Genomic DNA, 72,089 nt, shown 5'->3' on the forward strand with positions numbered 1-72,089 from the left:
CTGGGCGTTCCTATTTGATTGACAGGCTTCCGACAGTCGCATACATCGCGTCACGATTTTCCGAAAGTAGCCGAACGTCGGTGCGCAGGCGCCGTATAGAGCTGCACCAACGTTCGGCTTCTTTCGGCTACTCGTGACGCGATGTATGCGACCGTCGGAAGCCTGTCAATCAAATAGGAACGCCCAGTCCCGAAGACCATACTCGGAAGCGGCGGAGAAGATCTATCTATAAAACGGTTTGCAGGCGCCATAGCGTTAAAAATAGCGTCTGAAATCCGCCCTTAAACAGCTACTCTATTCACTCCAGTGTGAAAGCCAGAGGGCTTTCCCACTGGAGCGGTGCGCTGGCAGGGCGTCAGGAAAAGTCCTGCCAGCAGCTTCTTTGAAGCGCATTAGAAGAGCTGAACTCACTGCTCCTAATGCGCTCCTGCCCATTGACATCAATTGGCAGCGCCACCGTACCGCTGGCAATACGCCCTGTAGCGGCGCATTGCCTGCGGTATTAACCCTTTCTCGGCCGCTAGCGGGGGTTAAAAGCTATGGAAATATGCCACAAATTCGACGGTAAAATAGCAGCGTTTTACCACTATTTTACCGCCGACGCTATGGGCGGCACCAGTGTGAAAGGGGTCTAATTGGTTAAGGATGTCTTGACTAAATAAAGGTTGACAAACACTGTTCTATGCTATCAGACAAATAATTGGTAAGATAATTCCTGAGTATACAAGTTGTTACTGAGCAAGCCTCAATGCAGCTAAATAAAACACCCTACCGATCAGCAAATTTGGTATTCACCATAAAGCAAAACCCAAAAACTTTACTAATATTGTTTTAAATGGAATTTTCTTTTATTTTTAAATTGAACATCAAATGGTTCATGATTATTTTCTTTACCTAAAATAAAAAACAATAAAAAAACATCACAATAATCTATAAACCAGATAAACAACAGCACACCAATGACTGAACATCAGAGTGAGGGAGTAGCAGGAGGTACTAAGTTATTTTTCGTTTTGGGGGAGCAGGTAGGTCAGTACTGGATCTGTTAATGCCCATCACCGGCCGTCTCAATCCCGTATGGACTTTGGCGGGGTCTATAGTCCGAGTATTGGTTGACACACAGGATGCCGGGTGAATGGCCTCCACACCCTGTTGGATAATATTGCCCAGAGCAGCCAGTCCTTCTGTCTGCTGTATGTGAAGGAGGCTCAGAGAGTAGGCAATCTGGGATAAGATGGAGTTCTGTTCCTGCATTAAGACGTTTGATTCCTGTTGGTTGGAGGACAAGTTGTGCAAAGTCTGGTTTAATACAGAGAAATGGCGGTCTTGGTGCTCAGGCTCCAGAACTGGCTCTTGTTCTTCCATTGTGTCTGAGCAATGAAGCTGATCTCCGGGTGAAATGATGGAACGTTCTTCAGAAGAGTCTTTACTGGAGTCCTCCCCCAACTCCTGACACTGAGGCGAGAAGACATTGTTGGCCAGGGACTCCTGATGGACTGAATCTATTGCTGGAGTGAAGACAGCTTCTGCAAGGAACTCCCGATGGACTAAAACCATGGGAGGAGAGAATATGGTGTCTGCCAAGGACTTTTGGTGGACTAAATCCATGGGAGGAGAGAATATGGTGTCTGCCAAAGACTTTTGGTGGACCAAATCCATGGGAGGAGAGAATATGGTGTCTGCCAAGGACTTTTGGTGGACCAAATCCATGGGAGGAGAGAATATGGTGTCTGCCAAGGACTTTTGGTGGACCAAATCCATGGGAGGAGAGAATATGGTGTCTGCCAAAGACTTTTGGTGGACTAAATCCATGGGAGGAGAGAATATGGTGTCTGCCAAGGACTTTTGGTGAACCAAATCCATGGGAGGAGAGAAGACGGTGTCTTCCAGGTTTTCAGAATGGACCAAATCTATGGGATCTAAGCAGAAAAGCATTGTGTTACCAAAAATAATAGAATTTCTCTTCTACACTCAATGCGCAGTACATCCAGAGCAACACAAACTGTTAACACTTTATCTAACCTGCTTCATACTTGTCCTTTCTAAATGTTCCTACTCCAAACTTCTGCCCTGGTTGTAGAGGAACGTTGATCAAAAAGGGACCTGTTTATAACTGATGGAGCTGATCGTTTGACAATTTTTTATGGGAAATATCAACACTGACTGTTCTGTCTTTATCAGTAGTCTCCAAACTGTGGCAGGGGGGCTGGATATGGCCCTATTTCTTGACTTTATCTGGCCTTTGGGACACTATTTCCAATGATGGAGCTCCATTTCCCCTACTGACACCATCAACAGGACACCATTTTCTCATAGATAACAATAGGGCACTATTCTTCCCATTACAACCAATGATGGGGCATTGATGCCGAGGCATTTTCTACTCGCACTGGCCACAGTCCGGCCCCACCTAAAGTACAGTAAACAGACCCCTTGTCTATATAAAACAGTATTATAATCAGGTTTCAGTATCTGCTTTTCACTCATAAAATTACCTGGAACCTAAACTACCCTGAACCCGAAGCAATGCATTGTTTATTAAAAGCAATACGCTTATTCCTCAAGGCGGAGCCCTGCATTTTGACAGGCTTTTATCTTATTTTAAGGCTACCGTCTACCTTTTACCTTGAAATGTTCTACAGGAAAAAGCAAAACGTAGCACAATAGGGCAATAAGTTGTAAGACCATAAGTAATTATTCCGATAACCATAGACAGGCCCGTAGAGTAGATACAAGGTCTAGTTAAAGAAAGAAAAATATCAAAAAGTCTAAAAGAAAAATCAATATTGAGATTCATTATTTAATTTGACAATGATAGGTTAAGTTTGGGCCTATCAGTAATCTTCTTTCTTTGGCCTGGTGACATCAAACTACTGATTAGTTGCGGTAGGATGGTGCCCACCACTGCTAACTAAACTACAAGGGCCATAAAAAAAAGGCCATTGTATTTCAAATACGAAAAGAAAATGCTAAAACTTTGACCGCTATTAGCAGGCTATCATTAATTTACTGAAGCCTTCTAGAGACTAATAATAAAGTATAATAAAAAGCCATCATGTTTCTATAAAACTGCTCCCAGTTAAGGGTCTCGTGAACAAGAAAGCTGGATGTTCAATACCAAGTGTAGACAGCGTTACAATTATAAGTTCAGCCAGTTGGTTGGATTAGACATTTTTCTAGGGACCTCTGTGCTATCGGAGGGGCTTACTACCAATGTAGGTATCTAATTGCTGGATAATAGGATGGGTCCATGTGTAGAGTTTCTCTAGTATGGAAAGGGTCTCTGAGCAATCACTGAGTAGAGAAAGACACAGAGTAAGGATCTCTGGGTCATGGGAGGGAGCTCTCTGTGTAATGTAGGGATCTCTGGGTAATAGCAAGAGTCTCTGTGTAATGTAGGGAAAAAGAAGAAATAGCTGTACATCCAAAGTTTCCAAAAGTGCCTTTTATTGCAGACGGTCAAAATACACCAGGGCCACCAGGTATTAGTCACGTAGACGCGTTTCACACATTTGATCTGTGCTTCATCAATACTAATGATTAAGCACAGATCAGATGTGTGAAACGCGTCTATGTGACCAACAGCTGGTGTCCTTGGTGTATTTTGACCATCTGCAATAAAAGGCACTTTTGGAAACTTTGGATGTGCAGCTATTTCTTCTTTTTCTCAAGTTTTTACGGAGGCGGGCTGGGGCTAGTACTCCTATTTGGTTCCGATCAAGGTATTGCACACACCTGGAGCAGCAGATTCCTCTTCTTTTGACTCTGTGTAATGTAGGGATCTCTCTGTATGGGAGTGGTCACTGTGTAATATAGTGATATTTGAGTAACGGAGGGGGTCTCTGGGTAATGTAAAGACCTCCGGTAATGAGAATGATCTCGGTATGGGCAATGAGAGGAATCTCTGTGTAATGTAGATATTGATAAGTAATGGGAAGGATTTTTATGTAATGTAGGGATTGATGAGTAACTGAAGGGGACTCTGTGCAATGTAGTGATTGATGGGTAATGGGAAGTGTGTCTGCATAATGAAAGTAAATTTGCCCAATGGGAGGGGTCTGTGTGTAATGTAGGGATTTCTAGGTAATGAAAGAAATCTGTGTAATGTAGGGGTATTGGGAGGGATTTCCATGTAATGTAGAGGGTCTATGTTTATTTCAGGGATCTATAGGTAATAAGCAGGGTCCCTGTGTAATATAGAGATACCATGATAATGAGGCATCTCTGTGTAAAATATGGATCTCTGGGTAATAAAAAGGAGTCTCTATGTAATGGCAGAAGTCTGTTTAATGTCTGGGCAAGGGGGAAAGTATCTGTGTAATGTAGGAATCTCTGGGGAAGGGGAAGAGTCTCTGTGTAATGTTGGGATCTCTGGGCAAGGAGAAGAGTCTCTGTGTAATGTAAGGATCTCTGGGCAAATGGGCAAAGTCTATGTGTAACATGGGGATCTCTGGGTAATAAGAGAAGTACTTGTGTAATGTAGGGATCTCTGGGTAATAAGAGGGTCTCTGTATAATATAAGGGTTGCTGGATAATGGGAAGGAATTCAATGTAATTTAGGGATTTATGGATAATGTAGGGCTCTCTGGGTAATAAAAGAGATTTCTGTGTAATGCAAGGACGTCTGGGTAATGAAAAGGATCCTTGTGTTACACAAGGACCCTTTGGTAACGGGAATGATCTCTTTGTATAGTGTAAAGATTTCTGGATAATGAACGAGTGTAGGGATTGCTCGGGATGTCAGAGTCTCTGGGTAATGGGAGTGACCTCTTTGTAACTTATGGATCTCTAGGTTATGAGAGGGGCCTCTGTGTAATGTATGGATCTCTTAGTAATGGGTGGGGTCTTTGTGTAATATAGGGATCTTTCTCTGGGAGGGGTCTCTGTATAATGTAGGGATCTCTGGGTAATGGGTTAAGTCACATTTTAAAATCGCTGACCATAAAGTGGAGTAAAACAACATTACAATGTTTAGGAAGCGGTTCTGAATAATAAGGGCCCCAGGAAACCTTCTTACACCCCCCCCCCCGCCTTCTGTATATGACCGCAATCTGGTCTCTTCAAAGCATTAAAATGTAATAACAGTATTTACCAGCTTCCACCTCCTCTGGTTGGTCCTCCTTGTCCTGGTTCCAGTCCACCTCTTTGCTGAACTCTGGTTTGAAGAAGTCTCTTAGCCTCTGCTCATACGGTGCCAATCTCAGGTGTGGTGGAGGCCGGCGCCCAGTCTCTGCCACGTGGGCAGCTGCCTCCCTCAGTTTTTCGTTCATCTTGCGCTTGGCGTTCTTCCACCTCTTCTTGACTTTATCACTGGTGCGGGAAGCCACTCCTACGCCGCTCACTTCATTGGCTATGGCCTGCCACATGGCGTTCTTAGCAATGCTGGGTGTGATGTCAGACTCTTTCCCGAAAAGCTTGGAGTAATTCTCTAAAACCAGGTCCACTAGGACATCCAGCTCCTTCTCGGTGAACTTCACGATTCGCAGACGCGGAGCTCCGGGGGACGAAGAGGACGGCAAATGAGATCCGTGCAAATTAGGTATCTGATTCACTGGGAATTGTGGGGCTGCCCCAATGTCACCTTTAGGTGGCTCCCCATTATCTGTCACTACGGCATAGAACAAATTGAAATTTAGAGGTGCCCTACAACCAGTGTCACAAATGTTTTTAAAGGCCAGACAGTTTATAGCTATTAACAACTCAATTGTGCTGCCACAGATTCATTAGGAGGTCCCAAGTGGTGGCCTCCATATTTCTTCCAAATAGGTTTATTTTAAGTTTGAAAGGAAATATATGTGAAGACGATCAGCTTAATATACGTAATGGGAAACTATATCTATAGACAACTATATAGTTCTTTAAAGCCCCTATACACACGATCGAATATCTGATATCCAATGAAACTGACTTTCATCAGTCTTGCCTACACACCATCGGTCAAAAATCCGACCGTGTCCAAACGCGATGGCGTAAAACACTACGACGTGCTGAGAAAAATGAAGTTCGATGCTTCCGAGCATGCGTCGACTTGATTCTGAGCATGCGTGGATTTTTGACCGATGGACTGCTCCACAGACGATCGTTTTTTTTATCCATAGGAAAAATTTAAAACCAGTTCTATTTTTTTTTCACCGATGGAAAAAGAAAAACGATGGGGCCCACACACGATCGGTTCGTCCATCGGTCTTTTCATCGGACAAACCGATCGTGTGTACAGGGCTTTAGAGTGGGAGAAGTATTAGAACCTTTGTCCGAAAAAAAGGGACACGTGGCGGCAAAAACGTGAGCATAATTGCATTGGCTGTGGATATACAGGAGTGGATTTACTAAAGGCAAATAGGCTGTTCACTTTGCAAGGGAAATTGCCCCAGAGCTTAAAGCGGGGGTTCACCCAAATTTTTTTTTTTAACATTAGATTGAGGCTAATTACTGGAGGCAGAATCTGGTGTTTTTTTTTTTAAATCAATGCAGTACTTACCGTTTTAGAGATAGATGTTCTACGCCGCTTCCGGGTATGGTCTTCGGGAATGGGCGTTCCTATTTGATTGACAGCCTTCCGACGGTCGCATACAGCGCGTCACCAGTTGCTGAACGTCGGTGCGGCTCTATACGGCGCCTGCGCACCGACGTTCGGCTACTTTTGGAAACTGGTGACGCGCTGTATGCAACGGTCGGAAGGCTGTCAATCAAATAGGAACGCCCAGTCCCGCAGCCCATACCCGGAAGCGGCGGAGAACATCGGTCTCTAAAACGGTAAGTACTGCATTGATTTTAAACAAAACACCCGATTCTGCCTCCAGTAATTAGCCTCAATCTAATGTTAAAAATAGATTTTTTTGGGTGAACCTCCACTTTAAATGGTAGAAAAATAGCATAGCTTGCACGTGCATGGATGATGGAAGTCAGTTGAGCTGCACCGTACTCACTAAGCGAAGGGAAAATTCCCCTGCAAGGTGAACCGCCTAATTGCTTTTAGTAAATCAACCCCATAGGGCAGCCTTTCTCAACCTTTTTACCCCAGAGGAACCATTGAAATAATTTCCAGATCTTGAGGAACCCCAACTAAAACCAATGTATTTGAGGCCAACCCCTCGCATTGGTTGCCAATGGGAAGAATGCCCTCCTTACAGTGGTGGTCAGAATGAAACCCTTATGCCCCATACACACGATCAGGCTTTTGCCCAGCCAAACTCACATCAGAATTCCGACAGAATTCCATTGGAGTAAAAGAGAACGGGCCATATTCTGAGTAAAGTTACGATGGAGTATCTCAGGATACTCCATCGTATCTCTCTTTTTTGGCCCGTGTATCTATGTGAGTGATTCTTAGAATCATTTTCGCATAGATACGCTGAAGATCCGACATGTGTAAGTTCACTTACACTGTCGGATCTTAAATGTAATTACTCCGCCGGCCGCTAGGTGGCGTTTACGTTCAGGTCTCATTTGTTTATGCAAATGAGCCTGATACGCCGATTCCCGAACGAATTCGCGTCGCGTAACCGTCGCTTACGTCGTTTGCGTAGGCGTAAGGTTACCCCTGCTATATGAGGGGTAACCTTACGCCAGTCCTACGTAGGCCATGTTAAGTATGGCGTCGGGTCCGCGTCGTGTTTTCCCGTCGGGTACGTCGTTTTACTAAGTCGTTCTTGAATACGACTTTACGTCAATGATGCACACGTCGGCGTCATTGACGTTTTACGCCGAGAACTGGAGCATGCGCACTGGGCTATTTTAAGCCCGGCGCATGCGCAGTTCGTTAGAAGCCGCCCCCTTGGATATATATGCGGGGATACGCCGGGCCAATTACACTCCGCCGCCCCAAACTACGGAGCAAGTGTTTGGGGAATACAGCACTTGCTCCTGTAGGTTGGGGCGGCGGAGTGTAAATGGCTTACGCGCCGCGCGCCTACTTTCTACCAGAATATGGCCCAACATGTTCTCTATCTAAAGTCCGATGGAATTCCTTGGGAAAAAAGTTTGATGAGGCATACACACGGTCGGAATTTCCGATGGAAAAAGTCAGTCGGAAATTCCGATTGTGTGTACGGGGCTTTACAGACAGGTTAAAAAGACCCTTAATCAGGCTCTGCCAAATGGCGTTGGCTTTGGGACTATGCAAGCACCATCACGTGGGAGGTCAATCACCCACAGCTCAAGGAGCCCCTAGCACCCTCTGGAGCAACCCTAGTTGAGAATGGCCCGGTGTTCATTTGTCAGTGGAAGGAAGAATGGGAAGGGGGACCCCCTTTAGCATCTGTTATGGGGACACTGCCAAGGTCCGTGGAACCCTGGAATTTTTATCAAATCTTGAGATAGTGCCACTTGATCTCTCAGAGTGGAAGGTAAAGGAGAACTCTACTAAAAGCACAGTTATTCTGCATACACTGCACAAATCAACTGCAAAATGCTTCCTTATTACTTCCTTTACATGAGCTTATCTGCACATAGAAAAAATATAGAGAGAGCTTTGTCTGAGTCTAACAGGGCTTACTGCAAAAAGTGGGAGACTACCAACCAACCACAGCTGAGACAATGAACACTTTGGTCAAGAGTATTTCTTATAGAGCACAGCTTACAGAGCGCAGGGGTCAGGAGTATATAATATACAGCATAGCTTACAGAGAGCAGTGGTCAGGAGTATATAATGTACAGCATAGCTTACAGAGCGCAGTGGTCAGGAGTACATTATATACAGCATAGCTTACAGAGAGCAGTGGTCAGGAGTATATAATGTACAGCATAGCTTACAGAGAACAGTGGTCAGGAGTATATAATGTACAGCATAGCTTACAGAGAGCAGTGGTCAGGAGTATATAATGTACAGCATAGCTTACAGAGAACAGTGGTCAGGAGTATATAATGTACAGCATAGCTTACAGAGAGCAGTGGTCAGGAGTATATAATGTACAGCATAGCTTACAGAGAGCAGTGGTCAGGGGTATATAATGTACAGCATAGCTTAAAGAGAACAATGATCAGGAGTATATAACGTACAGTCAAGCTTACAGAGCGCAGGGGTCAGGGTTGCACAGATACCGTTTTTCTACCGGCGAGTACGAGTACCGATACTTTTGGTCAAGAACTCACCGATACTGAGTAATGATACCTTTGCGGTGCGATTTGAGTCCATACAAAATGTATGGGCTCAAATCGCACTGCAAAGAATCACATGCAGTTTCTCGCACCGCTCCTGTGTGTACCCAGGCTGAAATCATTATGACAACTCTGCATTCACACAGGAGCGTTGTGGGAAACCGCATGCAATTCAGACAGGAACCTGTTCAAATCTATTCTTTGCAGTAAGATTTGAGCTAATTCATTTTGTATGGGCTCAAATGGCACAGCAAAGGTATCAGTTTCAGGTATTGGAGTTTGACGGTGCAACCCTGGTCAGGAGTGTGTAACAGTCAACACAGCATATAGGGTGCAGGAGAAATGCTCAACATTGGAGGTCAGTGGGGAGAAGACTGCCTTGGCATTGGTATCTATAATATAAAAAAATGCCCTGAGGTCAATAGTCAGTGGGAGGAAGCATGCCCCAGTACAGGCAGTCAATGGGAGAAAGCATGCCCCAGTACAGGCAGTCAATGGGAGGAAGCATGCCCCAGTACAGGCAGTCAATGGGAGGAAGAATGCCCCAGTACTGGCAGTCAGTGGGAGGAAGAATGCCCCAGTACAGGCAGTCAATGGGAGGAAGCATGCCCCAGTACAGGCAGTCAATGGGAGGAAGAATGCCCCAGTACAGGCAGTCAATGGGAGGAAGAATGCCCCAGTACAGGCAGTCAATGGGAGGAAGAATAGCCCCAGTACAGGCAGTCAATGGGAGGAAGCATGCCCCAGTACAGGCAGTCAATGGGAGGAAGCATGCCCCAGTACTGGCAGTCAGTGGGAGGAAGCATGCCCCAGCACAGGCAGTCAATGGGAGGAAGCATGCCCCAGTACAGGCAGTCAATGGGAGGAAGCATGCCCCAGTACAGGCAGTCAATGGGAGGAAGCATGCCCCAGTACAGGCAGTCAATGGGAGGAAGAATAGCCCCAGTACAGGCAGTCAGTGGGAGGAAGCATGCCCCAGTACAGGCAGTCAATGGGAGGAAGCATGCCCCAGTACAGGCAGTCAATGGGAGGAAGCATGCCCCAGTACAGGCAGTCAATGGGAGGAAGCATGCCCCAGTACTGGCAGTCAGTGGGAGAAAGCATGCCCCAGTACAGGCAGTCAATGGGAGGAAGCATGCCCCAGTACAGGCAGTCAATGGGAGGAAGCATGCCCCAGTACAGGCAGTCAATGGGAGGAAGCATGCCCCAGTACAGGCAGTCAGTGGGAGGAAGAATGCCCCAGTACAGGCAGTCAATGGGAGGAAGCATGCCCCAGTACAGGCAGTCAATGGGAGGAAGAATGCCCCAGTACAGGCAGTCAGTGGGAGGAAGAATAGCCCCAGTACAGGCAGTCAATGGGAGGAAGAATAGCCCCAGTACAGGCAGTCAATGGGAGGAAGCATGCCCCAGTACAGGCAGTCAATGGGAGGAAGCATGCCCCAGTACAGGCAGTCAATGGGAGGAAGCATGCCCCAGTACAGGCAGTCAATGGGAGGAAGCATGCCCCAGTACAGGCAGTCAGTGGGAGGAAGCATGCCCCAGTACAGGCAGTCAGTGGGAGGAAGCATGCCCCAGTACAGGCAGTCAGTGGGAGGAAGCATGCCCCAGTACAGGCAGTCAGTGGGAGGAAGCATGTCCCAGTACTGGCAGTCAGTGGGAGGAAGCATGCCCCAGTACTGGCAGTCAGTGTGAGGAAGCATGCCCCAGCACAGGCAGTCAGTGGGAGGAAGCATGCCCCAGTACAGGCAGTCAATGGGAGGAAGCATGCCCCAGTACAGGCAGTCAGTGGGAGGAAGCATGCCCCAGTACAGGCAGTCAGTGGGAGGAAGCATGCCCCAGTACAGGCAGTCAGTGGGAGGAAGCATGTCCCAGTACTAGCAGTCAGTGGGAGGAAGCATGCCCCAGTACTGGCAGTCAGTGTGAGGAAGCATGCCCCAGCACAGGCAGTCAGTGGGAGGAAGCATGCCCCAGTACAGGCAGTCAGTGGGAGGAAGCATGCCCCAGTACAGGCAGTCAATGGGAGGAAGAATGCCCCAGTACAGGCGGTCTGTGGGAGGAAGAATGCCCCAGTACAGGCAGTCAATGGGAGGAAGAAAGGGGGGAACACCTTTAGTATCTGTTACTGGGACACAGCCCGCAGAACCCTGGAAATTGTATTAAATCTTGGGACAGTTCCAACGGGATCTCTAAGAGAGTCCAGTTCTCGTATAACAAGATGAAAATGAGGATAGGTGAGCTCAATAGATCTGTATGGAATAACAAAAACAGTTCAGGGACGTACAGGAGTTGATGTACTAAAACTGGAGAGTGCAAAATCTGGCGCAGCTCTGCACAGAAACCAATTGGCTTCCAGTTTTTTTTCCCCTTAAAGCCTAATTGAACCAGCGGAAATTAAAGTGGAAGAAAAACCCATCGATTTGACAATTCCAGGAAATGCCGGGAATGTAACACACGTGCAGGATTTCCGACGAGAAAATTTCCCGTCGGAAATCCCAAGGGGAAAGCCGAGAACCTGCTCGGTTCAGTCTTTCCCGATAGGAAAACTGCGATGGAGCTTTGGTCGGGAATCCCGGCCATGTGTATGATTCATCGCAGTTTTTCCCATAGGAAAACTGCCAAAAACCGCCATGCAAAAGTCAGCCGGTTTTCCCGGCGGGAAAAAAAGAGAACTGGCTTTTTTTTTTGCCCGGTGGTTTTTGGTCAGTTTTCCCGTCGGAAAAACTGCGATGGAGCATACACACGGCCGACATTCCCGGCCAAAAGCTCTCCTCACAGTTTTCCTGTCGGAAAACCTGATCGTGTTTACAAGGCATGTCACATTGGATGTGCTCTCATCCAAACTGTCAAACCATCCAATGGTTGGTGTCATAACTGATGTGCAGCATCATGGCAGTTGAAGACCAAACAAAGACCAAGATGGTGGCTTACTTGGCTGAAAACAATAGGAGGGTTTATTTCTACTCCCAAGCAGGCCCGGACTGGCCATAGGGCATGCCGGGCAAAAGCCCGGTGGGCCGGGGCCACCAGGCCGCAAATTTTGGACTGTGACATGCAGGACCGTCCGCGGGTGGATGGGCGGCTTGCGGGGGCCGTTCGCGGGTGGATTGCGGGGGCCGTTCGCGGGTGGATTGCGCCGGCGGGATGCAGAGCCAGCAACGGGTGGATTGCGGGGAACGGCCGCGTGTGGATTGCCCGTGTAGGGGCGGATTGCGATGTCCGGCCAAAGGTGGATTGCGGGTGGATGGGCGGGATGCAGAACCGGCCGCGGGCGATGTGCTGCATGTGCAGGAGAAGTGGATGGAGTCTCACCATTCCCCCACGCACCAAGCCGCTCCATAGCAACCTAGGCTGCCGCCACAGCAGAAGCAAGGGTCCTGGTTTACACATGTGCCTTCGCAGTGGCTGGTCACCTAGCAACCAGGACGCCAGGAGAGAAGGAGAGGCTGAGTGCTTCCACATCATTGAATACTGTAGATGCAGCTGCAGAATCTCAGACCCGCCTCCTGCACATGAAAGCTGGCTAGGTGCTGCCACTGCTCATAGGGAAAGCAGTACGGATGGTGTACACCCACCTGTCTTCCCGCCCACTTTTTTTCCCACTGATGAAGAGATTTTGATCTGACGCTCCAGGGCCAGAGAGTGCTCTTTTGATAGAGGTAAATTAATTATGCTATTTTTCTCCTCTTATGTGACTGCAGTCTTTTAATCTGCCAGCTCATGGACAGGCATTTTTAAATCCGTGTGCATCTACTGTTTGGGCAGTGGCGTAGCGTGGTGGGGCGGGTGTGTCAGACCGGTTATGGTCCTGGGCGCAAAATTTAGAGGAGCGATGTCCAGAGTGTGCTGCCCTTGATGTCATGTTCTCCAGGTGCGTGATAAGAATCGTTCTACCCAGAAAAGTTGACTGTGGATGAAATATTTAACATGCTTCGTAAGCACTACTAAAGCTACTTTCACACTGGGGCGGGGGGTGTTAGCGGTAAAGCGCTGCTAATTTTAGCGGCATATTACCACTGTAATAGCGGTGCTTTTCGGCCGCTAGCGGGGTGCATTTAACCCCCACTAGCGGGCAAATAAAGGTTTAAAAGCGCCTCTGTCAAATCGCTTTGCTGGCACTTCGGCAGCAGTGCCCATTGATTTCAGGGGCAGGGGCGGTGGAGGACGCTCGAATGATGCTTCTTGCAGAACTTTTTCTAATGGCCTACAAGCACACCGCCCCAGTGGGAAAGTACTAGGGCTCTCAAACTGGGGCTGCAGGGGAGGCGTTTTTCAGGAGCTTTACAGGCGCTATCTTTAGCCCAAAAGCACCTAAAAACGCCTCCAGTGTGAAAGGGGTCCTAAAGTAATACTCAAAAAGACAGTGATTAAGCATACTTACAAAGCCAGTTATAAAGGAGTATTGCTTTATAACTGGCATTGCGGTATTCCTGTATATTACAAACAGAGCCAGTTATAAAGGAGTTTTTCTTAATAACTGGCTTTGTTAGTACTCCATTATATCTGGTTTCGGCCCCAATCTGTCACATTAAACTAAAAAAGTTACTGTAACCGAATCCACACATCCTGGAACCCCAAATCCCGTTACCAACAGCCCCCGCGAATGCCTATCCCCCCCCCCCCCCCCGGGCTGCTCAGTCTAAAATGCCTGGGCCTATTTTTCGTCCCAGTCCGGGCCTGCTCCCAAGTATTCGTAAAATCAATCCCACAGTTCCCAGCATCTTCTGCTACCCGAGGAGCTGGCCGATAATCCCTCTCATGCTACTAGACCTTGATCCCTGGGCAACCTCCCTTCCCTTCCCCAATGTGTCACCACTCTCCCCCTACCCTGAAACGGCCCCCCACTCCAATCAGCCTCTTTCAGGAGTGGACTACGGGGTAACGCTGAACTTCATGACGGGAGGTACAAAGTTTAATGTAGTCAGTTGAGCAGAAGGTAAGCAGAAATTGTCCAATGAGAACCAATATTTTGGAACAGAAGAGGGCTTTCCCAAATGGTCATCACAAGACTGGAAGGATACAATGGTTTTGTATGCTGTCGCATTAACAGTACCCATTGGATAGACCTGAACTAAATCATTTGGAGGGGTAGTTTGGTGTAGTTTTGTGCATTTAACAGATGTGATGGTCAAGTTTCCATCACGTTTTGGCTATATAGTGTATCTGAACCAGGTATACAGTATATCCAACATACATTTCCCTTCACCATGCCAATTTATACAGGAGACCCGATTCTTGGTCTGTCTACATACAGCTCTATGGTCTTGTGACTCATAGCGCCCCCTTTCTGCCACATCTCAGATCCTGAATATCACCAACCAAAGCAGGGTATCAGAGGAATTCTCACCTCTAGATGGTGAAGCGTCATCTGACCGCTGGCTGCCCACAGCCACCTTGATATAGTCCACCTCTTGTTTGATGGGCTTCAACGTTACCTGCCCTGCAAATGTAAGAAAACGGCAGTTGTCAGCAATAGTAAATTATACACGTGCAGTATCTTTCCTTTGGACTTTGTCTACAGATGTGTTTTACGGACATGCTAAACATATTAACCACTTCCCCTTGTGTGGACATCATATGACAAACCCTCCGACCCTCCACACCTGCACCCAGTCTCATTGGCATCTCTGCAAGTAGCCCTGGTAAATAGGTCTTTGTATAGGGAGAGGAGGGCGGGGAAAAACCCTATCATTCTCTTCTTTCACAAATTAATTATGTGCTTCAATACTTATAGACATCTACCCCATACTCGCTCCTGAAGAGTGGCAGTCGCTGCAAAACGCGTTGAGCCTCATATTTTGTAATACTATCAATTACTATAATTACCAATTGGAGTGTACCAATGAATTAGAGACACAGCTATTTACCAGGGAGACACGCTTTAACCACTTCCAGACCTGCGCACGACGATGTACGTCCTATTTTTAAAGATGGATATCTCGGTAACGGCAGCAGCTGCTGCCACAACCGAGGTATCGATCTTTAGTGTGCGCGGTCCGGTACACGATAACGGCGGTCTCCGCGGCGGATTCGCCGCGAGATCGCCGTTATCGGTGGCGGGAGAGGGCCCCCCTCCCGCCGCTCTCCGCCGCTTACCGGAGCCGTCGGTAGCGGCGGAGGCGATCGGGACCGTTCGGCTGGTGACTGGGGACGAGACTGAAGGAAAAATCTCCTTCGCCCGTCCCCATAGCTCTGCTGGGCGGAAGTGACGTCAAAACGTCAGTCCCGCCCAGCCTCTTAAAGAAACATTTTTTTTTTGTCATTTGAAAAAATGACAGTTTCATTTTTTTTTTTTTCTTGCATTTTAGTCTAATTATGAGATCTGTGGTCTTTTTGACCCCAGATCTCATATTTAAGAGGACCTGTCATGCTTTTTTCTATTATAAGGGATGTTTACATTCCTTATAATAGGAATAAAAGTGATCAAATTATTATTATTTTTTTTTCAGTGTAAAAAGTAATAAAATAAATAAAAATAAATAAGAAAACAAAAAAATAATTTTTTTAAGGCGCCCCGTCCCGACGAGCTCGCGCGCAGAAGCGAACGCATACGCGAGTAGCGCCCGCATATGAAAACGGTGTTTAAATCACACAAGTGAGATATCGCCGCGATCGTTAGAGCGAGAGCAATAATTTTAGCCCTAGAGCTACTCTGTAGCTCAAAAAATGCAACCTATAGAATTTTTTAAACGTTGCCTATCAAGATTTTTAAGGGTAAAAGTTTGACGCCATGCCACGAGCGGGCGCAATTTTTAAGCGTGACATGTTGGGTATCATTTTACTCGGCGTAACATTATCTTTCACAATATGTAAAATTGGGCCAAATTTATTGTTGTCTTATTTTTTAATTAAAAAAAGTGAATTTTTTCCAAAAAAAGTGCGCTTGTAAGACCGCTGCGCAAATACGGTGTGACAAAAAGTATTGCAATGACCACTATTTTATTCTCTAGGGTGTTAGAAAAAAATATATATATAATGTTTGGGGGTTTTAAGTAATTTTCTAGCAGAAAAAACTGTTTTAGTCTTGCAAACACCAAATCTGAAAAACACCTAAGGTCTGGAAGTGGTTAATTAAATAGTTTTTTTTACAATGTTTATATTATGAACTTATTATGTTACTAGTAGATCATGTTATGATTGTCATATTTTATATATCCTAATGAACTTGATTCTTTATAATGTTTACATTACAAACTTAATATGCCATTATTTTATCATGTTATTATTATTAGTCATATTTTATATATATCAATACACTATTGACTTCCAATCGTTGTTGTACAATGTTGTCATGTAATGTTCATAGTTCCAATATACCAATTACCTTCCATCTCCATCTTTATTGTGTTATCTCCCCGGGATGCATGCTTCATATAAAATCCCACCTTTCTTTCTTTTTTTATCAAATAATAGGGATGGAGGCGCTTGGCGGTATATGCCTTGCGCTCTCATACAAAGTCCCAAAGCTTTAGCTTTTATCTGGACAACATATGACGTCCTGGGGTTTAATTGATTGCACCCATATGATTTATTTCTGTTTGCATTAGATCTGTCTCTTGAGGTATCAGTAATCTGCACTCACCTCTCGCGACAGCTCCGGTACTCTCTGACCCTTGGCTTCTCATTGGTGCCTTGGTGTAGTCATCATCGGGTTTCATGGTGTGTGACGTCATCTGTCCTGCAAACACCAACAACATGAATAGACTGTGAGCGCTCTTTATACAGGCTGATGAATTTCATCCAACTGATAAAAGTTTACACAGAGATATGTTCAACTGTAAAAAAACAAAAACAAAAAGATAAAACCCAGAAAAGCTACCAAGGACTGTAAAGCCTCGTACACACGACCGGTTTTCCCGCCGGGAAAACTGCCAGGAGAGCTTTTGGCCGAGAAAACCGGACGTGTGTATGCTTCCTGGCAGTTTTCCCGTCAGGAAAACAGCCCGGGGATCCCGTCAGGAAAACAGCCCGGGAATCCCGTCTGGAAAATAGAGAACCTGCTCCCTTTTTTTCTCTTCGGGATTCCCGGTGTTTTTATTCCCCACCAGATCTACTACTTACCTATGGGAAATACTGCGAGGCAGTGTCAATGGAGCATACACACGGCCGGGATTCCCGGCCAAAGCTCCATGTCAGTTTTCCTGCCGGGTTCCCATCGGTTTTCTCGGCAGACTTTTTAATCGGCGAGAAAACCGAGCGTGTGTACAGGGCTTTAATGTGAAGTTCAAAACCCAACCAAGGAAGAAAAGAGGTGAACCAGAATATGGCTGTTCTTACCTGGATTCGATCACTGCCCTGATCGACTCATAGAGCTCTTAAAAGTCCAACGCAAATATGGCTCAGTTTGCATGGGGGGGGGGGGGGGGGGGGGGTTAGATTTGCCCCAAAATTGGGAAGCTCAGAATTGCCCTCATGGTTCCAGGCCAGCAGTGGATCGAGTTAATGCTAGAGATGTGAAGGTAACAGTGTGGAATTACAGGGTGGGGACATTAGAGTGTAAGCTCCTATGGTACAGAGATCTCTGTACAGCACTGAAAGTGTAATCTTTCTGGCAATATGTCATATGGTAACACACTTTAGTGCATTGTATTGCATCACATCACATGTCCTTCAACACACCTACACTACCCTACCTACTACTGACCTCTATACACCACCCTACCTACTACTGACCTCTATACACCGCCCTACCTACTACTGACCTCTATACACCACCCTACCTACTACTGACCTCTATACACTGCCCTACCTACTACTGACCTCTATACACCACCCTACCTACTACTGACCTCTATACACCACCCTACCTACTACTGACCTCTATACACTGCCCTACCTACTACTGACCTCTATACACTGCCCTACATCCTACTAACCTCTGTACACCACCTTACCTACTACTGACCTCTGTACACTGCCCTACATCCTACTGACCTCTATACACTGCAATACCTACTACTGACCTCTGTACACTGCCCTACCTACTACTGACCTCTATACACTGCCCTACATCCTACTGACCTCTGTACACCACCCTACCTACTACTGACCTCTGTACACTGCCCTACATCCTACTGACCTCTGCACACTGCCCTACCTACTACTGACCTATGTACACTGCCCTACCTACTACTGACCTCTGTACACTGCCCTACCTTTCTTTTTTTGTAATTAATAAATTTTCAGCTACACTGAATGGACAGACAGTAATCACTGACTCTGTGCATTCAGAAAAGGAGGGAGACAGTAAATTACAGATTTACCGGCTTCTTCCTCTGCTCTCCATCTTGACAGATCCAGGACGGGACAGGGGGGGACTGGAGGGCGACAGAGGGGGACCGGAGAAGCACTGAGGACACAGAGGGGGACTGGAGGAGCACTGAGGACACGGAGGGGGACCGGAGGAGCACTGAGGACATGGAGGGGGACCGGAGGAGCACTGAGGACACGGAGGGGGACCGGAGGAGCACTGAGGACACGGAGGGGGACCGGAGGAGCACAGAGGACACAAAGGGGGACCGAAGGAGCACAGAGGACACGGAGGGGGATCGGAGGAGCAGAGGACACGGAGGGGGATCGGAGGAGCACAGAGGGGGACTGGAGGAGCACGGAAGACACAGAGAGGGACTGGAAAAGCACGGAAGACACGGAGGGGGACTGGAGCACAGAAGACACGGAGGGGGACCGGAGGAGCACGAAAGACACAGAGGGGGACTGGCGGAGCACGAAAGACACAGAGGGGGGCTGGAGGAGCACGCAGGGGGACTGGAAGACCAGGGGAGCACAGAGAGGGGGACACAGGGGTGATCGGTACGACGGTGGCAGGAGTTACAAGCATCGATCTTCTTGCAGGGCCGGTGCTAGGCAATTTGGCGCCCTAGGCAAGACCAGCTATGTGCGCCCCCCCCCAAAACAAAGAATGTCCCTCCTTGGTGTCACTGAAATAAAAAAGTCCCTTCATTTGTGGTTTTACTGGAAGGACGTACGTCCTTCTGTCTGTGTTGTCAAGAGAAAAATTGTCCCTGCGTCCATCATATGTTTTGTGCACCAGAAAATTTTATGGGGTGGGGTGGTAGGAAGCTGACAGGGAGGATGAATATTACAGGGGTGGGTGGTAGGAAGATGACAGGAAGGATGGAGATGACAGGGGTGGGTGGTAGGGAGGTGACAGGGAGGATGGAGATGACAGGAGTGGGTGGTAGGGAGATGACAGGGAGGATGGAAATGACAGGGGTGAGTGGTAGAAAGCTGACAGGGGTGGGTGGTAGGAAGCTGACAGGGATGGGTGGTCGGGAGGTGACAGGGAGGATGGAGATGACAGGGATGGGTGGTAGGGAGATGACAGGGAGGATGGAGATGACAGGGGTGGGTGGTAGGGAGGATGGAAATGACAGGGGTGGGTGGTAGGAAGCTGACAGGGGTGGGTGGTAGGGATGTGACAGGGAGGATGGAGATGACAGGGGTGGGTGGTAGGGAGGTGACAGGGAGGATGGAGATGACAGGGGTGTGTGGTAGGGAGGTGACAGGGAGGATGGAGATGACAGGGGTGGGTGGTAGGGAGGTGACAGGAAGGATGGAAATGACAGGGTTGAGTGGTAGGAAGGTGACAGGGAGGATGGAGATGACAGGGGTGGGTGGTAGGGAGCTGACAGGGAGGATGGAGATGACAGGGGTGGGTGGTAGGGAGGTGACAGGGATGGGTGGTAGGGAGGTGACAGGGAGGATGGAGATGACAGGGGTGAGTGGTAGGGAGGTGACAGGGAGGATGGAGATGACAGGGGTGGGTGGTAGGGAGGTGACAGGGATGGGTGGTAGGGAGGTGACAGGGAGGATGGAGATGACAGGGGTGGGTGGTCAGATGATCGCTGTTCTGGCAGGTCTTCCAGACTTCCACACTACGGCTGTCCATCCAGGAGAGGAGGTCAAGGAGCTGCTCAGCGGCGATGGCAGTCATCATTATCCGCGCTCTGCACATGGTAGGAGATCCGCAGAGCGTGGGAGAAGGGAAGGAGCCAGGGGAGGGGGAGCACATGGATCCACCCACTGACTGGATGATCGAGGTTGTGACAAGCTCCCAGCGCCTCCTCTCCCTCCACAGGACTGCGCGGTAAGGACTACTACTGTCAGTGTCACACATTGAGGGAACCAGTGGCCGTGCCTGCGCCCTAGGCGGCAGTGCGCTCTAGGCGGCTGCCTAATTTGCCTAGTAGTAGCGCCAGCCCTGTCTTCCTGTATAGATTTCAATAAAGCAGCTGAAAGCCACCAGGAGAGAAGCGGCTTTCAGCTGCCGCACCGATCCTCCCTGATTGCCCAGGTATTGGGTCAAGCATTGTAGCTTGTATCATTACCAATACTAGTATCACTATCGGTGAAACCCTAGTGGCAAGACTTGAAAATTGCTGCTCACAGACGCTCTCCATCCAATCTGACAGAGCTTGAGCTATTTTGCAAAGAAGTATGGGCAAAAATTTCACTTTCTAGACGGGCAAAGCTGGTAGAGACATCCCCAAAAATACCTGCAGCTGTAATTGCAGTGAAAGGAGGTTCTACAAAGTATTGACTCCGGGGGGCTGAATACAAATGCACACCACACTTTTCACATATTTATTTGTAAAAAATAAATAAATTGGGAAAACCATGTATCATAATTTTCCTTCCACTTCACAATTCTGTGCCACTTTGTGTTGGTCTATCACAAAAAATCCCAATAAAATACATTTACGTTTTTGTTTGTAACATGACAAAATGTGGAGAACTTCAAGGTGCATGAATACTTTTTCAAGGCACTGTATATAATATAAATGTATAATAAAAATTGTGCGACTGTGGAGGGGGCATTAGAGTGTAAGCTTATGTGGTACAGAGTCATTTATTAAAACAATTAACTCCCCGATCATCATAAAGTAGCAATGTATTGATTTATCTATCCAGGACAGAACTGCAGATATTGGGATACAAGAAAAGCAGTAAAAACAGCAAAAAATAACCAAACTCCCTTAACAATACAAAAGAAAAGAAGAATGAAAAAAACACATAATAACACAATGTTGTAAAGGTTATGTTTCAACAAAGTGACGCAGGCGCCACGTCTGCTGTATAAAAAGCCGGTAATGATAGATATGAGATTTGTTGAGCTCAGAAGAACAGGCCGCCTGGGAAAAGATGTGAGAAGAGCGTCTGTCTACTTTCCCGGGAGATCGGCTAATTACACGACTCATACTACAACAACGTCTGGAAAACAACGGTGATGACGACTTTACAAAACAGCGACTGGCAAGGGATAATATTAGCCGTCACATCTATCCATCGCAAAAAAAAAAAAAAAGTGGTCAAAAAGTACATTCCTATACAGAACGTATTCACGTCTCATCTTAATATAGGAATACATGATGGACATGTGAATACCTTCTACTCTGCAACACACATATTCTATTGGAGGACCTTCTGATTCTGATACACACAGTCGGACTGTCCGACAAAAAGCTCACATCGAACATTTGTAGTCGGAATGTACGATCATGTGTACGCGGCATTGGATCGAATTTTAATGGTTCAAAGACTTTCAGGCAAAATGGTCGGCCCTCACGCATGTTCACTTAAAGGGGTTGTAAAAAATATTTTTTTTAAACTAACAAAACATGTTATACTTACCTCCACTGTGCAGCTCGTTTTGCACAGAGTGACCCCGATCCACATCTTCTGGGGTCCCTCGGCAGCTGTCTCGGGTCCTTCCCGCAAGAACTCCACACATTCATGCAAAAGAGCTTGCATTGTGTGGAGTCCTTGCGGGCGCGCTCCCGTGATACAGCGAGTGGCCATAGCCGCTCACTGTATCACTCGGCCCCGTCCCTCGGCGCGCCGCGTCACTGGATGTGATTGACAGCAGCACCAGCCAATGGCTGCGGTGCTTTCAATCCATCCGCTCTAGCCAATCAGCAGCTGGCTGAGCGGCGAAGAGGATCTCGGGACCGAGCGTGGGACTTTAGAGGGGTCAGGTAAGTATAACGGAGGGCCGGGCCGGTATACTCTGAAGTTTTTTCACCTTAATGCATAGAAAGCATTAAGGTGAAAAAACATTTTCCTTTACAACTCCTTTTACAAAATCTGTCCCTTTTTGAAAAAAAGTTTGGACAACCCTGGTCTAAATGGTTCCAAGCCCTACTCTATAAAAAGCCATGGTTTCTATATACATTGGGTTTAACCACTAGGGGGCTAGGAAGGGGTTAAGTGTGTCCTAGGGAGTGATTCTAACTGTTAGGGGGCGTGGCTATGAGTGACACATCACTGATCGCTGCTCCCGATGACAGGAAGTAGACGATCAGTGTCCTGTCCCTAGGCAGAACAGGGAAATGCCTTGTTTACACATGTATCCCCCTGTTCTGCCTCTCTGTGACATGATCGCGGGACTCCAGCAGACTTGGAGTCTGCAGGTAGGGTCGCTGGGAGTGCTTCGGTGTGCGCAGCGCACACATTCTTAAAGGGGACGCACATGTACGCCCATTTGCCTACCGCTGCCATTCTGCCGACGTATATCGGCGTGTGGTTAACCACTGTATAAACAAAACAAAAAACTGGAACAATCATTTTCGCAAGTTTTTGAGCTTCTTTGAGCTCTGTGGTGCACTAGCTCCTCTCAAAAACGCGAGATTGGTGGGGGTTTTTTCTGCCTGTAGGAGCATATGCCTGAAAAAGCCATAGTGTGCATGGACACATTGGCAAACTTGGAGGGGGTTTCTAGGCAGAAAAAAAAAATAAGAGCTCAAAAGCCTGTAGGAGCCGCGTCTTGAGCTGCAGTGTGCATGAGCCCTTAGGAATTATTTCTGGCCATTACTTCCTGTCCCTGTGACCAGACTCACCTATTTTAAAAAACACTGTTGCTTTGTATCTCTCCTGCCTGAACAAGGTTTATAAACACTGTCATGGGCTGTTTGACAGCAGTTGCTTCTGCATGTACACAGCAAATCCCAGCTGTCGTTTTGACAGCCAGGAATTGCTTGGATATGCAAAAGGAGGAGCAGCAGTGGAGAAGGACAGGGCATACTACATATGCCCTAGGAAGAATCAAGGTATTGTTTGAATAAGAATATAGAATATTTAAATATTTCCCAGTGAGTATAATTTAGGGGTCTGATAATGTTGAGATAGATATAGATATATAAATATAGACGTTCACTTTAAGGATTGATAATGCACCCTTGTTTGCTTTTTCACAGATGTTCACAGCTTCTTCGTTTTGTCCTTGGGAATCAGACATAGGATGCTGATAAGGCCTGTTCGGAATAGACTTTCTACTAGACCAGTTTGAACTGGCCAGAGACTCCTGAAAAATGTTTTTTTGCCAGTCACGTGATGTAACCACCCATTTAACTGTTCCCTTGTTATAAAGAAGAAATGGACTTTGATTGGACTAAAACTATACGATCACACCTTTATCACGCCTGAAATACACTTGATACACACCCATATCTTATGAATATTCATTCGTATAAATTGTACACCCCGTAGTTGTAAGCTCAGAAACACTTTCACTTTTACTCGCTTATATGCCGGGATCTGTGTTGTATTTCTCCATTGCAATGTTTGTATAATTAAAGCACCTACTTATCTTATCATCTGGATCTACTATCTCATCTGATCGTCTTAATTAAGACCCCCAAATCCGATTTAACACCAGCATGCATTTTACCTCGTGTGGTGACCATGGTACTGTTACGGTTCTGCTCTCCCACTGACACCTTGATGTAGTCCAGTTTCTCTTGTTTGATTGGTTGGGAAGTGATCTGTCCTACAAACAGAACCAAACACAATTATTATGAAGAGAGAACAATGGCTCCAACTTCAACCCAGAATATGTTCTAGAACAGGGGTCTCTTTCAGTTTCAGAGGGCCTCATCATATATTTTACAAATATTCACAGAACGAAAAACCCTCATCACTTACATTAGGGTCCCTATAAGAGTCCTTCTAGCATCAGAGTGAAGAAATGTAACCAGCACACCAAGGATTCCTCAAAAGGGTCCAAAAGGTTACTATGTGACCTTTTATTTTTTGGTCACATAGTAAACATTCTGCAACGTTTCGGAGCCACGCAGAGCCCCTTCATCAAGCTTTGTCCCTTGCCTGAAGAAGGGGCCTTGCGTGACTCCGAAATGTTGCCGTATGTTTACTAGGTTACCAAGAAAATAAAGCTTTGGAGGAATCCTTGGTGTGCTGGTGACATTTCTTCACTCTGATTGTCTATGGTTTCCAGCCTATGGTCATCTCAGCAACCAGCATTACTGAATAGAGGCAGTGCCATCTTAATAGCATCATGGGCCCCTGGGCAAAGTAATGCCCTGGGGCCCCTACCATCCTGCATCAGGTGTCCCCATTACAGTGTCCCTATACAGGATTCCCCATCATTTTGCCCCCTTACATCAGGTTCTGCCATCACAGTGCCCTCATCCCAGTGTCCCCATACATTTAGTGTGCCCCATCACAGTGTCTCCATACCTTAGGTGTCCCCATATATCAAGTGTCCCCCGTCACTGTGTCCTCATACATCAATTGTCCTCTATCACAGTTTCTTCATATATCAGCCCCCCCCCCCCTTGTACCCACAGATCACAAATGCTGTTCCAACCTACAATGAAGGCGTCTCCTCCTTCCTCTCCTGCACTGAGACTGAGGTGAGTTCTCAGTCTCAGTGCCGGCTTATTTCCTCCCCCTGCAGGAAGGAGGAGAAAGCTGAATCCTCTCTCCAGCAGAAGCCAGCCGGCCACCTCTTTCTGACAGGAGTGACATTGCAGTTACATCACCCCTGTCAAAAAAGAGCGGCACGAGTGGACAAATTTCCAGTTCACCCCCCAACACAGCATCCCCCCCCCTTTTTCCTGGCCCTGATCATGGGGCCCCCATGCACCTGGGGCCCCTGGGCAGTGCTCAGGTGTGCCCAATTATTAAGATGGCTCCTGAATAGAGGTCGACCGATATGAGGTTTTCTCTAGCCGATGCCGAAAATTTGGGAATCGGAGCTGCCGATGGGCGATATATGAGGCCGATTTTTTTATTTATGTTTACATTTTTTAAACTACCCACTCCACTCCGCCCGCTTGCTCCTGTCACTCTACCACACACTTGATGTCCTCAGTACAGATGGCACAGGCAGATGGCATTGGCAGGTGGCTCTGGCAAGCACTGATTGGCACTGGCAGATGGCACTAGTTGGCACTTATTGTCAATGGCAGATGGCACTGGCAGGTGGCACTGGCAGATTGCACTGATTGGCACTGGCAGGTTTCACACTGAGCCGATAGTCTAACTGTGTGGAATGGACATGTAACTGAATGCATGAGAGAGACAAGCTGTAGCATTGATGTTAGCTGCTGGGTCCCGCCCACCCTATCAGACACAGCCAATGATTGGGCTGTATAAGAAAGGGGGCATGGCCACATACACGTAGCGGCTCGCCCAGATCCCATCCCATTGGCTGGTGTTTGATAGCTGCTGGGTCCTGTCCACCCCAGGTCCCGCCCACCCCCGACATCAACGCTTAATTTTGACAGCTCCTCTCTCTCTCTCTCTGCATTTAGTTAGGTGTCAGTTTCACACACTCAGCGGCTTTGGCAAGCACCTCACTGCTATGGAGTGTAGAGAAGGGAGGAACACGTTAACGGCATGGTGTGAAATATCGGCCTAATTTTGATAATAATCGGCTGATGCCGATCAAAAATGGCCAAATATCGGCTGATATATTGGTCGACCTCTATTACTGAACAGCCATTTTCGGGAATGTGTGAGTCCCCCATATATCCCCCATATTGCCTTTGGACTTCTAGCATCAGAGTCCCCTCTTACATCAGGGTGCCCTGTAATCGCGGCTGAAATAGGGTCTGACAAGCGGGAGTGAAATCGTGCGAGTTCAGCTGAACTCACACAGCTTCACTCCCGCAGCTCAGTGTGAACCCGGACTTAGAAATCCCTGTGGCTTAAAGGGGTTGTAAACCGTTCCGTTCCAAACCGATGAGAATGGTCCGACGGGCCGTTTCCATCGGTTCACCGCTGAAGTGGCCTGATGGTCTGATGTGCGTACACACCATCAGTTAAAAATCGATCGGGTCAGAACGCGGTGACGTAAAGCACAAGACGTGCTGAAAAAAACGAAGTTCAATGCTTCCAAGCATGCGTCGACTTGATTCTGAGCATGCGCAGGTTTTGAACCGATGCTTTTCTGTACTAACCATCGGTTTGGACCGATCAGTCAGCGGTCCATCGGTTCGATTTTAAAGCATGTTTTAAAATTTTGGACCGAAGTTTTAAATGACTTTCTATCCTTTAGAAATGTCATTTTGTGCAGGGACTTTTCTAAACACTGGAAACAAGCGCCACTTTACAGGCATACTATACACACCCCTCCAGGTACAAAATTTAAAGGAATATTTCACTTTTATTGTTTGACTTTAAGCATTATTAAAATCACTGCTCCCGAAAAAACTGGAGTTTTAAAACTTTTTTTTTTTTGCTTTGATACATGTCCCCTGGGGCAGGACCCGGGTCCCCAAACACTTTTTATGACAATAATTTGCATATTAGCCTTTACAATTATCACTTTTGATTTTTCCCGTTCGTGTCCCATAGACTTTAAACGGTGTTCAAACTAATTTTTGGCCTGTTCTGGTACGAACCGAACCAGGGGGTGTTCGGCTCATCCCTAGCCACCATCAGTGTTCGTAAGGTTATGACTGATCAGTGTATATTATATGGGGTGATAAAATACACAGGGCTAGATTCAGGTACGAGATACGATGGCTATCTCCAGATACGCCGTCATATCTCTGAGTTGCGGCGTCGTATCTATACGGCTGATTCATAGAATATAAATAGCATAGATTTCCCTAAGATCCGACCGGCGTAAGTGTCTTACACCGTTGTATCTTAGGCTGCATATTTACGCTGGCCGCTAGGTGGCGCTTCCGTATATTAATGCGAGGAATATGCAAATTAGGTAGTTACGCCGATTCAGAAACGTACGTCCACCCAGCGCAATTTTTTACGTAGTTTACGTTAGGCTTTTTCCGACGTAAAGTTACCCCTGCTATATGAGGCGTGTCCTATGTTAAGTATGGACGTCGTTCCCGCGTCGAATTTTGAACATTTTACGTTGTTTGCGTAAGTCGTTCGCGAATAGGGCTGGACGTCATTTACGTTCACGTCGAAAGCAATGACGATTTGCGGCGGAATTTTGAGCATGCGCACTGGGATTCTTTCATGAACGGCGCATGCACTAATCCTCCCACTGATACCAATGATGGGGCACTAATCTTCCCACTGATACCAAGGATGGGGCACTAATCCTCCCACTGATACCAAGGATGGGGTACTAATCTTCCCACTGATACCAAGGATGGGGCACTACTCCTCCCACTGATACCAATGATGGAACACTACTCCTCCCACTGATACCAATGATGGAACACTACTCCTCCCACTGAAACCAACAATGGGCCACCATTTCTCCCACTGACACCAACAATGGAGTAGAATTCCTTCCGCTGACACAAATTGGGCACTATTTCCGCAACTGGCACCAACAATGGGGCGCCATTCCTCCCGCTGCCACCAACAATGGAGCACTATTACTCAAACTGACACCATTGCTGAGATACTACTCAGTGGGAGGAACAGTGCCCATCATTGGTGTCAGTGTAATGCCGTGTAAACACACGATCATTTTTCAGCATGTTAAAAAAAAAAGACGTTTTTCCAACTTCATCATTAAAACGATGTTGCCTACACACCATCGTTTTTAAAAAATGATCTAGCAAAGCGCGGTGACGTACACCACGTACGACGGCACTATAAAGGGGAAGTTCCATTCGCCTTTGGGCTGCTTTAGCTGATTCCTTGTTAGTAAAAGACGATTCGCGCTTTTCTGTCTGTTACAGCGTGATGAATGTGCTTACTCCATTATGAACGGTAGTTTTACCAGAACGAGCGCTCCCGTCTCATAACTTGGCACCAACAATGGGACACTATTCCTCCCACTGATACCAATAACGTGGCCAGAGTTTGACAAATTTGCTTGGTATCTAGGAGCCAGCTAAAAAAGTTAGGAGCCAGAAAACGCGCCCTGTCCCGCCAAGCTCGCATGCAGAAGCGAACGCATACGTGAGTAGCGCCCGCATTTGAAAGCGGTGTTCAAACCACACATGTGAGGTATCGCCGTGATTGGTAGAGTGAGAGAAATAATTCTAGCCCTAGACCTCCTCTGTAATTCAAAACATGCAACGTGTAGAATTTTTTAAACATCGCCTATGGAGATTTTAAAAGGGTAAAAGTTTGTCGCCATTACACAAGCGGACGCAATTTTGAAGCGTGACATGTTGGGTATCAATTTATTCGGCGTAACATTATCTTTCACAATATAAAAATTGGGCTAACTTTACTGTTGTCTTCTTTTTTAATTTAAAAAAGTGTATTTTTGTCCCCAAAAAAGTGCGCTTGTAAGACCGCTGCGCAAATACGGTGTGACAGAAAGTATTGCAAAGATAGCCATTTTATTCTCTAGGGCAGGGCTCGACAAATCCCGGTCGCCAGGGCGACTAGAAATATGGTCCTGGCGACTTGGCTTGGAAGGGGGGCAAAAAAATATTTTTTTTTTTCTTTGTGAGCTGGCGCCATCTGGTGGTGAGCCGTTGGTATTACAAGCTATTACCACCAGATGTGTAAGCTGGCGCCATCTGGTGGTGGCTGTTGGTATTACAAGTTAAACAGCAATTTTAATGTCATTTTTCACTATTTTCACTGCCATCTTCTTCCCTCTAATTAGAACCCCCAAAAATTATATATATTTTTTATCCTAACACCATAGAGAATAAAATGGCGATCGTTGCAATACTTTATGTCACGCCGTATTTGTGCAGCGGTCTTACAAGCGCACTTTTTTGGGAAAAATTACACTTTTTTTTTAATTAAAAAATAAGACAACAGTAAAGTTATCCCCATTTTTTTTAATATTATGAAAGATAATGTTACGCTGGGTAAATTCATACCCAACATGTCACGCTTCAAAATTACGTCCACTCGTGGAATGCCGACAAACTTTTACCCTTTAAAATCTTCATAGGCAATGTTTAAAAAAAATCTACAGGTTGCATGTTTTGAGTTGCAGAGGAGGTCTAGGGCTAGAATTATTGCTCTTGCTCTACCAATCGCGGCGATACCTCACATGTGTGGTTTGAACACTGTTTACATATGCGGGTGCTGCTCACGTATGTGTTCGCTTCTGTGCGCAAGCTCGTCGGGACGGGGTGCGTTTTCTGGCTCCTAACTTTTTTAGCTGGCTCCTAGATTCCAAGCAAATTTGTCAAACCCTGCTCTAGGGTGTTAGAATACTGTGTCTCTGTGCGCCCCCACCTCCCCTGCCACACGATCGCGGCGGGCCCGCGCCGGCCGGTAATTGAGGCCGCGGCTTTGCGGCCTTCTGCAGGCCTAAGCTTCCTTGTTTTTCATTATCCAAAATATTAAAATATTATTATTACATTTAATAAAAGTTTATTTTACTTTTCTGCAAGGATGAACAAAGAATGGTCTTTTGTCATAGCTTTGCTGTGGAGATTTTCCAGGCAGGGCGGACATGAAGAGCTTACACTCTGCAGAGAATAAACTTGGAGATCCACGACGTCCTCCTGGGATGGGAAACACTTTCTATATCTGAGATCACAATGCAGTAAACACATACAAAAAGGACCAGACGGTCCCCAGGAGGGCTGGCAGGAGGCTGAACTTTTTCTATAAGTGAAGACATCTCCGCCTCTCCTCTGGGGTACCGGGACACCTGCCACTCACTCCCATGGCGCGGCTTTATATGGTGGTGGCCAGCAGGGAGACACCACAAACATGGAACGGGACAAACATAATAACAGCCCTGCTTGCCCCTCCCGTGTTATATCGAGCGTGGAGATATTGCGAGTTCTACCTGAGGGACGCAAACATTCAGAGGGAAAGGGCTTGTAAAAATAACCAAAACACGGCAAGAGCTGCGTGTCACCGAAACTACACCGGACGGCATTGTGACACCACAAGTCACCTGTCCCGAGAAACAATATATCCCTACACACATCCTCCATTAACACACATCACAACGACAACTCTACACACTTCATTTTATAGCCCACCAGTGGCGGCTGGTGGTTTTAGGATGGAGGGCGCAAGACCCTGCCCCTCCACACTTTTCCCCTCCCACTTCTCATAAGCCACACCCCTTATATAATCCACACACTCTGTCCCCTGTATTCCACTCATAGTGTCAGGAGTATATAGCCCCAGCATCACAGGACAGAGTATACAGCCCCAGCATCACAGGACAGATTATACAGCCCCAGCATCACAGGACAGAGTATACAGCCCCAGCATCACAGGACAGAGCATACAGCCCCGGCATCACAGGACAGGGTATACAGCCCCGGCATCACAGGACAGGGTATACAGCCCCGGCATCACAGGACAGGGTATACAGCCCCGGCATCACAGGACAGGGTATACAGCCCCAGCATCACAGGACAGAGTATACAGCCCCAGCATCACAGGACAGAGTATACAGCCCCAGCACCAGCATCACAGGACAAAGTATATAGCCCAGCATCACAGGACAGAGTATACAGCCCCAGCATCACAGGACAGAGTATACAGCCCAGCATCACAGGACAGAGTATACAGCCCCAGCATCACAGGACAGAGTATACAGCCCCAGCATCACAGGACAGAGTATACAGCCCCAGCATCACAGGACAGATTATACAGCCCCAGCATCACAGGACAGAGTATACAGCCCCGGCATCACAGGACAGGGTATACAGCCCCGGCATCACAGGACAGGGTATACAGCCCCAGCATCACAAGACAGAGTATACAGCCCCAGCATCACAGGACAGAGTATACAGCCCCAGCATCACAGGACAGATTATACAGCCCCGGCATCACAGGACAGGGTATACAGCCCCAGCATCACAGGACAGAGTATACAGCCCCAGCATCACAGGACAGAGTATACAGCCCCAGCACCAGCATCACAGGACAAAGTATATAGCCCAGCATCACAGGACAGAGTATACAGCCCCAGCATCACAGGACAGAGTATACAGCCCCAGCATCACAGGACAGAGTATACAGCTCCAGCATCACAGGACAGAGTATACAGCTCCAGCATCACAGGACAGAGTATACAGCTCCAGCATCACAGGACAGAGTATACAGCCCAGCATCACAGGACAGAGTATACAGCCCCAGCATCACAGGACAGAGTATACAGCCCCAGCATCACAGGAGAGGGTATACAGCCCCAGCATCACAAAACAGGGTATACAGCCCCAGCATCACAGGACAGAGTATATAGCCCCAGCATCACAGGACAGAGTATATAGCTCAGCATCTCAGGACAGAGTATACAGCCCCAGCATCACAGGACAGAGTATACAGCCCCAGCATCACAGGGCAGAGTATACAGCCCCAGCATCACAGGACAGAGTATACAGCCCCAGCATCACAGGACAGAGTATACAGCTCCAGCATCACAGGACAGAGTATACAGCCCCGGCATCACAGGACAGAGCATACAGCCCCAGCATCACAAATCATGGTATATAGCGCAGCCTTACAGATCGGCGCAAACAAACTGAAAAACTACACTGTTAGTGTTAAATTGAACTGAAAAATTACACTGTTAGTGAAAAATTACACTGTTACACCGGGCTCTGCACATCATATACACCGGGCTCTGCACATCATATACACCGGGCTCTGCACATCATATACACCGGGCTCTGCACATCATATACCAGGCTGCACATTATACACCAGGCTCTGCACATCATATACCAGGCTGCACATTATACACCAAGCTCTGCACATCATATACCAGGCTGCACAATATACATCGGGCTCTGTACATCATATACCAGGCTGCACATTATACACCGAGCTCTGCACATTATACACCAAGCTCTGCACATCAAATACCAGGCTGCACATCATACACCGGGCTCTGCACATCATATACCAGGCTGCACATTATACACCGGGCTCTGTACATCATATACCAGGCTGCACATCATATACCAAACTGCACATTATACACCGAGCTCTGACGTCCGGGATTTTCCGACAGCAAAAATTTGAGAGCTGGTTCTCAATTTCTCCGACTTCTCATAAGCCACACCCCTTTTATAATCCACCCACTCTGTCCCCTGTATTCCACTCATAGTGTCAGGAGTACTTTTCTTAGTGCATTATCTTAATGCATTAAGATAAAAAAAAAAACTTCTGATTTTACAACCCCTTTAAGTAAGGTCTGCATAGAACTGTGGCAAATGGTATAGGCATAAAGAAGAAACCTTCAAGTAACAATTTGCATATTCAATACTCTACAGTCTTATGATGGGCTCTGCTAGATATCCTACTTACTATACAATCACTTGTCCCCACCCCCGAGGATCCCTGACTCACGGTGTGACTGGTTGATCCTGACCTCCGGCCTCTCCACAGGACGGCTCTCCTTCCTCTTCTCCTCCGAGTCTTTTTGTTTGGAGAAGACGGAGGGGACGGTGGTGTCAGCTGCACACAAAGGGAAGAGGAACACAATGGCACTGAAAGAATAGCAACAGTTGGCAAAACCAAGAAGTGACTAAGTACCGCACAGATAAATGCCTAGGGATGGGTGGGGTCGCCTTAGAAACATTGGGCCAGATTCACAGAGGAAATACGCCGGAGTATCTACTGATTCTCCGGCGTATTTTCAAATTTGCCGCGTCTTATCTTTATTTGTAATTCACAAAAAAGATACGACGGCTTTTGGCTAAGATCCGACAGGCGTACGGCTTCGCACGCCTTCGGATCCTAGGTGTAATTTTCCGGCAGCCGCTGGGTGGAGTTTGCGTCGTTTTCCAGCGTTGGGTATGCAAATTAGCTGATTAAGGCGATCCATGAAGATGCGCGTTCGTCGCAATCTCTTACGTCGTCGCTAGTCGGTTTTTCCCGTCGCAAACTTAGGCCTGCTTTTTCATGGCTTATCTTTAGAACAGCCATGTTAAAGTATGGCCGTTGTTCCCGCGTCGAATTTCAAATTTTGATTTTTTTGCGTAAGACGTCCGGGAATACGAAACGACGTAACGCACGTCACCGTTCAAACAATACGTCGGGGCACCGTAATTTCGCGCAAAGTACGTCGGGAAATTTCCTAACGGAGCATGCGCAGAACGTTCGGCGCGGGAACGCGCCTAATTTAAATGGTACACGCCCCATTTGAATTAGGCGGACTTGCGCCGGGCGGCTTTACGCTACACCGCCGTAAGTTTACACGCAAGTGCTTGGTGAATCAGGCACTTGCGATGAAAACTTGTGGCGGTGTAACGTAAAGGGGATATGTTACGCCGCCGCAGATAACTGTGAATCTGGCCCCCTGTGCAGAGACTCTTTTGTTTGCTCAGTGTACTCGTTCATTTTTGCTTTTCTAGAACTCTTTTTAATACTTCGTTTTTTAGCGAGTGTTTTGTTTTTGTGGGTAGTGTAGCTCACTTTATTAGGGTCCCAATTAAACCAATGTGCCGTGATAAAGCATGTAACATATGTTACTGTTTTGCCATATATTTTGAATGTCACCCCAATGCACTAATGGAAATGCACTTGTGTTGCAGAGAGCTGCATTGCGGGGAAACACGTGGCAGTGTGCTGCATTGCGGGGAAACACGTGGCAGGGTGCTGCATTGCGGGGAAACACGTGGCAGGGTGCTGCATTGCGGGGAAACACGTGGCAGGGTGCTGCATTGCGGGGAAACACGTGGCAGGGTGCTGCATTGCGGGGAAACACGTGGCAGGGTGCTGCATTGCGGGGAAACACGTGGCAGGGTGCTGCATTGCGGGGAAACACGTGGCAGGGTGCTGCATTGCGGGGAAACACGTGGCAGTGTGCTACATTGCGGGGAAACACGTGGCAGGGTGCTGCATTGCGGGGAAACACGTGGCAGTGTGCTACATTGCGGGGAAACACGTGGCAGGGTGCTGCATTGCGGGGAAACACGTGGCAGGGTGCTGCATTGCGGGGAAACACGTGGCAGGGTGCTGCATTGCGGGGAAACACGTGGCAGGGTGCTGCATTGCGGGGAAACACGTGGCAGGGTGCTACATTGCGGGGAAACACGTGGCAGGGCGCTGCATTGCGGGGAAACACGTGGCAGTGTGCTGCATTGCGGGGAAACACGTGGCAGTGTCCTGCATGGTAGGCTCGATTTTTGGCACATTGGGATGCATTGCAAGCACATTCATTTCAACATGTCCATACACTGCTGAGTCAAGTTTCAAGGTGACGCAGGTGAAATGTTTTGAATATTGCTCTTATCAGTATTAACATACAACACAATTGTCTTTAATTACCTTATAATAAAGATTAAAAAATAAAAATCACTATAAAAATGTATTAATCTTTATTTTTTATTTATTATAAGATTTTATATATATATATATATATATATATATATATATATATATATATATATATATATATATATATATATATATATATATAAATATAAATATAAATATATATATAATGCAAAGTCAAAATGTACCCTTAAAAAGGAAAAAATAAATAAAAAATAAATAATAATAATAAAAAAAACACCTGAAAGCTGAACTTTAGATAAAGAGTAGTGCTGGCATGCAAACCCTCTTTGAGTCCTTCAAGTTGGGTCTCAAAGGGCACGTAGAATCACAATTTTGTGCCACATACACTAGGCACTTACCGGCGCTGTGGGCGGGGCTCTGCGGTGGAAGGTCCCTGTAACACGAGGCATCGTCCTGATTTATCCTCAGTAGTAAATCTGGGGTGCAAGCTGTAGAGGAAGACATAGGAGAGCTCAGAGAGGACGGATCATGAACTGACCAAACCAACGTCACCAAGGACCAGTAAACACAGGGGGAGTGTGGCATTCTCCCATTGAAGTGTACATACCAGAATATGAGTGCTCACAAGGGGGGGGGGGAACTTACTTCTTTTTTTGTGCATTGCATTTTTTTTTTGCAATGCGGGTGACACATCTGTGTCTGCAATGTGGACAAGGACAGAGCCCACTCTATGGGCATCTAGGAGTAAATGAACTCCACCTGTCTGTTGACATCCAACTACCGTCTGATCCCCTTCCATTTTTTTCAGTGGACCAATTGGACCTGGAGGGAGGCGGGTGTAAAAACGGCCATAAAATCAGTTTACCTACCTGTCCATAGGAATGCATGAACTTTACGATTAGGTCCCCAAGCTTTTTTGGCACCAGGGATCGGCTTCATGGCAGCCAATAATTTTCCCAGGGAACGGGGAAATTCACAGAGTCTGTCCTCAGCCCATCTTTACAGGACATGTCTCTTTTAAATAAGGGTCCTACATTCCCCTTTACATCACAGCCCCATCTTTACATTACAGTGCCCCTTTACAGGGCAGTCCACTTTATATTAATGCAATGGGGACTACACTGTAAAGGGGCACTGTAATGATTACAGTGCCCCTGCCTAACCCAGGCACCCTGCCCAACACAGGCTCCCTGCAGCCTGGCCCGTTTTTCCTTCCTAACATCACTCTTTCCTATTCTGATCGCTGCCTCCCCTACACAGGACTCCTACCTTTTGCAGGGCAGAGGCTGTGATCACTCCGTGTGTCCTCTCTTCCGGTTCCCCCACCCACTCAACAATGTCACCCTATCAGCAGGGCAGGGGGTGGGGGAAGTGCTCTCCATTCCAATCTGCAGCTCCTCCCGCATTAGGGAGAGGGCACACAGGTATGGCCGCACAGCAGGAGGTGAGCGGCTCGACCGCGGTCTGTGATAGCTTTGTGCGGACTGTGGCCCCGGGGTTGGGGATATCTGCATTAATGAGGAAGTAAACCCTCTAATACATTTCTTTAAAAAAAAAAAACCTGCAAGAGAAAGGCATAATGAGCTAGTATGAATTACTTACCTGAGATCGAAGCCCCCGAAGCGACTATCGTCCTCTCCTCCGCCGCTGCCATGATACCCGAGTTACTTCTGGGTATCGCTGCTCCGGCACTGCAATTGGCACGATCGCCTTCACTAACGGCACGCTCAGTGCGCCTGTGCCATCGGTGCAGTCTTTTCAGCAAATATCTCCTAAACCGTGGAGGTTTAGGAGATATTTGTTGCACCTACAGGTAAGCCTTAATCTAGGCTTACCTGAAGGTTAAAGTGGTCTGTAAGGGTTTACAACCACTTTAAAGGACACAAGAAATCTTTCACCTTCGGGTTAGACTGCCGTCTACAGGAGGGCCAGACATTGGCAATGAGCAAACTGTAGATTCCCTCGGCCTTGTAGCAAAGCAGTACTGAGAGCATGATCAGAAATACAGAGGGGAGTGTTCCTCAATGGACTCCAAGGAAAAGGTTATATGGCGTGTAACGGAATGGCCGTGACACCCAGAGACTTCTGAAGGATGTGGGGTACTCCTGTGCCAGCTTCACCAATGACTCTTGGGTCATCCTATGTCCGATAGGGGCATAGGATGACTGAGAACTGATATCTCAGATTACATGAGATGGGACATTAATGATAATTCATGTTTTGCAGGATATCTTAGAATATTACAAGTTGTTCCTTATGAACAGGTCAATAGACTGCTGAGGTGTTAATTGAGTCGGGCTCCTAAGATATTCCATTGTCCATTGTGTGATGCTAAAACTGTTTTGTGTCTATTGTACTGATTAAGTCTGTAAAGGTCAGATGTCTAACTTTGAGGTGTTAATTGAGTCTGGCTTCTGAAAGACCTTTCATTGTGGATGCGAATGACACTGTATGGTGTGAAAAGTCTATTGATGATAAGGTGTGGAATGTGACTGAGCACCCTCTAAAGGTCAGACATCTGTGTATTGTGTATCAGGTGTGAATAGCTTATTGTCGGAGACAGAACGTCTCACATAGGAATGTGTATTATGCAGGTGAATAGCTTATTGTCGGAGACAGGACGTCTGGGGGATAATTAACTCATTTGAATGTCATTATCTAAAAGAATGTGTATGAAGCCCCCATTGTGTGATGTTTTGGGGGTGGAGAGTTTCATTGTCCCTGTGCTTACTGAAGCATGCTTGTAACTGTATAAAAACCTTAGAGCTGACCATTAAAGATTCATTCATTTTTGGAACCAGTGTCATGGACTTGGTCGACCACTAGGTGGCGCTAATCGCGCACCGGCGCGCAATAGCGGCAATAGCGCGCGCTCGCGGCACGTCGGCGCGCACGGGTGTGCGCAATAGCGGCGCGCGCGCACGCGCAATAGCGGCGCGCGCGCGGGCACGTGCTGACGCCATTTTGGCGCCACTTAGGCTATTTAATGGGGCTCTCCCCATAGCTCCCTGCTGCTCAGTCAACAGCGTTCCTGTTTACCCTACCTGATACCTGTTACCTGATTGGCTCCTGTTTCCTGTGACCTTGGCTTACCATTGACCCTGCTGTTCTCTGCCTGCCCTGATCCCTGGCTTGTCTGACTTCGCTTCCGCCTTCTCCTTCCAAACGGTCTGCTGCCCGCCTGTTACTGATCCGGCTTGAACTACGACTCTGCTTTGGCTTCCCCCTGTACCTGATCCGCCCGCCTGTGTTTGACCCGGCCTGCCTGACTCTGCCAGCATCTGTACTACAGCACACCTCCCACCTGCTGCCTGTTCCAGCCATCTGCACCAAGCTCCTGTTGTCTGCTGTCTACCTCCAGCATCTCTGCAGTTCCTGCACAGCATCTGTGGAGTCTTCAGGAGACCACCGCAGACCTGCACGGCACCTTCCTGGCGCTTGTGCGACTCTGAACTCTAGCGCTCCCTGTCTGCTCTACCAGGGGTTCCGGAGTCAGAGGAGCAAGAGTTGCCATTCCCTGCACGCCAGGCTCTGCTCTGTACCAGGTACGTGACAGTACTGAGCAGCCATGTCTGAGCCTGCGCAGGGAATGGACCCTATGACGGAACTTTGTCGCCATCTGGATGGCCTTACCCAAGCAGTCAGGGCCCTGCAGGAAGGCTATACCCGACTTGAAAATCATGTCCAGGAACTGTCTACTCCATCCACTTCTTCTTCGTCTGGCGCATCCGCGTCACCTTCAGTTATTATGCTGCCCCCTGAACCTAAAGTGCCCATGCCTGAAAGATTTGCAGGAGAACGAAGCAAGTTTAGAGCGTTCCGGAATGCTTGTGAGCTCTACTTTGCGCTTCAGCCACGAACTTTCTCACTAGAAGCTACCAAAGTAGGTTTTGTTATGGCCCTCCTATCGGGTGAACCGCAGGCGTGGGCCCACCGTCTGATGGAGCAAAAGGACTTATCCCTTGACCGGTTGGACACGTTCTTTCAGGCTATGTCCTTGTTGTATGAAGACCCTCATCAGGCCGCTACCGCTGAAGCTGCTTTGCATGCCCTCCTGCAAGGTCGCAGACCCGTTGAGGACTATGTAGCCGAGTTCAGAAGGTGGAGTGCGGACACTACCTGGAACAATTCGGCCCTTTGTTATCAGTTCCGCTTGGGCCTCGCCGAAGCACTTAAGGATGAACTCGCACGTGTAGGGGTCCCTGACACTCTGGAGGCTCTTATCAACCTAACCATCCAGATTGACAGACGCTTGAGGGAACGCAGGACTGAACGTGCCACCGGTCTGAATCGCCCAACATGGATGCTACCCCGGGTACCCGCGTACCCTAACCCGATTCCTCCAGCTCCGACCACTGCCTTTAGAGACATTCCAGAACCCATGCAGCTGGGTTTGATCCGCCCTTCTCTCACTGCTGAGGAACGACTTCGACGCCGGACAAACAACCTTTGCCTCTACTGCGGAGAGTCCGGCCATTACGTGAGGACCTGCCCAGCAAAATTCCGTAAGTGCACCTTCATGTCATCTGTCCCCTCACCCATTGTCTTCAACAAATCTGCTCATCTGGCTGTCCCCGTTTTATTGCAGCTTCCAGGAAGGGATATACGGACCAGCGCCATACTTGATTCCGGGGCCTGCAGCTGTTTTCTGGACTCTGCCTTTGCCACTCATCACCATATTCCGTTACGCCCAAGGGCTGTTGGACTGTCTGTACACTTGGCCGATGGGTCTATCTTGAAATCCGGGCCAGTCACCCAAGAAACCCTGCCCATCGCCACTACCATCTCGGACAGTCATCGAGAACTTTTATGCCTGGATGTTATTGAATCCCCTCTGTTCCCTATAATCCTGGGCATACCCTGGCTCCAGGCTCACAACCCTCAGATAAACTGGACTACCGGTGAGATTTGCTTTTGTTCCACCTACTGTCAACAACACTGCTTGCAGGCAATCTCATCTCCCCCCTCTTTGCTTTGCATGGACTCCGACATTGAAATCCGCCAATCTGTCCCCGAGGTGTACCATGAGTTCCTGGACGTCTTCAGCAAAAAGGGGGCTGACACCCTTCCCCCTCACCGACCATACGACTGCCCGATTGAGCTCCTCCCCGGGGCCGAAATCCCTTTCGGAAGAATTTTTCCCCTAACTGAACTAGAACTTGGAAATCTAAAGACTTATGTCGACGATAACCTCAAGAAGGGGTTTATCCGCCCCTCTACATCACCAGCAGGGGCAGGAATTTTCTTCGTCGAGAAGAAGGACCATTCTCTCCGCCCCTGCGTGGATTACCGCGAGCTTAATAAGGTAACAATAAAGAATCGATACCCTCTCCCGCTGGTGCCGGAACTATTCCAAAGACTGGGAGCAGCGGTCATTTTCACGAAACTGGACTTGCGGGGGGCCTATAACTTGGTACGAATACGGGACGGCGACGAATGGAAGACTGCCTTCCGCACCCGCTTCGGCCACTTCGAGTACTTGGTGATGCCCTTCGGGCTCTGCAACGCGCCTGCCACATTCCAGCACTTCGTGAATGACATCTTTAAAGACTACCTTGACCTCTTTGTCGTGGTCTACCTTGACGACATCCTCATTTTTTCCCCTTCTGTTGTCAAACATCGGGAACACGTCAAAAGCGTACTTAAGCGACTCCGAATACACGGATTATACGCCAAACCTGAAAAATGTGAGTTTGAATGTGAAAGCATACAGTTCCTGGGACTTGTTATTTCGGTCAACGGCATTGAGATGGACCCGCAGAAAGTTACGGCAATCCTTGAGTGGCCTGCGCCCACAGATAAAAAGGGCATCCAACGCTTTATCGGGTTTGCCAATTTCTACAGAAAGTTCATTAGGGGGTTTTCCAACATCATCGCCCCCATAACCGGCCTAACCAAACAAACTGTCCGGTTCCGTTGGTCCCCTGAAGCCCAAGGAGCTTTTGAGGCGTTGAAGAAACTGTTTACGTCTGCACCGGTCCTTAGACACCCAGATGCCAGCCTGCCCTATATCTTGGAGGTGGACGCTTCGGAGACGGCAGTCGGGGCGGTGCTTTCCCAAAGACAGGGGCCAAAGGCCCTTCTCCACCCGGTTGCTTTTTTTTCCCGCAAACTATCTGACGCGGAACGGAACTATGATGTGGGTGACCGAGAACTTTTAGCGATCAAGGCAGCGCTGGAGGAGTGGCGGTACTTATTGGAAGGTGCAGCGCACCCAATTTTGATCTATACAGATCACAAGAACTTAGAATACCTGAGAGTAGCCAAGAGACTAAGACCACGTCAAGCCAGATGGGCGCTTTTTTTTACCAGGTTCACTTTCCACATAACGTACAGGCCAGGGTCCAAGAATACCAAGCCCGATGCTCTTTCCCGGATGTACAGCGACTCTGAAAACCCTGCTCCTCCGGACACTATCTTATCTTCGGGAAATTTTCTGCTGCTTCAGGATGACCTATTGTCACGGATCAAACAGGCCTCTGCAGGAATGGCCTCCTCTTCGGATACAAATTTGCAACTCAGAGATGGCTTGTTGTGGCATGAGGACAGGATTTTTGTGCCGGAAGACTTACGGGTCAGTGTCCTGAGTCTCTGTCATGACCATGAGCTGGCTGGCCATTTTGGGGTACAGAAGACCTCGGAACTCTTGCAGCGCACATTTTGGTGGCCCCAGCTTATGAAAGACTGTAAGAGTTATGTGGAGTCGTGCACCACGTGCATCCGAAGTAAAGGGAGCAAATCCAGAGCCTGGGGACTGTTGAAGCCTTTGCCCGTACCAGAGAGACCATGGAGAATGATCTCCATGGATTTTATTGTTGAGCTCCCTCCTTCTGAGGGTTTCACCACCATTTTTGTGACAGTGGACAGACTATCCAAGATGGCACACTTTCTGCCCATGAGGGGTACACCTTCTGCTCCCGAAATGGCTAAAATCTTCATTAAGGAAATTGTGCGGTTACACGGCATCCCCGCAAATATCGTGTCAGATCGTGGAGTACAGTTTACTTCCAGGTTCTGGAGAGCGCTCTGCGAGTCCCTCAAGATTGAGCTGTCGTTCTCATCTGCTTATCACCCACAATCAAATGGCCAAACTGAGAGGACAAACCAAACATTAGAACAATACCTACGCTGTTTCTCGTCGTTCTCCCAGGAAGATTGGGTCTCTCTACTTCCACTGGCTGAATTCGCATATAATAATTCAATTCACTCTGCTACCAAACAAACCCCTTTCTTTGCGAATTACGGCTACCACCCGCTATTTTTGTCTAATCGTGTCCCGGAATGTACGGTGCCCGCCGTCCAAGAGACATTAGACTTCTTCAGCGTTAACAACAGGCTTCTCCAGGAAACTATGGCAAAGACTCAGGAGCATAATAAGGAGGTATTTGATAAAAGGCGAAGAGGAGAACTGAACCTGGAACCTGGGGATCTGGTATGGTTGTCTACTGTGAACCTGAGACTTGCCTGTCCGTCTAAAAAACTGGGGCCTAAGTTTATGGGGCCATTTCCAATCAGAAGGAAGATCAACAGTGTGGCCTATGAACTCGAATTACCAGAGTCTTTCCGCATCCATCCGGTCTTTCATGTCACCCTCCTGAAGCCTGACGTCGCTAACCCCTTTCCTGGGCGAAGCACTGATCCACCCGAACCGGTCTTGGTTAACGGTGAGGAGGAATTCGAGATTGAGTCTATCCTTGACTGCAGAAAAAGGCGCAATCAGGTTCAGTTCCTGGTGAAATGGAAGGGCTATGGCCCTGAGGAAAACTCCTGGGAACCTGAACGCAACATCCACGCTAAAAGCTTGATTCGGTCCTTCAAGAACGCTCATCCACTCAAGATGTCTCAGTTGGGCATCCGGAGGCTGCCCATTGGGGGGGGCAATGTCATGGACTTGGTCGACCACTAGGTGGCGCTAATCGCGCACCGGCGCGCAATAGCGGCAATAGCGCATTAGCGCGCACGGGAGCGCGCGCTCGCGGCACGTCGGCGCGCACGGGTGCGCGCAATAGCGGCGCGCGCGCGCACGCGCAATAGCGGCGCGCGCGCGGGCACGTGCTGACGCCATTTTGGCGCCACTTAGGCTATTTAATGGGGCTCTCCCCATAGCTCCCTGCTGCTCAGTCAACAGCGTTCCTGTTTACCCTACCTGATACCTGTTACCTGATTGGCTCCTGTTTCCTGTGACCTTGGCTTACCATTGACCCTGCTGTTCTCTGCCTGCCCTGATCCCTGGCTTGTCTGACTTCGCTTCCGCCTTCTCCTTCCAAACGGTCTGCTGCCCGCCTGTTACTGATCCGGCTTGAACTACGACTCTGCTTTGGCTTCCCCCTGTACCTGATCCGCCCGCCTGTGTTTGACCCGGCCTGCCTGACTCTGCCAGCATCTGTACTACAGCACACCTCCCACCTGCTGCCTGTTCCAGCCATCTGCACCAAGCTCCTGTTGTCTGCTGTCTACCTCCAGCATCTCTGCAGTTCCTGCACAGCATCTGTGGAGTCTTCAGGAGACCACCGCAGACCTGCACGGCACCTTCCTGGCGCTTGTGCGACTCTGAACTCTAGCGCTCCCTGTCTGCTCTACCAGGGGTTCCGGAGTCAGAGGAGCAAGAGTTGCCATTCCCTGCACGCCAGGCTCTGCTCTGTACCAGGTACGTGACAACCAGTAACAGAGCTGTCTGTCTCGTTATTTCTGGGGAAAATCCAATGGGTCCTGTCTGCTGAATTGTGGAGTGTCGGATAAGCTGTCGTGGTTGATGGAATGGAAATCGTAAACGGTGGTGACCGTTACATGGCGTGTACAAAAATCCTTATTGAGGGACACAAGGGAGAAGATTTACTAAAACTGGAGCACACAGAATCTGGCTGTCACGGTCGCTACCGTGCCAAACGGACAGCGAGGCGTGGTCGCGCCCCAGGTGGCTCTGGGTGGAATTGAACCCAGGACCTCCACGTTGCTGCTCCGGGTCTTTGCCTCTGAGCCACTTCTCAGTTGATATTCTGCTTGCTGTCCGTCGGAGCCTGGTTCTGAACTATGTGCTGATTGCCTGTCTCTGGATCTCCCTACAATCTGCACTTGTCTATCCTGGTCCAGCTGAGGCAGGTTTCCTAATCAACCAGGGTATAAAGCCCTGCCTCACTATGAGGGATGTGTCAGTTCATTGTTCTCTGATTGTCCTGTCTGTGCCAACGGTTCCTGTGTTCCTGTGGTTGTCTTCAGCTACAAGACTGACCCCGGCTTCTGACCCTTTGGCTTACGTACCCTGGAATGCTGCTGTCTCCTGCCCTTTGACCCCGGCCTGTACTTTCAGACTTTCCCTGCCTTCTCCAGCCCTTGACCCACGGCTTGTGCCCCGGACTTGTCTTTGGTTCCTGTCTGCAAACCCTGAACTTTCCGTCAGTAGTTACCTGACCCTCAGCTGTCATCAGTGTACCCCGTCTGCTCAGCTACAAGACTGACCCCGGCTTCTGACCTTACTCTGAATTCTGGAATCCTGGGCCACGGCTATACTTGACTATCCTTGGCTAATCCCTATCTAGTCCCCATGCACAGACTCACAGCCCAGGTAGTGTCTTACCTTATTACCGTGGGCTGTGTGTACCTGCAAGGGTGAGCTTACAAATCTGCAAAATGGACTCCACTCAAGGTAAGCCCTCACACTGGCTCAGCTGTGCATAGTAACCAATAAGCTTGTTCAATTAAGCTTTGACAATAAACCCTAGAAGCCGATTGGTTACTGTGCACATCTGCAACAGATTCTCTGTGTACCAGTTTTAGTAAATCTCCCCCAAGAAGTCTTTTCAGAAGCAATTAAGAAAATCTCTGTGCGCTACCCAAAAAGTATAAAATACAAATGTAGGAGCAGCTGTATACACCAACATGTTCCCACACCAAAACAGCAACCAACTAAAAACAGTGAAGGGCTACTCAGAGCAATATATAATAGATTTCAATGGAGGTGTCCCCTAGCGAAGTCACGTGGGCAAGTGACGCAACGTGTAGGAGTCGTGTGATGTCATTTCCAGTCCGGAACTAGAAGTACATGTTTTTAATGCTGAGTCTGTAATATGTGAGTGAGCTATATGGATGTTTTATATTTTAGAATAATACAAAAAAGGTATTGTTGGAGGATCCTCTTTCCTCTTTCAGCATTGTGTATAGAGGAGTGGAAGGATGCCTAATATTTAAAGGCCTGCCGGTAATTTTAAGGGAGCCTATCTAACCATTATCCATTGGAGATACTGACGTCCATGATGAGTGGAGGTATTAACAGATGATTGGATAAAGTGCATAGTGACCTGTATATTTATATAGGTCCACTGGTCAGGTGGGCGAGTATTCCTACTGGTGGCGGAGCACTACACTTATTGGTGGAGAACAAAATGAGATGAAAGAAACACAAGAATTATTGATGATTATTTTTTATTGGACTTTTATTTGTTAGTGCTTTATGAGTTACTTTATATGCACACTTATTTGAGTTGAATGTAATGTATGGTGTCACGTAAATTTAGGATCAAGGGCCCAGATTCAAGAAGCAATTGCGCCCATGTAACCATAAGTTACACGGCGCAATTGCTTACTTGCTCCGGTGTAACGAGTGCTCCTGATTCAGGAACCTCGTTACACCGACTGCAGCCTAAAATCTGCGCGGCATAAGGCTCTTATGCCTCGCAGATTTTAGGCTGCATTCTTGCGTGTGCCGCTAGGGGGCGCTCCCATTGTGATCAGCGTGTAGTATGCAAATTGCATACTACCACTGATTCACAAACTTGCGCGGGCCCCGCGCAAGCCAGGTACGGAGTTTCCGTACGGCAACTTTAGCGCAAGGCTGCCCTTTCTAATAGCAGGGGCAGCCAATGCTAAAGTATAGCCGCCGCTCCCACGCCGTGAAATTTGAATTTCACGGCGTTTGCGTAAGTGATGCGTGAATGGCGCTGGACGCCATTCACGTTCACTTTGAAGCAAATGACGTCCTTGCGACGTCATTTGCCGCAATGCACGTCGGGAAAGTTTCCCGACGGAGCATGCGCTGTATGCTCGGCGCGGGAGCGCGCCTAATTTAAATGATTCCCGCCCCCGGCGGGATCATTTACATTGCGCGCGCTTACGCCGGGCAATTTTGCCGGCGCTCCCTCGCAATTCACGGAGCTACTGCTCCGCGAATCGAGGGCAGCGCAAAATATTTGCGTGGGCGCAGGGCAAAATCTTTGCCCTGTGCCCGCGCAAATATAGCGCAATTCTACCTGAATCTGGGCCAATGCTTTTATGGGAATCAGCTTTTAATGCACGTTGTAAGAAGCTCACAGTGTGCAGAGAAATCAGAGCAAGCCATTTCAGTCCAGGCAGTGCCGGGACAAGGTCATCCAGCGCCCAGGGCAAAAGATGGCAAACTACGCCCCTCCTTTTCCCTTAGGGTTAGGGTGCCCCCCATCCCTGCAATAAACCATTGCGCCAGAGGCAGCCGCCACTCCCGCCCACCCCTTGTCACGGGCCTGAGTCCAGGAGAGGAGCCGGTAAGATTGAAGGGAAGGCCGGAGGTCAGCTTTGAACGTCCCCCTCTGCACATACAACCGAGACCAATCAGGAGGCTCAGTTGCGGAAAGTCTCACCTGGGTGTCTCGTGGTCTTCCCTCCTCTCCTCCGGCATGAATCCAGGTTGGGTCTGGGCTCTTGTTTCACTCCTGTGACCGATTCTCTCTGAGAACACGCTGTGGAAGGAAAAGAGAGAACACAGTGGGGTAGATTCAGATACAATTGTGTATCTATGTGCTGGCATAACATATCTCAGATACGTTACGCCGCCGTAAATTAGGGCACAAGTTCCGTATTCAGAAAGAACTTGCGCCCTTAGTTACGGCGGCGTAACGTATTTGGTCCGGCGTAAGCCCGCCTAATTCAAATGTGGATGATGTGGGCGTGTTTTATTTAAATTCATTGTGACCCCGCGTATTTGAAGTTTTTTACGAACGACGCATGCGCCGTTCGTGAAAGAATCCCAGTGCGCATGCTCCAAATTACATTGCAAATCGTCAATGCTTTAGACGTGAACGTAACTTACGTACAGCCCTATTCGCGAACGACTTACGTAAACGATGTAAAAATTTCAAAATTCGACGCAGGAACGACGTCCATACTTAACATAGGATACGCCTCATATAGCAGGGGTAACTTTACGCCGGAAAAAGCCGAATGTAAACGACGTAAAAAAATGCGCCGGGCGGTCGTTCGTTTCTGAATCGGCGGAAATCCTCATTTGCATATCCGTTGCGTAAAAAAAAACGAAACGCCACCTAGCGAGCGGCCGGCCTGGAATTGCAGCCTAAGATCCGACGGTGTAAGACACTTAAACCTGGCGGATCTTAAGGATATCTATGCGTAACCGATTCTCTGAATCAGTCGCATAGATACGAAAGGCAGAACTCAGAGATACGACGGTGTATCTCCTGATACGCCGTCGTATATCTTTCTGAATCTGCCCCAGTGACTTTTATTCTGACACATCCCAGCTACTCCAACCCTCCATGTTAAAGCAGAACTCCGGGGCAGATGTCAAAGACACAAATGCATGCCGCTTTGTAATTATTACACACGCACAATGACCCAACAGCCCAGTGCATTTGGAATTTGGGTGTGACTTATCCTTTAACCACATCAATACCAGCCCATTGTAAAATGACGTCCACAAAGGACCTCTACCGATCCGGGTGGACGTCATATGACGTCCTGGGCTTTGCGGGTGGATATCTGAATGATGCCTGCAGCTTGAGGCATCATTCAGATATCCCTCTCTTCTGCCGGCGATTCTGCACAACGCAAGAATGATCATAGCGGCGATTCCGCCGCTAGATCGTTCTTACAGGCAGCGGGAGAGGCATCCCCCCCTCCCGCCGCCATCCGGTGCTTCTCCGGGCTCTCCCGTGCCATCTGGGGCCCGGAGAACAAATCGTCCGGCGCTGGCAGGAAGCATAGAGATGACTGGTGACCAGTTGGTCACCAGTCATCTCTATGACCGTCGGAGGATCCGGGCGCGATGTGATGACGTCACGCCCGGGTCCCCGTAAGTAAACAAAGTCGCAATTGCGGCTGCTAAGCAACAGTAATCATGAGATTGGTGATTTTTTTTCACCGATTTCATGCTTTCCAGCCTGGAGGAGAGATGTGGGGTCTTATTGACCCCGCATCTCTCCATAAAGAGGACCTGTCACACACATTCCTATTACAAGGGATGTTTACATTCCTTGTAATAGAAATAAAAGTGATAATAAAAAAAAGAAAATAAAAAAAAAAAAGTGTAAAAAAATAAATAAATATGTAAAAAAAAAAGAAAAAGAAATAAAAAATATATTTTTTAACGCCCCTGTCCCCAGTAGCTCGCGCGCAGAAGTGAACGCACACGCAAGTCCCGCCGACATATGTAAACGCCGTTTAAACCACAAATGTGAGGTATCGCCGCGTGCGTTAGAGTGCCAGCAACAATTCTAGCACTAGATCTCTGTAAATCTAAACTGGTAGCCTGTAAAAAAATTCAAAGCGTTGCCTATGGAGATTTTTAAGTACCGAAGTTTGGCGCCATTCCATGAGTGTGCGCAATTTTAAAATGTGACATGTTGGGTATCTATTTACTCGGTGTAACATAATCTTTCATATTTTACAAATACATTGGGCTAACTTTACTGTTTTGTTATTTTTTTAATTCATGAAACAATTTTTTTCCAAAAAAAAAGGCGTTTGAAAAATTATTGCGCAAATACCGTGAAAGATAAAACGTTTCAATGACCGTCGTTTTATTCCCTAGGGTGTCTGCTAAAAAAAATATATATAATGTTTGGGGGTTCTGCGTAATTTTCTAGCAAAAGAATGATGATTTGTACATGTAGGAGAGAAGTGCCAGAATAGGCCTGGTATGGATGTGTGTATAACAGCCCGGTATGGAAGTGGTTAAAAGCTGTAACTGACTAAAGAGGAGCCTTGAAAGTTATAGAATGTGACCCGGGTCTGCCCAACACATCGACTGGGAACACCAACCGCCGAGTCGTGTGAATGTTCAGCTGCAGGGGCAGATCTAAAGAGGAACTTAGGTACAACCAAAATAATTCAAATACATTTTCCAGCATTTAAAAAGAAGAATAAAATTCAATCAGCGATTAATACTCACCTTCTCTCCAGAACATTTCGAAACATACAGACCTCTCCTGGTGTCAGGACTGGGATCTGAACCTACAAACTTTGCTGCATCCGGCGGTAGCTCTTTTTCCTGAGCCACCCGAGATGCCCGTCCAACCCCTTGGATAATCTTGCCTTATATGTTGTTTCTGTGTCATCCAATGACTCCTGTGTCTCCAGAGTACCCTGTGCATTGCGTTATTTCATGACCCCTGTGTCTCCAGAGTACCCTGTGCATCATGTGTTATTCTATGACACCTTTTTCTCCAGGATACCATGAGCCCCCCCCTCATCCCATGACCCCTGTGTCTCCAGGACATCCTGTGTCATCCAATGACCCCTGTATCTCCACAGTACCCTGAGCATCCTTTGTCACTCCATGACCCCTGTCTCCAGAGTACCCTGTGCATCGCGTTACTTCATGACCCCTGTGTCTCCAGGATACCCTGAACCCCCCTCATCCCATGACCCCCCGTGTCTCCAGAACATCCTGTGTCATCCAATGACCCCTGTATCGCCACAGTACCCTGAGGATCCTTTGTCACTCCATGACCCCTGTGTCTCCAGAGTACCTTGTGCACCATGTTACTTCATGACCCCTGTGTCTCCAAGATACCCTGAGCTTCTTCTCATCCAATGACCCCCTGTGTCTCCAGGATACCCTGAGCTTCTTCTCATCCAATGACCCCCTGTGTCCCCAGGATACCCTGAGCTTCTTCTTATCCCAAGACCCCTGTGTCTCCAGGATACCCTGAGCTTCTTCTCATGCCAAGACCCCTGTGTACCCTGAGCTTCTTCTCATCCCAAGACCCCTGTGTCTCCAGGATACCCTGAGCTTCTTCTCATGCCAAGACCCCTGTGTACCCTGAGCTTCTTCTCATCCCAAGACTCCTGTGTCTCCAGGATACCCTGAGCTTCTTCTCATCCAATGACCCCCTGTGTCTCCAGGATACCCTGAGCTTCTTCTCATCCCATGACCCCGGTATCTCCAGAGTACCCAGGGTCATCCGATGTCATCCAATGACCCCTGCATCTCCACAGTACCCTGAGCATACTTTGTCGCTCCATAACCCTGTGTCTCAAGAGTACCCTAAGCATCCTGTATCACTCCATGACCCATGTCTTCAGAGTTCCTTGAGCATTAGGTTTCACTTCATGACCCCTGTGTCTCCAGAATACCTTGCACATCCTCTGTCATCCCATGACCTCTGTGTCTCCAAAGAACCCTGTGCATCCTGTATTACTCCATGACCTGTATCTCCAGAGCATCCTGTGTCATCCAATGACCCCTGTATCTCCACAGTACCCTGAGCATCCTTTGTCACTCCATGACCCCTGTGTCTCCAGAGTACCCTGTGCATCATGTGTTACTTCATGACAACTTTGTCTCCAGTGTACCCTGAGCATCCTCTCATCCCATGGCCCCTGTGTCTCCAGAGTACCCAGGGGCATCCTGTGTCATCCAATGACCCCTGTATCTCAACAGTACCCAGAGCATACTTTGTCACTCCATAACCCCTGTGTCTCCAGAGTACCCTAAGCATCCTGTATCACTCCATGATCCATGATCCAGAGTTCCTTGAGCATTAGGTTTCACTTCATGACCCCTGTGTCTCCATCTTTTTATTTTTCAGCTCTCATTGGTCAAAAAATCCCCAAAATGTCTATAGGGCTCAATATCTCAAGCTGAAATGTAGACATGTGAATGAGTCTGAGCAGTGTCCTCCCCCTTCCTGCTCTGTATAGACACTTCCATATGATGAGAGAAGTAGTCTGAAAGAAACAACTTCCGCTGTGTTCTGTCCCACCCATAATGCTCTGGGAATCCTTTTTCTATGACACTAATAGAACTAATGGTGTATTTGTGAAACAGGAACCACTTCTGATACGGTCTCAGTGGCAGATCTCCTCTCACCTGAATTGTTGACCGTCCTGTCCGCGTCAGCGATATCAATGTACAGATCCTTCACCTTCTTTATCCGAAACAAGACCTCGGGGTTCAGGATCTCAAAGCCTGAGAGATGAGATGGCAAGGGAGGGAGAGAGAGAGAGAATAACATAAAAAATGTGAGAAAGGAAGGAAAGAAAGGAGTAGAGTATGAAAAAGAAAGAGAAAGTGGGTAGAGTGAGAATGGAACATGACAGGCCCTATGACTGATGGTCTCCAGCCAGCCCCATCCTTCATCCATCGCACATCCCCATATCCCAATAAAATATGGAGTAGAAGGCTCCCCCACTCACCCATCCCCTGCAGGGCAGAGTGGATCTCCATCATCACCTTCTTATAGAGATCCTTCTGCCAGTCCTCCAGTGCGCTCCACTCCTCCGCTGAGAAACAGGCCGCCACATCATGGAACATCACCGACACCTGCACAGGAGGAAGGGAAGGTGAGCAGAGAGTGCTTTCTTATTGGGAAACAATAGTTAAGAACCTTAGATAATACATAATTCCGTTATGGTACTCACAGAATCTCTGCCCGTATTCCCAATGGCACTCACAGAATCTCTACCTCGACTTACAATGGTACTCACAGAATCTCTGCCAGTACTCCCAATGGCACTCACAGAATCTCTACCTCTACTCCCAATGGCACTCACAGAATCTCTACCTCTACTCCCAATGTCACTCACAGAATCTCTGCCGATACTCCCAATGGCACTCACAGAATCTCTGCCAGTACTCCCAATGGCACTCACAGAATCTCTGCCAATACTCCCAATGGCACTCACAGAATCTCTGCCAGTACTCCCAATGGCACGCACAGAATCCCTGCCAGTACTCCCAATGGCACTCACAGAATCTCTGCCAGTACTCCCAATGGCACTCACAGAATCTCTGCCAGTTCTCCCAATGGCATGCACAGAATCTCTGCCAGTACTCACAATGGCATGTACAGAATCCCTGCTAAGTACTCCCAATGGCAAGCACATAATCCCCGTCAGTACTCCCAATGGCACTCACAGAATCCCCGCCAGTACTCCCAATGGCACGCACAGAATCCCTGAACTCCCAATGGTAGTTTCAAATTTTAATATTAACCCCTTCATACCTGATTTGCTGAGTTGAACTGAGATAGCATATTCACCTGCCCATGAAATCCAGTGCTGTCCATCTGTGATCTGACAAAAACTGCTGCATGCCGGCCCCTCACCTCCTTGTTTAATGTGATGTACCGGGTCCCAGCAGCCTGAACCCTGATGACACTACACTGTGCATGCGCAGTGTGTTCTACACAGCCCTGAATGCCTCCTGAGATGAGCGATTTGGATATCTCAGGAGTATTTGGGAAGGGGAGGATGAGAAAAGGGGAGATGCTGGCTGCAGAAACAAGCACCCCCCTTAAGAAAAAAATGAAATAAAAATAAATGTATAAAAAGTGAGTGAAGGTCGGCTTTTGTCAGTCATTGTACTGAATAGGGTTGTCCCGATACCACTTTTTTAGGACCGAGTACAAGTACCGATACTTTTTTTCATGTACTCGCCGATACCGAATACCGATACTTTTTTTTTAAATGTGTCCCCAAATGCAGCCATGTCCCAACACATATTGCAGCCATGTCCCCCCCACATATTGCAGCCATGTCCCCCCCACATATTGCAGCCATGTACCCCCCACATATTGCAGCCATGTCCCCCCACATATATCCAGCCATATCCCCCCACATATATCAAGCCATGTCCCCCCACATATTGCAGCCATGTCCCCCCACATATTGCAGCCATGTCCCCCCACATATTGCAGCCATGTCCCCCCACATATTGCAGCCATGTCCCCCCACATATATTGCAGCCATGTCCCCCCACATATATTGCAGCCATGTCCCCCCATATATTGCAGCCATGTCCCCCCCACATATTGCAGCCATGTCCCCCCACATATATCCAGCCATATCCCCCCACATATATCCAGCCATGTCCCCCCACATATTGCAGCCATGTCCCCCCACATATTGCATATTTTTTAAACGTGTCCCCAAATGCAGCCATGTCCCCCCACATATTGCAGCCATGTCCCCCCCACATATTGCAGCCATGTCCCCCCACATATATCCAACCATATCCCCCCACATATATCCAGCCATGTCCCCCCACATATATCCAGCCATGTCCCCCCACATATATCCAGCCATGTCCCCCCACATATATCCAGCCATGTCCCCCCACATATTGCACATATTGCATATTTTTTAAATGTGTCCCCAAATGCAGCCATGTCCCCCCACATATTGCAGCCATGTCCCCCCACATATATCCAGCCATGTCCCCCCACATATTGCAGCCATGTCCCCCCACATATTGCAGCCATGTCCCCCCCCCATATATTGCAGCCATGTCCCCCCATATATTGCAGCCATGTCCCCCCATATATTGCAGCCATGTCCCCCCCACATATTGCAGCCATGTCCCCCCCACATATTGCAGCCATGTCCCCCCCACATATTGCAGCCATGTCCCCCCATATATTGCAGCCATGTCCCCCCACATATTGCAGCCATGCCCCCCTCACATATTGCAGCCATGTCCCCCCCACATATTGCAGCCATGTCCCCCCCACATATTGCAGCCATGTCCCCCCCACATATATCCAGCCATGTCCTCCCACATATTGCAACCATGTCCCCCCATATATTGCAGCCATGTCCCCCCACATATTGCAGCTATGTCCCCCATACCTAGTAGATGATGATGCCGCCGCCGCTGCTGCATTAATCAGCGTGCGGGGAACATTACAGGCAACTTTTTTTTTGAATAGCTGTCCATTCCTTGCCGCGCCGTGTATAGACACTCCCCCTTGCTCGGGACTGGACGGATCTGTCCAATCCCGAGCAAGGGGGAGTGTCTATACACGGTGCGGCGGGGAATACAGCTAATCAAACGAAAGCTGCCTGCAATGTTCCCCGCACGCTGATTAACGCGGCAGCGGCGGCTTTGCGGTATGCGGCGGCGGGGGGACGGGGGCAAGTATTCTATTCAGGCATCGGGGGCATTTGCGGGAGTACAAGTACTCCCGCAAATACTCGGTATCGGGACAACCCTAGTACTGAATGATACACATCATCCCAGCATCCTCTAGTTCATCACAATTAGGAACCTAAAGTCTTACCTGATACACCTGTGTGTCCATGTTGGAATGACCTCTCTTCATAGATGGTGGAGGGAGGTCACATTCGCGGACCAGGAGACAAGAGTGACTCCGAACTGCCCTGCAGACGAATAATTCATCCAGGTTAATGACAAACCACACATTTGGAAATATCTCTCGAAGCGAACATAAGAGGGTGACTACATTTCTACATACAGTAGGACCACCGTGGAGTAAGAACGTAGCCACCCTCTAACAGGAAGTCACATCACAGCAGCAAACATAAGGAACTGGGAGATCTGGAGGAGGCTGAGAGGGGGAGGGACTTTCCTGAGATAGGCCGGGTTCCCGCTGGTGTGTTCCAGGTCTGATTAAAATGCACTTTTAGCCACATTTTAATCGACTTCTATTATTAGGTTGCACGTTTTCGCAATGTTTTCTGAAGACGCACCAAAAGTCCTGTAAGTCGCATCCTTGGCGTGCTTCCAACCCTCCCCCCCCCAAAAAAAAACAGCAAAAATATGCAACCTAATAGAATGGAAACGCATGGCACTGATAGGCATCCCTGGTGGCACTGGTAGGCATTGTGGATGGGCACTGATTGGCAGCTGCCTGGGCATTGATTGGCATTTCCCTGGTGGTCCAGTGTGGGTGGCCATCCCTGGTGGTCCTGGGCGGGCATCCGATGGGGGGCTGCGCTGATAAACAATCAGCACAGACCCCCCCCCCCTGTCAGTAGAGCAGCCGATCGGCTCTCCTCTACTCACGCCTGTCAGACACGAGTGAGGAAGAGACGATCAAAGGCTCTTCCTGTTTACTGGCCTCCGTTAGAGGCTCTTTACTGAGATCGGTGTGTCCGACTTACATGCCGCACCACCGATCGCGCCCCCACCGGAGTGCGGCGGCTGCTATCCTGCTGGACGTCATATGACGTCCAATCAGGATAACTGAAACCCGGCCGTCATTCTGCTATAGGCCGGGCGGGAAGTGGTTAAACAGCGTTCAAAACTTCCCTGTGAGGTATCGCCGCGATCGTTGGAGCGAGAGCAATAATTCTAGCGACCTCCTCTGTAACTCTAAACTGGTAACCTTTAGACCTTTTTAAATGTCACCTATGGAGATTTTTAAGTGCCATAGGGCCAGATTCATGTAAATTTGCGGCGGCGTAACGTATAGCATTTAAGTTACACCGCCGCAAGTTTTATGGGCAAGTGCTTGATTCACAAAGCACTTGCGTGTAAACTTGCGGCGGCGTAGCGTAAATCCGTCCGGCGCAAGGGGTGCGTATCATTTAAATTAGGCGCGTTCCCGCGCCGAACGTACTGCGCATGCTCCGTTTTGAAATTTCCCGCCGTGCTTTGCGCGAAATGACGTCGCACCGATGTAATTTTTTGAACGGCAACGTGCGTTACGTCCTTTCCTATTCCCGAACGACTTACGCAAAAAATTTTTTTTAAATTTGACGCGGGAACGACGGCCATACTTTAACATGGCAGGTCTAATTTTACATCACCTAAATAGCACTCGTAACTTTACGCCGGGAAAAGCCGACTAGCGACGACGTAAGAGAATGCGACGAACGCGCGTACCTTCGTGGATCGCCATAAACAGCTAATTAGCATACCCGACGCGGAAAACGACGCAAACTCCAGCCAGCGGGCGCCGAAGTATTACACCTACGATCCGAAGGCGTACGCAGGGCTCGACAAATCCCGGTCGCCATGGCGACTGGAAATAGGGTCCTGGCCATCTGGTGGTGAACCGTTGGTATTACAAGTTAAACAGCAATTCTAATGTCATTTTACACTGCCATATTCTTCCCTCTAATTAGAACCCCCAAACATTATATATATTTTTTATTCTAACACCCTAGAGAATAAAATGGCGATCGTTGCAATACTTTCTGTCACGCCGTATTTGTGCAGCGGTCTTAGAAGCGCACTTTTTTGGGAAAAAAAAAATACACTTTTTTTAATTAAAAAATAAGACAACAGTAAAGTTATCCCCATTTTGTTTAATATTATGAAATATAATGTTACGCCAAGTAAATTCATACCCAACATGTCACGCTTCAAAATTGCGTCCGCTTGTGGAATGCCGACAAACTTTTACCCTTTAAAATAGGCGACGTTTAAAAAAATCTACAGGTTGCATGTTTTGAGTTACAGAGGAGGTCTAGGGCTAGAATTATTGCTCTCGCTCTACCAATCGCGGCGATACCTCACATGTGTGGTTTGAACACCGTTTACATATGCGGGCGCTGCTCACGTATGTGTTCGCTTCTGCGCGCAAGCTCGTCGGGACGGGGTGCGTTTTCTGGCTCCTAACTTTTTTAGCTGGCTCCTAGATTCCAAGCAAATTTGCCAAACCCCTGCTGTAACAGTCTCTGAAAACTAGACCAATCACACACTGCCCATCCACATCACTGAGTCCTGCCCACAACAGTGGGATCTAACAGTCTCCTGTGCATCCAAATCTTCCCATCCTATCTATAATACACAGCGATGATTTCTATCAGTCTCTGGTGCACAATGGTGGGCTGTAACAGTCTCTTGTTGTAAATCCACATCCTCAAATCCTGTCTATTAATTCACCATGATGATCTCTAACAGTCTCTGGTCACCTGGAACTCAGACAAATCACACACGCTGCCCATCCACATCCTCAAGTCCTCAAATCACACATCTCACAGTCTCTGGTAATCTAACCTGTAAAAAGGGCGCAGGGCTTGACAAATTTGCTTGGAATTTAGGAGGCAGCTAAAAAAAAGTTAGGAGCCAGGAAAGCGCCCCGTCCCGACGAGCTTGCGCGCAGAAGCAAACGCATACGTGAGTAGCGCCCGCATATGAAAATGGTGTTCAAACCACACAAGTGAGGTATCGCCGTGATCGTTAGAGCGAGAGCAATAATTCTAGCACTAGACCTCCTCTGTATCTCAAAAAATGCAACCTATAGAATTTTTTTAAACGTCGCCTATCGAGATTTTTAAGGGTAAAAGTTTGACGCCATGCCACGAGCGGGCGCAATTTTTAAGTGTGACATGTTGGGTATCATTTTACTCGGCGTAACATTATCTTTCACAATATATAAAAAAATTGGGCCAAATTTATTGTTGTCTTATTTTTTAATTCAAAAAAGTGTTTTTTTTTCCAAAAAAAAGTGCGCTTGTAAGACCGCTGCGCAAATACGGTGTGTCAAAAAGTATTGCGATGACCGCCATTTTATTCTCTAGGGTGTTAGAAAAAAATATATATAATGTTTGGGGGTTTTAAGTAATTTTCTAGCAAAGAAAACTGTTTTAGTCTTGTAAACGCCGAATGTGAAAAACAGGCTCGGGGCTTAAGTGGTTAAAGGGTAAATGTTTGTCACCCTTCCACGAGGAGCGGGCGCAATTTTGAAGCGTGACATGTTGGGTATCAATTTACTCGGCGTAACATTATCTTTCACAATATAAAAAAAAAATTGGGCTAACTTTACTGGTGTCTTATGTTTTTAATTAAAAAAAGTGTATTTTTTCCCAAAAAAGTGCGCTTGTAAGACCGCTGCGCGAACGCGGTGTGACAGAAAGTATTGCAGCGACCGCTATTTTATTCTGTAGGGTGTTAGAATAAAAAATATTAGCCAGATTCAGGTAGACGTGCCTAACTTTAAGCAGGCGTAGCGTATCTCATATGCACTACGCCGCCGTAAGTTAGGGCCCTTTCACACTGGTGCGTTTTTGCAGCGTTTTCGCAGTAAAAATAGCGCTATTAAAACGCTCATAAAACGCTCCCCATGCCCCCTCCATTGAAATGAATTAAAAACCGCTGTATAAACGCGGTAAAAATGCGGTAAAACCGCGGTAAAAACGGAGCGTTAAAATTGCGGCAAAACAACGCGATTTTACCGCGTTTTTAATTCATTTCAATGGAGAGGGGCATGGGGAGCGTTTTAATAGCGCTATTTTTTACCGCGAAAACGCGGCAAAAACGCACCAGCGTGAAAGGGCCCTTAGAGAGGCAAGTGCTGTATTCACAAAGCACTTGCGTCCTAAGTTACGGCGGCGTAGCGTAAATGTGCCGGGGTAAGCCCGCCTAATTCAAATTGTGAAGAGGTGGGCGTGTTTTATGTAAATAAAGCATGACCCCACGTAAATGAGGTTTTTAACGAACGGCGCATGCTCCAAATTACGCCGCAAAGACTCATTGCTTTCGACGTGAACGTAAATAACGCCCAGCCCCATTCACGGACGACTTACGCAAACGGCGTAAAATTTTTTAAAATTCGACGCGATTCCGACGTCCATACTTAACATTGGCTGCGCCATCTTTTTGGTAGTTTATCTTTACGCCTGAAAACGCCTTACGTAAACGGCGTATCTTTACTGCGACAGGCAAGCGTAGGTTCGTGAATAGGCGTATCTCGCCGATTTACGCATTCTAGGCGTAAATCAGGGTACACGCCCCTAGCGGCCGGCGTAAATAGACAGCTAAGATACGACGGCGCAGGCGGTCGTATCTTAGCAACATTTAAGCGTATCTCAATTTGAGAATACGCTAAAATATATGACGGCGCAGATTCAGAGTTACGACGGCGTATCTACCTGAATCTGGCTATATATATATGATCTCTAACAGTCTCCGGTCACCTGGAACAGATCACAACCAAGCAGTGCAAATCACACAGTTACCTCCCTACAGCCTATTTATGGCTCACAATGATGATCTCTAGCAGTCTCTGATCACAGCGATGATCTCTAGCAGTCTCTGATCACAGTGATGATCTCTAGCAGTCTCTGATCACAGCGATGATCTCTAGCAGTCTCTGATCACAATGATGATCTCTAGCAGTCTCTGATCACAGCGATGATCTCTAGCAGTCTCTGATCACAGTGATGATCTCTAGCAGTCTCTGATCACAGCGATGATCTCTAGCAGTCTCTGATCACAGCGATGATCTCTAGCAGTCTCTGATCACAGCGATGATCTCTAGCAGTCTCTGATCACAGTGATGATCTCTAGCAGTCTCTGATCACAGTGATGATCTCTAGCAGTCTCTGATCACAGCGATGATCTCTAGCAGTCTCTGATCACAGCGATGATCTCTAGCAGTCTCTGATCACAGTGATGATCTCTAGCAGTCTCTGATCACAGTGATGATCTCTAGCAGTCTCTGATCACAGTGATGATCTCTAGCAGTCTCTGATCACAGTGATGATCTCTAGCAGTCTCTGATCACAGCGATGATCTCTAGCAGTCTCTGATCACAGTGATGATCTCTAGCAGTCTCTGATCACATGGATGATCTCTAGCAGTCTCTGATCACAGTGATGATCTCTAGCAGTCTCTGATCACAGCGATGATCTCTAGCAGTCTCTGATCACAGTGATGATCTCTAGCAGTCTCTGATCACATGGATGATCTCTAGCAGTCTCTGATCACAGCGATGATCTCTAGCAGTCTCTGATCACATGGATGATCTCTAGCAGTCTCTGGATTGCCCTGGCCCCGTACACACATCAGTAGTCTATTGTTGGTCTCCCCCACCCTATCTCTGGTCCCCAGTGATGATCTCTAGCAGTCTCTGGTCCCCAGTGATGATCTCTAGCAGTCTCTGGTCCCCAGTGATGATCTCTAGCAGTCTCTGGTCCCCAGTGATGATCTCTAGCAGTCTCTGGTCCCCAGTGATGATCTCTAGCAGTCTCTGGTCCCCAGTGATGATCTCTAGCAGTCTCTGGTCCCCAGTGATGATCTCTAGCAGTCTCTGGTCCCCAGTGATGATCTCTAGCAGTCTCTGGTCCCCAGTGATGATCTCTAGCAGTCTCTGGTGTATAGGATGGAGGTGGCAGTGAAGGGGAGGTCAGGCTGTCTCTGGTAGGAGGAGACGGTACGGTCCTGTGTCCGGAGGGGGGCGGGCACCCGCTACAGGTGTCAAACTAGCCGGTCACGCCCCCTGTAGGGTGCAGAGGAGTCAGTGGGCGGGGCGCTGACGTAACACAGGGTCCCTGGGCTGAGAGGCGAAGGGGCGTGTCGGGCAAGAGGTCACATGACTGCACCTACCGGGAGGAAAGGAGGCGGTGATCACCGGCGGAGACTCCACACACCGGGCGCCGCCATACCGCTCGCACCGCGCATGCTCCTTACGGGGGACCCACAGCGGGTGACGTCACCGGCACTTCTGCACGCCCCCTTACTTCTGGCGATGTGGCTCCGCTCCTCCCACTGGCCCTGTCAGGCTCCTCCCACTCACCCCTGGGCAGGGAGGGCATAAGGAGGACGCAGAGTGGCAGAGCCCGGATGTAAGGGGCGTGTCAGTGAGGGAAGGGGCGGCCACACAATGGTAGTATACTGTACTCTGCTCACCTTCAGCCTGCGTTCCACCTCCAATCATCACCACCTCATACCAACCTCTGCCCAGGGGCGTGTCTACTGCGAGGCCTTGGGCGGCATGTTTTGTGTGGGGTCCGCCTCTTGGGCGTCATTCTTCAGGGAGCCCCGCCCCCAAGGGGCGGACTCATGCGGGTGCAGCCCCCGGCATCGGTTCAGCAGCCTGGCACAGTTTTCCCTTCCCTAGGAGAAGCGATAAGAAGGAGAGAGAGATTGGGGACACCGGGTCTCAACCTGTGGCCCTCCAGCTGTTGCAGAACTACAAATCCCATCATGCCTCTGCCTGTGGCAATCATGCTTGTCACTGTCAGCCTTGCAATGCCTCATGGGACTTGTAGTTTCTCAACAGCTGGAGGGAATACCGGTTTGAGACCCCTGTGGCTTATAAGGAAGCCCCTGCACTGCCGAGGGGGCTGGCATGTTCCTCCCGGCGTCTCTTCCAGGTTCGCAGGCTCTGGCGCTGTGAGTGGACGGAGCCGCGATGACGTCACACGTGGGAACCCCTCAGTTCTGAGAAAAAGCTCCTAAGTTTCCGGTGTTCTGCCAAATTCCCCAACCACGTCACTTCCGGTGAGATTGCCGCAATCATTAGAGATGACCTGGATGTTTTCACAGAACACCGGCATTGTATACGGTACGGGACGGGTTCACTGTTTTCACAGAACACCGGCATTGTATACGGTACAGGACGGGTTCACTGTTTTCACAGAACACCGGCATTGTATACGGTACGGTACGGGTTCACTGTTTTCACAGAACACCGGCATTGTATACGGTACAGGACGGGTTCGCTGTTTTCACAGAACACCGGCATTGTATACGGTACAGGACGGGTTCGCTGTTTTCACAGAACACCGGCATTGTATATGGTACAGGACGGGTTCGCTGTTTTCACAGAACACCGGCATTGTATATGGTACAGGACGGGTTCGCTGTTTTCACAGAACACCGGCATTGTATACGGTACGGTACAGGACGGGTTCGCTGTTTTCACAGAACACCGGCATTGTATACGGTACAGGACGGGTTCGCTGTTTTCACAGAACACCGGCATTGTATACGGTACAGGACGGGTTCGCTGTTTTCACAGAGCACCGGCATTGTATACGGTACGGTACGGGTTCGCTGTTTTCACAGAACACCGGCATTGTATACGGTACAGGACGGGTTCACTGTTTTCACAGAACACCGGCATTGTGTACGGTACGGGACGGGTTCACTGTTTTCACAGAACACCGGCATTGTATACGGTACAGGACGGGTTCGCTGTTTTCACAGAACACCGGCATTGTATACGGTACGGTACAGGACGGGTTCGCTGTTTTCACAGAACACCGGCATTGTATACGGTACAGGACGGGTTCGCTGTTTTCACAGAACACCGGCATTGTATACGGTACAGGACGGGACGGGTTCGCTGTTTTCACAGAACACCGGCATTGTATACGGTACAGGACGGGTTCGCTGTTTTCACAGAACACCGCCATTGTATACGGTACAGGACGGGTTCGCTGTTTTCACAGAACACCGGCATTGTATACGGTACAGGACGGGTTCACTGTTTTCACAGAACACGGGCATTGTATACGGTACGGGACGGGTTCACTGTTTTCACAGAACACCGGCATTGTGTACGGTACGGGACGGGTTCACTGTTTTCACAGAACACCGGCATTGTATACGGTACAGGACGGGTTCGCTGTTTTCACAGAACACCGGCATTGTATACGGTACGGTACAGGACGGGTTCGCTGTTTTCACAGAACACCGGCATTGTATACGGTACAGGACGGGTTCGCTGTTTTCACAGAACACCGGCATTGTATACGGTACAGGACGGGTTCGCTGTTTTCACAGAGCACCGGCATTGTATACGGTACGGTACGGGTTCGCTGTTTTCACAGAACACCGGCATTGTATACGGTACAGGACGGGTTCACTGTTTTCACAGAACACCGGCATTGTATACGGTACAGGACGGGTTCGCTGTTTTCACAGAACACCGGCATTGTATACGGTACGGTACAGGACGGGTTCGCTGTTTTCACAGAACACCGGCATTGTATACGGTACAGGACGGGTTCGCTGTTTTCACAGAACACCGGCATTGTATACGGTACAGGACGGGTTCGCTGTTTTCACAGAACACCGGCATTGTATATGGTACAGGACGGGACGGGTTCGCTGTTTTCACAGAACACCGGCATTGTATACGGTACAGGACGGGTTCGCTGTTTTCACAGAACACCGCCATTGTATACGGTACAGGACGGGTTCGCTGTTTTCACAGAACACTGGCATTGTATACGGTACGGGACGGGTTCACTGTTTTCACAGAACACCGGCATTGTATACGGTACAGGACGGGTTCGCTGTTTTCACAGAACACCGGCATTGTATACGGTACAGGACAGGTTCGCTGTTTTCACAGAACACCGGCATTGTATACGGTACAGGACGGGTTCGCTGTTTTCATAGAACACCGGCATTGTATACGGTACAGGACGGGTTCGCTGTTTTCACAGAACACCGGCATTGTATACGGTACGGGACGGGTTCACTGTTTTCACAGAACACCGGCATTGTATACGGTACAGGACGGGTTCGCTGTTTTCACAGAACACTGGCATTGTATACGGTACAGGACGGGTTAACTGTTTTCACAGAACACCGGCATTGTGTACGGTACAGGACGGGTTCACTGTTTTCACAGAACACCGGCATTGTATACGGTACAGGACGGGTTAACTGTTTTCACAGAACACCGGCATTGTATACGGTACAGGACGGGTTCACTGTTTTCACAGAACACCGGCATTGTATACGGTACGGGACGGGTTCACTGTTTTCACAGAACACCGGCATTGTATACGGTATGGGACGGGTTCGCTGTTTTCACAGAACACCGGCATTGTATACGGTACGGGACGGGTTCACTGTTTTCACAGAACACCGGCATTGTATACGGTACAGGACGGGTTCGCTGTTTTCACAGAACACCGGCATTGTATACGGTACGGTACGGGACGGGTTCGCTGTTTTCACAGAACACCGGCATTGTATACGGTACAGGACGGGTTAACTGTTTTCACAGAACACCGGAATTGTATACGGTACAGGACGGGTTCGCTGTTTTCACAGAACACCGGCATTGTGTACGGTACAGGACGGGTTCGCTGTTTTCACAGAACACCGGCATTGTGTACGGTACAGGACGGGTTCGCTGTTTTCACAGAACACTGGCATTTTATACGGTACAGGACGGGTTCACTGTTTTCACAGAACACTGGCATTGTATACGGTACAGGACGGGTTCACTGTTTTCACAGAACACCGGCATTGTATACGGTACAGGACGGGTTCACTGTTTTCACAGAACACCGGCATTGTATACGGTACAGGACGGGTTCGCTGTTTTCACAGAACACCGGCATTGTGTACGGTACAGGACGGGTTCGCTGTTTTCACAGAGCACCGGCATTGTATACAGTACGGTACAGGATGGGTTCGCTGTTTTCACAGAACACCGGCATTGTATACGGTACAGGATGGGTTCACTGTTTTCACAGAACACCGGCATTGTATACGGTACAGGACGGGTTCACTGTTTTCACAGAACACCGGCATTGTATACGGTACAGGACGGGTTCGCTGTTTTCACAGAACACTGGCATTGTATACGGTACGGGACGGGTTCGCTGTTTTCACAGAACACTGGCATTGTATACGGTACGGTACAGGACGGGTTCACTGTTTTCACAGAACACCTGCATTGTATACGGTACAGGACGGGTTCACTGTTTTCACAGAACACCTGCATTGTATACGGTACAGGACGGGTTCACTGTTTTCACAGAACACCGGCATTGTATACGGTACGGGTTCGCTGTTTTCACAGAACACCGACATTGTATACGGTACAGGACGGGTTCGCTGTTTTCATAGAACACCGGCATTGTGTACGGTACGGTACAGGACGGGTTCGCTGTTTTCACAGAACACCGGCATTGTATACGATACAGGACGGGTTCGCTATTTTCATAGAACACTGGCATTGTGTACGGTACGGGTTTGCTGTTTTCACAGAACACTGGCATTGTATACGGTACGGTACAGGACGGGTTCGCTGTTTTCACAGAACACCGCCATTGTATACGGTACGGTACAGGACGGGTTCGCTGTTTTCACAGAACACCGGCATTGTATACAGTACAGGACGGGTTCGCTGTTTTCACAGAACACCGGCATTGTATACGGTACAGGACGGGTTCACTGTTTTCACAGAACACCGGCATTGTATACGGTACAGGACGGGTTCACTGTTTTCACAGAACACCGGCATTGTATACGGTACGGGACGGGTTCGCTTTTTTCACAGAACACCGGCATTGTATATGGTACAGGATGGGTTCACTGTTTTCACAGAACATCGGCATTGTATACGGTACAGGACGGGTTCACTGTTTTCACAGAACACTGGCATTGTATACGGTACAGGACGGGTTCGCTGTTTTCACAGAACACCGGCATTGTATACGGTACGGGACGGGTTCGCTGTTTTCACAGAACACCGGCATTGTGTACGGTACAGGACGGGTTCGCTGTTTTCACAGAACACCGGCATTGTATACGGTACGGGACGGGTTCACTGTTTTCACAGAACACCGGCATTGTATACGGTACAGGACGGGTTCGCTGTTTTCACAGAACACTGGCATTGTATACGGTACAGGACGGGTTAACTGTTTTCACAGAACACCGGCATTGTGTACGGTACAGGACGGGTTCACTGTTTTCACAGAACACCGGCATTGTATACGGTACAGGACGGGTTAACTGTTTTCACAGAACACCGGCATTGTATACGGTACAGGACGGGTTCACTGTTTTCACAGAACACCGGCATTGTATACGGTACGGGACGGGTTCGCTGTTTTCACAGAACACCGGCATTGTATACGGTACAGGACGGGTTAACTGTTTTCACAGAACACCGGCATTGTATACGGTACAGGACGGGTTCGCTGTTTTCACAGAACACCGGCATTGTGTACGGTACAGGACGGGTTCGCTGTTTTCACAGAACACCGGCATTGTGTACGGTACAGGACGGGTTCGCTGTTTTCACAGAACACTGGCATTTTATACGGTACAGGACGGGTTCACTGTTTTCACAGAACACTGGCATTGTATACGGTACAGGACGGGTTCACTGTTTTCACAGAACACCGGCATTGTATACGGTACAGGACGGGTTCACTGTTTTCACAGAACACCGGCATTGTATACGGTACAGGACGGGTTCGCTGTTTTCACAGAACACCGGCATTGTGTACGGTACAGGACGGGTTCGCTGTTTTCACAGAGCACCGGCATTGTATACAGTACGGTACAGGATGGGTTCGCTGTTTTCACAGAACACCGGCATTGTATACGGTACAGGATGGGTTCACTGTTTTCACAGAACACCGGCATTGTATACGGTACAGGACGGGTTCACTGTTTTCACAGAACACCGGCATTGTATACGGTACAGGACGGGTTCGCTGTTTTCACAGAACACCGGCATTGTGTACGGTACAGGACGGGTTCGCTGTTTTCACAGAACACCGGCATTGTGTACGGTACAGGACGGGTTCGCTGTTTTCACAGAACACTGGCATTTTATACGGTACAGGACGGGTTCACTGTTTTCACAGAACACCGGCATTGTATACGGTACGGGACGGGTTCGCTGTTTTCACAGAACACCGGCATTGTATACGGTACAGGATGGGTTCACTGTTTTCACAGAACACCGGCATTGTATACGGTACAGGACGGGTTCACTGTTTTCACAGAACACCGGCATTGTATACGGTACAGGACGGGTTAACTGTTTTCACAGAACACCGGCATTGTATACGGTACAGGACGGGTTCGCTGTTTTCATAGAACACCGGCATTGTGTACGGTACAGGACGGGTTCGCTGTTTTCACAGAACACCGGCATTGTGTACGGTACAGGACGGGTTCGCTGTTTTCACAGAACACTGGCATTTTATACGGTACAGGACGGGTTCACTGTTTTCACAGAACACTGGCATTGTATACGGTACAGGACGGGTTCACTGTTTTCACAGAACACCGGCATTGTATACGGTACAGGACGGGTTCGCTGTTTTCACAGAACACCGGCATTGTATACGGTACGGGACGGGTTCGCTGTTTTCACAGAACACCGGCATTGTGTACGGTACAGGACGGGTTCACTGTTTTCACAGAACACCGGCATTGTATACGGTACGGGACGGGTTCGCTGTTTTCACAGAACACCGGCATTGTGTACGGTACAGGACGGGTTCGCTGTTTTCACAGAACACTGGCATTGTATACGGTACAGGACGGGTTCACTGTTTTCACAGAACACCGGCATTGTATACGGTACGGGACGGGTTCACTGTTTTCACAGAACACCGGCATTGTATACGGTACGGGACGGGTTCACTGTTTTCACAGAACACCGGCATTGTATACGGTACGGGACGGGTTCGCTGTTTTCACAGAACACCGGCATTGTGTACGGTACAGGACGGGTTCGCTTTTTTCACAGAACACCGGCATTGTATACGGTACAGGACGGGTTCGCTGTTTTCACAGAACACCGGCATTGTATACGGTACAGGAAGGGTTCGCTGTTTTCACAGAACATCGGGTAGCCCGCCCGCTAGTAACCAACAACATGGCCGCCTCCAAGGCGCCAACAACTTTCTTTTCTCCTTACCCAGTGTTTTGTCAAAACCAGCGAACCCGTCCCGTACTGGATGCTCTGTGAAAACAGCCAGGTCGTTTAAATCTCCAAATATTGCTGAAATCTCTCACCGGAAAAGAGACGTGGCTGGAGATTTCAGTGAGTTGGAGTTTTCGGCAGAACACCGGCGCCATACGCCGGACCTTCAGATCGCATGTGCTGCTGACGTCAGCGGCTACACGTAGGGGGCTATTTTCCTAAATGGTGCAGGTTTAGGAGATATTCATTTTATCTACAGGTAAGCCTTGTTATAGGTTTACCTGTAGGTGAAAATCACAAACGGGGGTATATAACCGCTTTAACTCCTCCCAATCCCCTTCTGATCTGCCGATCTCCTTATTTGCCCCTAATCTCCACCTTATGATCTTCTGATCTCTTCTCAATATCCTGCCGATCCCCTCTTGATTCCTTTCTGATCTCCTGATCTACTTCCTGTCCCCTTCCTGATTTCCTCTCAATCTCCTCCTTATGATCTCCTGATCTGCTTACAATCCCCTCCTGATCTGCCACTCTCCTTATTTCCTCCTGATCTCCATATTATAATCTCTTCCCAATAACCTCCTGATCTGCCAATGTCCTTATTTCCTCCTGATCGCCTACTTCTGATCGCCTGATTCCCTCCTGATCTCCTATCCTCTTCTGATCTGCCAATCTCCTTATTTCCTCCTGATCTTTTCTCAATATCCTCCCGATTTCTTCCTGATTACTTATGATCTGCCGATATCCTTATTTGCCCCTAATTTCCTCCTTATGAACTTCTGATCTCTTCCCAATATCCTCCCGATCCCCTCTTGATTCCTTTCTGATCTCCTGATCTACTTCGCGTCCCCTCCTTATTTCCTCTTAATCTCCCCTTATGATCTCCTGATCTGCTCACAATCCCCTCCTGATCTGCCGATCTCCTTATTTCCTCCTGATCACCTCATTATGATCTCTTCCCTAATAACGTCCTGATCTGCCAATGTCCTTATTACCTAGCGATCTCTCGCTGATTCCCTCTCAATCTCTTGCGGATTCCCTCCCAATCTCCTCCCGATCCTCTTCTGATCTGCCAATCTCCTTTTGATCTCTTCTCAATATCCTCCCAATTTCCTCCTGATCACTTATGATCTCCTGATCTGCCGATCTCCTTATTTGCCCCTAATCTCTTCCTAATGATCTTCTGATCTCTTCTCAATATCCTCCGGATCCCCTCTCGATTCCTTTCTGATCTACTTCCTGTCCCCTCCTTATTTCCTCCTAAACTTCTCCTCCAGATCTCCTCCTTATGATCTCCCGATCTCCTCTCGATCCCCTTCTGATCTGCCAATCTCCTTATTTCCCCCAATCTCTTCTCAATTGCCTCTGATTTCCTCCTGACCATTTATGATCTCCTGATCTGCTCCCAATTCCCTCCTGATCTGGTGATCTCCTGATCTGGTGATCTCCTTATTTCCTCCCGATCTCTGTTACTGATCTCCTGATCTCCTCCTGATTCCATCCCCAACTCCATATTCCCAACCAAACTCCTCCTGATTTCCTCCTGAACTCCTGATTCTCTCCCAAACTCCTCCTGATTTGATTCCATCCCGATCCCCTTCTGATCGGCCAATCTCCTTATTTTCTCCTGATCTCCTCCTTATGATATCCTGATCTCTTCTCAATATCCTCCCAATTTCCTCCTGATCACCTCCTTGTCTCCCCTGATCTCCTTCCTATCCCCTCCTTATTTCCTCCTAAACTCCTCCCGACCTCCCCCTGATCTCTTACCAACCTCTTCCTAATTTAGTCCTTATCTCCTTTTGATCACCTCCTTATCTCAAAGCTGATGCAACCAGAGGAACAGGAGAGCCCAAGACTGCATTAACCCTTTTGTTGGAAAACAAAACAGGAAGCGCCACCTATGTGCAATATGTCAGTCACAATTAATTTAGTTCAAAGGAAATGCACTTACAAACATAAAAAACGGGCTTATCTGTATATGGTGATCGCGGTGCGGTCCGGTCTCAGGTGCATCCAGGCTCACGGGTAGGCAGGGAAGTGTAGTTTTTCCATCCTGTGGCCACCAGGAAGCCGGTCCAAAACCAGCATGGAATGCGGACGGTGATGTCACCGTCCACGTTCCATGCTGGTTCTTGCCGGGTCAAGGTCACCTCTCCACCCAGTAGCAGAAAAGCTGGCAAACATTGGCATTTCTGTCCGCGTTACTGCAAATGCATGAAAAAAACATGGGCAGTGCTTGTGGTGCCATTGTTTTCTAATGGCACCCAAATGCCGGTAGCAGTCACGCATTTTGCAGTGTGTTTCCCGAACAAAAAAACAAGTGAACAAAGAACAACACCAATAACCATTAACAATTGTATAAAAAATTACACAGTTTTATTGAAACATGCTTTAAAATATCGTAAAAAGTGAAATACAGTATATTGGTATAAAAAAGGACATAACACGTTACTCCAAATTTTCCACAAGGGGGGCGAGGCCCAGTGGTAATCCCTACGCGTTTCAACTTGAGTCTTCTTCAGGGAATTTCTGGTGGACAGAGATAGTGTTGAATTCTATAGTGAATATATCTACATATGAGAACCAGAAATATTCAAATGACATACATAACCATGCGTGGTTTCATAAATATTTACATTGGTTAATAACTTCAGCTTACAAAAAAACACAGCCAAAGGTTGAGCATCAGTTCACACAGCCGGGAGGTATCCAAACGTCAATGAATAGCTCAAAAGCAAGGAGCCTAGTAAATGGAGCTTATTGAAAATGAGTAAGGTGGCAAAATACCAGTCACTCCATTAAACACCAAGGGCCAGATTCTTGTAGTTTTCCCGCGGCGGTAGCGTAAGCCATTTACACTACGCCGCCCCAACTTACAGGAGCAAGTGCTGTATTCCCCAAACACTTGCTCCGTAGTTTGGGGTGGCGTAGTGTAATTGGCCCGGCGTATCCCTGCATAATTCCAAGGGGGCGGCTTGTATTTAAATTAAGCGCGCCCCCATTTTGATCGAACTGCGCATGCGCCGGGCTAAAAATAGCCCAGTGCGCATTCCGAAGTTCTCGGCGGAAAACGTCAATGACGCCGACGTGTGCGTCATTGACGTAAAGTCGTATTCAAGAACGACTTAGTAAAATGACGTACCCGACGGGAAAAGAAGACACAGACCCGACGCCATACTTAACATGGCATACGTGGGACTGGCATAAGGTTACCCCTCATATAGCAGGGGTAACCTTACGCAAACGACGTTAGCAATGGTTACGCGATGCGATTTCGTTCGGGAATCGGCGTATCGGGCTCATTTGCATAAACAAATGAGACCTGAACGTAAACGCCACCTAGCGGCCGGCGGCGAATTACATTTAGGATCCGACAGTGTGTCACATGTATGCAAAATTGGTGCAACAGCTCCAAGATGGATACCGCTGTGACAGATGTGAGCAGGTTGCCCTTCTGGAAGCTCGTATTAGAGATCTGGAGGAGCAAGTTGCAACACTGGGTAGAAATGACAACCTTGAAAGGGGTCCTCTGCTCGCTGAGCAGTTGGTCAGAAAGGTTGATGTGGAGGGTGGAGGGGCAAGTCAGGATTATCAGATAGGGAGATGGGTTAATGCAGTTAGAGGGAGTGGAAGGGGCGTGAAGAAAGGGAAGACCAGTCCTGTATTTGTGCATCAAAACAAATTTGCCAAGTTGGGTGATGATGTGGAGGTGGCAAACACAGAGGTGGCAGCCCTAGATGTTACTGCTACCCCTAACAGCCGGGAGAGCAACCCATCTAGTAGAGGTGGGGAGGGGAGTGCAGGTAGGCCTAGACAGTTGGTGGTAATAGGGGATTCTATAATCAGAAGGACTGATAGAATAATTTGTCGCCAGGATCGCTTCAACCGAATGGTTTGCTGTCTCCCTGGTGCCAGGGTTCGGCATGTGGTGGACCGGGTGGATAAATTACTGGGAGGGGCTGGGCATGACCCAGCTGTCTTGGTCCACGTTGGAACCAATGACAGTATACATGGAAGGTGGAGGCTCCTTAAGAATCAATTTAAAGAACTAGGCTGCAAGATGAAGGGAAGGACCTCCAAGGTGATATTCTCTGAAATATTGCCTGTGCCATGCGCAACACAGGAAAGGCAGGGGGAGATTAGAGAGCTGAATGCATGGCTAAAGACCTGGTGTAGGAAGGAGGGATTTGGGTTTCTAGAGCACTGGGCTGACTTTTCATTGGGGTGCAACCTATATGCTAAAGACGGTTTGCGGGGGCGTGGCTTGGCTAGGGATGTAGACGGTCGCACGTCCTGTGAGCTCCGCCGAAACTCCGTCCGTTTATCCTGTTAGCGAGTCCCCTGTGACTCGCCATCGATCCTGTCTGCTACCTCAGCACCCCCGGTTGCACCGAGCACCCTTGGAGGCTTCCATCCCGGCTCCGGAGTGATGTCCCGACGGAATCCTGCAGGCCGCACGGCCCCGGCCCACGTGAGCCAAGATGGCGGCGCCGCACAGTCGGCGAAGGAGAAGTACAGGGCGGCTGCCCAGAAGCTGTTCTCCCCGATCAATACCTTTGAACTGCTGGAGGTCCCCGGGGAGCCCGAGGACAACCGCAGCGGCTCCCAGTCAGATGCCGACGACACAGTGCCCTTGGAGGACCCATCCGCGCCAGTGCTGCCATGGAACGCAGTGAGTATCTCACCGGGGTCCCACGTGCAGGGATCGGTTGAGGCCTCAGGCTCGGACGGGCCTGAGCCCACGTTAAGGGACATTTTTGCCGCCATCATGGCCTGTAACACCTCGGTGTCACACCTAGCTGCGGAGCTTAAAGGGGTAAAGGCTGAAATGTCTTTTATGCGGCAAGACATGCAGAAATTGCGGGATCGCACCACTGATGTTGAGGGCCGTGTAAGTGTACTAGAGGACGACCTGGCTCCCATGCAGCGAGAGGCCCATGCTCAACAATTGATGGTCGCCAAACATGCGGCAAAAATTGATAAACTTGAGAACAGAATGCGCCGCAATAATGTGAGAGCCATTGGAATCCCTGAGAGGATGGAAGGGAAAAACCCGGTTGCGTTCATAGAGCAATGGTTATTAGAAAAATTTGGCAAAGAATCCTTCTCCAATATGTTTGCAGTGGAGCGTGCACATCGTGTCCCTTTAAGGCCTTTACCCCCTGGGAATCCCCCCCGGGCGTTCCTGTTTAAACTGTTACACTATAGGGACCGGGATGTCATTCTGTCTAAGGCGCG

At 48.4% G+C, this 72,089-nt stretch overlaps 1 protein-coding gene across 3 annotated transcripts; it reads right to left on the reverse strand.

Annotated features, from left to right (window-relative positions):
* Positions 1-826: 826 nt before the first annotated feature.
* LOC120936061 lies at positions 827-60,088 on the reverse strand. Of its 3 annotated transcripts, XM_040348162.1 has the most exons (13): positions 59,753-60,088; positions 53,736-53,835; positions 50,872-50,998; positions 50,546-50,644; positions 46,077-46,175; positions 34,866-34,955; positions 32,575-32,682; positions 23,780-23,878; positions 16,676-16,771; positions 14,441-14,533; positions 5,093-5,608; positions 1,691-1,919; positions 827-1,588 (listed from the first exon to the last, which is right to left on the reverse strand). In XM_040348162.1, exons 2-13 carry the CDS (start codon positions 53,775-53,777, stop codon positions 997-999), a joined length of 2,190 nt encoding a protein of 729 aa, XP_040204096.1. In that variant the 5' UTR covers positions 53,778-53,835; positions 59,753-60,088; the 3' UTR covers positions 827-996. The 3 variants fall into 3 exon arrangements, with proteins under 3 accessions (XP_040204096.1, XP_040204095.1, XP_040204097.1); XM_040348161.1 differs by having other exon boundaries at positions 827-1,919; positions 59,753-60,084; XM_040348163.1 differs by lacking the exon at positions 5,093-5,608 and having other exon boundaries at positions 827-1,919; positions 59,753-60,082.
* Positions 60,089-72,089: the final 12,001 nt, after the last annotated feature.

This window comes from Rana temporaria, chromosome 4 (genome assembly GCF_905171775.1).
Source record: "Rana temporaria chromosome 4, aRanTem1.1, whole genome shotgun sequence".
Lineage (NCBI taxonomy): Eukaryota > Metazoa > Chordata > Amphibia > Anura > Ranidae > Rana > Rana temporaria.

What these genes read in the sequence shown, in the direction of transcription:
- LOC120936061 (XM_040348161.1), bottom strand. Translation starts at nt 53,777, where the DNA reads ATGAAGAGAGGTCATTCCAACATGGACACACAGGTGTATCAG. An exon ending in CAGGATCAACCAGTCACACC is followed by an intron (nt 23,879 to 32,574) that starts GTGAGTCAGGGA and finishes TTCTGTTTGTAG; the next exon opens with GACAGATCACTTCCCAACCA. An exon ending in ACCAGAGGAGGTGGAAGCTG is followed by an intron (nt 1,920 to 5,092) that starts GTAAATACTGTT and finishes TTTTCTGCTTAG; the next exon opens with ATCCCATAGATTTGGTCCAT.